Below are 71,403 nucleotides of genomic sequence, written 5' to 3'. Positions count from 1 at the left end.
ACCCTGGCAGGAGCAACCAGGCAATGCTCAGGCCCCTGCAAGCTGTTTCCATTCTTAGGGGAAGTGGTGTAAGTCTTCTGTGTCTTTGATGGATCCCTGATCACTGAGTAAACCCTCAGAAAAGTCTGATTTTCATGGATGCTGTAAGCCTCAAAGAACAGGATATTGTTCTCTGCCCATAGCCTTGACTTGATTTGACTCGAGTCCCCTACCTCTGAAATTTCTTTCAGTGACTGACTCTCAACACCTTTTCAATTGCTCTTCTATTGCCTCCATTCTCAGCTTCTGGGGCCTTCTTGCTCTCCTCTCCCAGGTATGGAAACTCCCTTTGCTCACACTATGCCCTTAGCATGCCACCAGGTTAGGGCACTGAATGACCACTGTTATTCCTGCTCTTTGCTTGTCAAGAGGTCTTACTCTTCCCTTAAAGCCCTTGGAAGAAACACCTTATGCTCCTTATGCCAGAAGAAAGTGTGAGATATTCCCTAAATTGTCTTAGTGCCTCAGAGGCTCATTTACAAACCTACTACAAGAGCACGGTGTAATCTACACATACACAGCATCATGACTGTCATCATGGACTATAGTATGAACACAGCAGTTTTCTTGCTCTCCTTGGTGTGTAACCAGCAGCAACAAGCTCAGAGGCATGGCTGTAGCTGAGAGCAGTGCCTTCTTTCTCCTTCAGGTCACAGGGGAGAAGACAATAAAGGGATTTTCCCATTCAGATTCATCTGGCCCATGTACCATGTCTTCAGAAACATCTTTCCTCCAGGCTGTGCCAGCCATGTCCTACCTGGTTCCACATAATTTGCATCCAGGATGAGTCACCAGGCGCTTTGCAGACATGTTTCCACCCCGCCAGCCAGCCATGGCTCAGGCTGTCCTCAGCACAGAACATTCCCAGATTCACAAATAACCCTCAGCATGTGACACCACTTCCTCTCTTCGGGAACAAATAACTCAATGTGTGTGTTTGGAGTGGGACTCTTCCAGTGTCTCGGCACACGGCAGGACTGAGCCCGGCGGCTCTGACACACAAGTGGGATGCTGCAGTGGGATTTGTGCTGCCTTGCTCCTCTCTGGAATGTTCCTCTCCCCACTGCAGATATCTCAGGTGCCCCTGAGGTCTGTCCTAGACCACGATAAACAGCACACCAAAAAATGTGTCAGAGTGCAAATTGGACAGGAACCTGCTTGGAGGGGACTGCAGGGGAAGCTGAAAGAGGAAACCACATGTCTGGAGGACACTATCCTCACTCAGGAGGATATCAGAGACCTCCTTGGGAGCAGAACCAAAGTGATAGCAAAGTTCCTGTGAAACACTCGTGACAACATTTCTAAAATCTGTGCTATGCTCCCACAGTTCAGTTTCTTACAAGCAATCCTTTTTAGAGGCATGAATTGTGAAGTGCCAGGGGAGGGCTGTGGGAAAATAGGATTATTGAATTTCAATGAACTTTCAAAGCAGACTTACTGCTCAAGACAAACGCACACCTTTCCTCCTCTTAAAGTTGTAGGAGAATGAAATCCAGGTGTCAGACAGGCAAGTTGATCTGAAAACCCTAAAACCCAGAAACCCAGTCCTCATCTTCAAAACTACTCACAAAACTAGTTTTATTTTTCCTTTCATTATTGTTTATGTCACCTATTAAAATTCTGCTGATACCCTCAGTAGCATATGAACTGGCCAAGTCTCTTCTTTGAAATCTCTCTGCAGAAACAGAAGAAATACTCTTGCTCTTGGTAAATGGAGCAGTGCAGGTGCTTCCTACAGATAAGGTAAAAAATCAACTTCAAACATTAGTAACAATTTGTGAGGGCCATGGCTGAATTTTCAGTAGCTGAGTACCAGAAAAAAGTTCTGGGATATGAGTACATATTTAATATTTGTTTTCATTTGGGCACAAAAATATGGGTTCAGAGACAGGTTAAATGATGGGATTTCTCCATTGTAAGAAAAAAAGGTGTTAAGGTTATGTTCATATCTATCCAATGTGAACATCCAGTTTGTTTTGTGTTACGAGATCAAATGAGATTAAAGGAGATTTCCATTTTGGAGCAAGCAGCTGAATTCCAGCAATGACAAGAGGCCACTAGGGAAACAGACTCATTTCTTAAAAGATAAAAAAGTGGTTGCTGTGAATCACTCAGCACCTCACCCAAGGCAATGAGCTACAGCAGGGTACAGGCACACCACTGCCAACAGTCAAATCAGGCTCATCCAGCATGCAGGAGCAGCACCAAAACCACCCTGGCTCTCCACCCCACCTCCTCTCCACCAGATAAGACAAACTACAGTATCCTCAACCTCACCATCAGCACTTCATCCCATGCTGACAAGGTTTATTCCCACTCTGATGGTGGGTACGCAAGGGGGCAAGCCAGATCCCGGCCCCTCAGGCCCCAGCTCTTCCCACAGCACCACTGTGGGTCTCCACATACAAAATTGTGTGTGTCCAAGCACAGAAGACCATACACTGGTGGGTCTTATTCCCCCAGAGAGAGGCCAGGTTTGCAGAAACGATGCTGCTGTGGAAACCCGGCTTTCAAACCCCAGGACCCTACTCCCCAGATCTGGCAGAGGATTAGGGGCAAAGAAGATCACAGGATGATTTGAAGGATATGAAAATTTTGTGCAAATGAGTCTGCTTCAAAATGCATACTCCAGGGCAACCAGGAAAGTTGTCCCATGAATGACTACAACACTGATTCCTGATCTGGTCTCTAAAGGCGTGTGACACAGAATTTTTAAAACTAATTAGCTACAACCAAGTGTTTTACATTTTTGTCAGACCTGTACACTGAATTATAGTTTCTCAGACCTTTTATGGGTTGCAGTTGAATTTCTTTATCGGTATCAAAGACTGCATTCTTTTCCTCTGTAATATATTTTTAAGAGGGACAAGAGATCGATAAAAACACGTAATTTAAGGATCCATAAGCCCCACATAATTTAGCTTCATATACCACGCTTTAATAAAACAAGACACACCAGTCAGGTGGTTTGCACGCAGGTATATACATCTATGTCTCTGGTTTGGTTTATGTTAAGCTTTAAGTTTATGAGCTCTGACAGGTATTTAACACTTTATTAGGAAAACAAAAATGCAATTAAACATTGTGATGTGAGTCTCCTCTCCTTGGGTTCAATTAAAAACAGTGGCCTACCCCCACCTTTTGCATGAGAAAGAAAGAAAGAAAGGATAGTATCTCCTATCCTTTGCAATTTTTATGGGTGTTTGTTGCACTTAAACAAATGAGCAGCATTTTTCTGTAGAATTTCCTCTATAGACCAGGATGACTGTGACAGATACTCAGCAGCCAGCTTCAATTATAAATAACTTTTGGATATTTAACATGATCCTGCCTGGAAAAGAGAAAGCTGTGAGGCAGAGAGCCCTGATGCTCTCCATGGGGATCTTCTTCCCTGTATAAGGGACAGGGCTATGAGCTAGACAGAGACCTCAGAGCTGCCCAGCTGCTCAGCAGCCAGTCGGTGTGAAGAGTCAACCAGCCACACTAATATGTCCCTTGATTGCAGCCAATGTCACACCAAGCCAGTGAAAGCAGCCAGGAGAAAACTTTCCTTCTGTAAAAGTGAGTGGCAAGCTGCTGAATCACTCTGGCAGGCAGGAGTCAGCATGTCTAGGGGAAGTGAAAGTCAATGTCTCCTGGAGGGAATATTAATAATAAAAACCAAAGCAAGGACATTCAGAACTCGAAAAGATCTTTACATTTAGTAAAAAAAACATTCCAAGAGTGACTCCATGAACAAATTAATATTTCAGGAACCGTAAACCAATATTCATTTTATATTTATGATACAACATTATTCATCTACTAGAGTTTCAAAGTATTTTACAGCCGCGTGCTAATAAAGCATCTCGTTTGCTGTGAAATGCAGCCATCTTGTCACTGGAGCACAGCAGCTGACGGGACTGTCTAGGGCACAGGGGAGAAAAAGCTGCCCTCAAGGGAATCTGAGAGAGCTCAGCACTGCTGATCTTCCTTTTAAAGTCCAGGATGGGCCAAAGTATTTACAGGAGCTGGGCTTAGGGAGACAAGACAAGTGGAAAAAATAACATGGTTAAATAGAGAATTTTTAGACAAGACCTCACTGAAATCTGACTGGTCCAGTGCAGATACATAAATACATAATAAATCATGCAAAGCAGATTTTATTGTCCTTCCTCTCGTTTGTGTCACAGCAGAAACTAACAACTGTCAAGAGCAAACCACCTGGGATCCCCTCCTTGCTGGGTCCAATCCCTTCCTCAAAAGTGGAGAGGGAGCCTCCATTTCTCCTTTCCATCCCTAGCAGCCTTTCCCCAGCAGAGGAAAAGACATGCAAATTAACCCTTTTGTTTACTGGGGAATGTCATTATTAACCAGTTGTTTAGTGGGAACAGTCATTATTCACCAGTCTGTACGTATATCCACCAATTCCGTAGAATGGAATTGATGTGAACAGTCAATTCAAACCGTAAACACTGGTAATGCTCTTCAGGAAAAAAAGTGCAGAATGCAACACCTCTGCCACCAAACTAAATAATCCTGTATGCATAAATATTCTTGAAATACAGAATTTGTATCAGAGGCAGCAGAAGCTGTGATATGTGATGTGCTTTGTTACAGTCTGATGTAGATTAAGAGTCAAATAATGCACCCTTAGAGATATACGGGCCCAAATCCAATTTTCCTCTCAAACAGAAGTACAGTAAATAAAATAGGCACCCAAAACTGTCCACATAACTCCAAGCAATGCCATGCACTTGGTTTTTTATGTGTTTAGGAATATATATGTACATAAGGATGAATATACACATGAATATGAATTTGTTTATCCAGGGATGGAGTTTGCTTTTGGTCTGTGTATGAAGATAGAGTATTTCTAAAATAACCATTAGAAATCAAGTGAGAAGGGAAAGGGGAAAAAACCTCTTTAATTTTCATTTGGAAAAATGCCCTCTTTTTGACAGGACTTCTGTTTGCTAAAAAACTTCCTAGGAAAAAAATGGGAAGAAAACATTAGCTGCAGCTTACTAATGCAAATGCCAGCACAATTTGGTGGAAACATTTAAGTTAACAGGTGTCAAGGACTGTTGATGCACAGCAGAACAACAGCCAACATGGGCCACTTGAGGGTTTTCAGCTGAGATATTTTACACAAGTCTTTCCAGCTGTGTATGATATCTCAGCATTTCTATCTTCTTGAGAAAGTCCTCAGAGGTCTCTAGGACAGCAGCTCAGGTGCCAGGTGTTAGCACTGTTTCACAAGACAGGGAAAGCAGACACTTGTTTGGTCACTGCCATATAAGAAAGATACTAAACCATTAGAGAGTGTCCAAAGAAGGGCAGCAAAGATGATCGAGGGCCTTGAGGAGCAGCTGAGGGCACTTGGTCTGTTCAGTCTGGAGAAGACAGGGGAATTGCAGTTACATCTTCCTCCTGAGGGGAAGAGGAGGGGCAGACACTCATCTCATCTCTGTGGTGACCCAAGGGAATGGCCTGAAGTTGTGTCAGGGAAGGTTTAAGTTGGATATTAGGAAAAGGTTCCTAAAGCTTCCACCCCAAAGGGTGGTTGGGCTCTGGAACAGGTTCCCCAGAGAAGTGGCCACAGCACCAGCCTGACAGAGTTTCAATTGTTTGGAAAACACTCAGGCACGTGGTGTGATTCTTGGGATATCCTGGGCTGGGCAGGAGTTAAACTTGTTGATCTTTGGGGGGTCCCTTCTAACAGAATATTCTGTGTTTCTGCCTTGCCTTAAGAAAACCTCTCAATCGGACCCTGTAAGTGCTGGGGCCAGCAGCCTGCTCTTCCAAAACCCTCCTCCTCCAGTCTAAGCATTGCCATGGGCTTGCTGCCCCTCTCAAACCTGAAATTCCTCCCAATTTTATGGTATTTCTTCTACCTTTTGACATATACTCAGTACACACTTTTGAAAACTGTCCCCCTATGGCTCTGTGTACACTGGAGTATCAACCATGCAAATGCTGTGTAAATGCTTGCTGAGTACAGTGGAGCATTTGGTGTAAAAATATTTGAGTCCAAAGGTGAGCTAGAAATATAGCAGATGAGCAATCCAGGGGAAGAGTTCAACAGAGCTTATCTGGGACTGTGCAAGCAGCAGAGGGGTAACTCTGTTAGGGATGCTAACTGAATCTGAGCTTCCAGCAAGGTTATCTGTTCAGTGGTGCCATATTGCCTTAGCAAATTTCCATTGGCTACTCAGGCCTCAAAATTTTACATAGCTTCCAATGCATTGAGGAGAAACAGTAACTCTGGTCACAATTAACATGTGCAGTAAAACTTGTATGGATGAGAAAAAGCAGTGACTGGTCTATCCCATATTTTAGTCCTGGTTCCAAAACCTCTGGTAAATAACAGAAGGTTATTTATTCACTGAACGTTTTCCAGCTCAGTGCTCAGAAGCTTGTAACCTCTATGCTTGTATTTGTCATGATACACACATAGTAAGGTTTTTCTTTAAGGTAAGTCTTTCTATTCAAACATGAAAATCTTTTAAAAGCAACCCACTGCCAATCTATTATAAAAATGGTCTCTGCTAGTGAATCTAAGCCAAGGACTCTGGGGACAGTGAGCACCTTAATGTTCTAGGAAAGTCATATAACATCTGTCACTTTCTATTTAAACCATGCTGATCACCCCATGGACCTAATTTTCCCAGACAAAAAATAAGCCAACAATATCTACTTACCTGGTTTGTGCATAGAGATGTCTGCAGAAAAGGGATGGAAGAGTGAAGTAATTAATGAGGAAGACCTTTTTGCCTGCCACAGACTTTGCCATCTGTCTGAGGACCTAGTGTGAAGATCAAGTTGAGCCACTGAGATACCTGATAGAGTGATTTATACAGAAAACAGAGTCAGCTGCAGACAGAAGGCTGCTGTTGGAAGGCACCACAGGTCAGTGGCACATCTGCTGTGCTGTGCAGGACAAAAAGGTGGGGTGGGTGAGATGTGGTGGTGGAAACAGACCCTCCGTCTGCAGCTCTAGCATTGAGGTTTGGGAGAAGACCTGATGCAGGGTAGGGCATGCAATGGGGGAGGCAGAAATTTGTGTTGAAGGATGTCACTCTCTTGTTTCAATACTGTTAAAGCATAGACCAATATTAAAGTGTCTCCATGACATGCTCCCTGGTAAAGCTGCAATGCAAGCACCGTAATCCAACCCCTAAAGATCTCTCTACCCATAGCTGCTCTCAGCTGTTCCTCTTGCAGGACAGAAGAGTCTCTCTCATGTGTCTCCCAGGGTGAGGGCAGGGAGCAGATTAGTGCTGCTCTCCTGACAATCACAGAGACAGTTAAGGACTTTCTTCCAGTGCCGTAACTCAGACAAAATCAAGAGGCCACACTTCACTGTCTAATTGCCTTTTATCATCCCTGGTGCTTTACCATCAAGAAATACAGGAATACAACACTAGGAAGGCAGCTCTAACATATCCAAATAGTACACCAATCCCTTTGTTTTACTCTCCCCTTGTTCAAGGTGTCACTCTATTTTAGAGCACTCACCCCCATCCTCCACTAGCTAGAGCAGCTCCTGAGCCTGGTCTGCATAGCCACCAACACAGGTGACAGGCCACATGTCTGCTGGGCTCACTGGAATCTGCCCCCAGGTGCACAACGAGCCAGCTCAGCCAACTCATGCACCTTCAGAGGCACCTGGTGCCCTCCACTGAGCTTTTATAAACCCTTTGGAGGAAGAAGAGGCTCTGTAGGATGGGCTGGGATCACCAGTGGGTTTGACATGGGACTGGTCACAGGCAGGGCCAGATGGCACAGAGGGCTCATTGCAAACACATCCCTGCACAGGCTTTCTGGTTATCCAACAAATAATTACCATGTCCCTTTAGGATGTGCATACCATGTGCCAGCCCAATTACAACACATGGAGTAGGAGGGGATGGTGCCATAAAACAGCAGCTAATAATGAAAATTAGCCCTGAGGGAGGCAGGGAGGGGGAGACAACTTCTTTTTCTTTCTTTTCCTTTCCCTATGTTTAGCTTCTTTCACTTTTTTTCTCCCTCGGCTTCTTTTCTTGTTTTTGCAATCACTGCACAATTTTTTTCAGTGGTTTTTGTTCTCGATGGAAGCAGGCTTCTCCTTCTGCCAGGCAGGGGCAGAAGTGCTCAAGGGCAGAAGCACTGCCCCTTTCAAGCCAGTCACCCATGAAGGCAGCTCCAGATGACCCACAAGCAGTGGCACAGCCACATCTTGGAGCATAATGCTCTTGTAAGGCTGCTTATGGTAATAGAAACATCGCATTCGCTATGAATAATCACAGATTTTATTTATAGTGACAAAATGAGAGGGCCTTTTATGCAATATTGACTCAGGTTACCCAGGTCAATAGCAGCCAAGTCATAGTGACTCATACTGTGGAATTAAATATTTTAAACATAGCACAGTTATAGTCTGAGCCTGACTTGCCTTCAGTAACTGCCTTGATCTCATTTTCCTCCTTCCTCCCCCAAAATAGACTAGAGAATTCAAAGTATCCTATGCAATACAGCACCTGATGATCAAAGACAGGGAAAGGAACTGCTCATGCTGTCTTTTGGAAGTTTTGCCTGGTGATCTATAGCAAACAGGGGACACATGTAAGATGCAGCTGTGCTGCCAGAACACAGTTTTTGCAGGGTCATGTTGTTGCTGCTTTTACAGTAAGGTTACTTGAGGACCCAGGTAGCTGAATGATTCATGACTCAAGGTCGTTGAGAAAACCAAACAGAAGAGCGAGGGATGGAGTTTTAAAGCTCTGAGCGCAAGGACCCACCAGGGACTTGCAAGTTTTACAGTTCAGATGACTGAAGGGAAAGTAATGCTTGCTGAAGCCTTTCGACCTCTGTTTACAAGGTAATAAAGGACTGGTGCACTTGGTCCAAGCACAGGTCCTGTTGTCCCAGTGTAGCTTCAACAACAACGGGACAAAGCATCCCCCAGTGGAGGTGCAAGTTGGTACAAGGGCTACCCTAAAGCAAAGGCTGGAATAATGGCATCAGAGAAACAGCACCACTTGGGCTGGAGGATTTTCCTCACCCGGGACCTGAGAGTTACGCTGTGAAAAGTTCAGACCAACCATCAGAAAGGATTTGAGTTCTGTATGGTCAAAACCTTGCACCAGTGTGTCCCCAGTCCCAGAAAGATCCAACTGGCCTTGCCCCTTGCTAGGAACAGAGGAGAACCACTGCATGAATCTATCGGAAACTACAGGAATCAAGGAATTAAATGGGGGCACAGTTTTTTGGGGATTATAAATTACCTTCTCTACAAGCTTTCATGCAAAGACAAACTCCCACATTTTTTACCTTATGGGGTTAACTTTGGCTATCCCTGAAAGCATGGACCCAAACTACAGGCCTGAAACAACTTACAAGTCAGGGCAAATTAGGAACGACCCCGCTGGATGCCACAGTGCCTCAACTGCTAGGAGGCAATTCAGACTCTGCTTGCCTCGCATGGCTTTGGGGTATTGATCAACCCCCACACTGCCAGCGTACCAACCGTGCTCTGGCACAGGAGGCACTGGGGCAGAAAGTTCAGTGGCTGTGTCAGCCCCGGGAGGCAATGTGTGCTCTGCAAATGGTTTCTAAATATGCCATTCGACATGGCTTCCCGAGACCATGGAGCATGCAAGCTGCAGCCATTTCTCACACTAACGTGTTTTCAGTGTGCCTTTTATTTCTCCTCCCAGTAAAACTGACCAGAAGAGAAACTACACTGAGACAAGGACTAAATTGCTCTGATTCAAGTCTTTCCCATTTGGAAGGGGCATTATTGGAACAATGGATGTAATAAAGTGATTCTTGTTTACATGACTTTTCCATTAGCAGAGGAGGATTTGTGGGAGACGTAAGCTTCTCCAGACATTCAATTAGAGCTGTTTAATGAAACATTATAACCAAAGCATCAGGGTATAAGAGGGTGATTTACCACAGCTTATTGCTTAGTTAGAGGAAGACATTTTAAGTAAGTGCGAGTAAGAGATGGAGCCTACAGTCTCTCTCTACACATCGCAGTACTTAACAGCACACATAATCATCTCTGACCAGAAAAGACCAGAGTCATTATTTCCCAGACCACAGTCATTATTTCCATGAGGTCCATGGCAGCCTCACTAAGTCTGCTCAGAGAAGGAAAGGCTTCACTCAGCAGTCTCTGGTTACACGGCTAGGTCCTTCAAGGGCAGCCGTGTCTGTGTTGGTGAAGGCATCATTGCTGTGTGTCACGTAGCATCTTTGGCCTGAGCAGTGGAACCCCTCTTACTAAAAAAAACAACAAATGTTCAGCTAAAAACTGAAGTAATTTCTTCCCTCTCCAGCAGAGCCACTTCTGCAACAGGGAGGTGCAAAAGGACTATCCATTTACTCTGCTACCAAAACATTTCTTACCTCTGAAGGAGCAATAACTCCCTACAGCTGCCTTAAGACAGTTAGAGCGGTGTGAAAACAAAACCTTGTCAAAATACTTGAACAGCAACATGACCCCCACCACCTGGGATATCACTGAAGAGATTTTTGTGCTCTATTCTGTCCAGCCAAGCCTGTTTGGCTGCTCTGTAAAGAGAGCCTTTAGCATTTTTGGGGTCAGTGTGATACCAGGATAATTCTCTCTCCTAGAGCAACAGCATCTTACAAGGTGTGTCTGTGCTCGTTGTAGGGAAGGATGCCTAGAGCAGGAGGAGTTTGTAGTTCACCCCGTTGATAAATCTATTGACAAGGCAGCGTGCTATGGAAGAGCCCAGTGCAAATGGAGTCAGATTGGGTTAGGATGCTCCCCTAATGATCTGAGTATCAGAAAGCACAGATAGCCACCATGCTACCACATGGAAGCATCACTTGCTGCAAGTCAGTTATTGATCCTTCATACAGCCTCTTCTTGTTTAATGAAGTCTCTGGAGAGGATAAGGGAGAAAAATAACTTTGGAAATGAAAAGTATCAATAGCTGCAGCTGAGGTTCTGAAGAGTCTTATGAATTCAGGGTGATGGAATAAACACCATGAGCTTCCCTTGCAGAAAAATTATGTTCATACATAAAAAGTCACCTGGAAGTCAGATTAGGGCAACTGCTGCTTCAAATGGAGTTATAAAAGGGAGAAATTTTTACCGTTGGGAGAAATTTAGTTTGCTTTTGGACATATCTTTACACATTACAAGTTCTGCTGGGATACAGCAGCCCATGGTTGGTCCTGCTCTCCCTGGAAGGAGAAAGGTATTCTTCCCTAGCACCAATGCATGTCTCAGACTCTTCATGCAAAACTTCTGGGGCCTCTCTTTTAAGTAGTTTCCCACTACAGTCACCCAATTCTAATAACAAACTTGCACTGCAACATCACCAGACTGAAAAAGTGTGCATTTCTATTCTGAAAGCCCTGGGTTTTCCACACCAGTAAGCCAGCAGCACTAATAGCTGCCATTAGCTAATAGCACTTGGAGCATCTTTATGGGTCGGCTGTGAGTTTGTGCATGATATCCAGACATGACATGAAGAAAGAAGTTCCCTGTATATGAAATAATGAGGGGAAAAAAAGTGAAGGAGAAAACAGTATTAGAAGGAGAATACCTACAGGAAATACAAGTGATTTAGGTGACATCAACATGGCCAATGTAGTTCTTACTGATTTTGAAGGACTTGGTGACCCCACAGTTCTTACCTTTGGCATTACAGAACTGGGAAATGCTGCCACAGGAAAAAAAATGTTAAATGCACTAAGATGCTCTGAGAGTAAATGTCTGAATAGCTTGATTTGTCCTGATGGATGGATAGACATTGTCACAGTTCACTTCATCTGACAGAACTAAGACTCATATATGGTACAAATTGATTCAGAAATGAGAAGACTGTCACATGCTATTACTGCTACATTTGATCTTAATAACTATGTACTATAAACAGATTTTGGTGCATGGCTGCTTCCAAGGGAAAAAATGAGGAGTAGCCCAGCAAGAATCAACAGCTCTCCTGACTATGTTCCCCTTTGCACACCCTGAGCACTTTGAAGGGTGGGAAGAATCCAGTTAAATCTTGTTCTGCTTTCCCCCTTTCATCCACCTCATCATCACAGCATTTGGTACTCCTAAAGGATTTGCTAAGGCCAGGGAAAGAAGGAACTCAATCTGTGCTGCATGTGTCTTCCTGATGCTAAAACCACACACTCTTACAGCTGTTAGTTGTTCTCATGCCCTGTTTAGAGAAGAAATTCTGGGTTTTATTTATCTTCTCGTGCAAGACCAGCAGGATTTTAGGGCTTTTCCTATATACTCCAGCCTCTTGTCACAGTTTCACTGCCTGGACATACGGAGTGGCTGCGTCTCTGAGGAAGAGGAATTTAAATAAGGGGTATCACTGAAGAGTAAATGTAAAGTTCTCAAACACAAAATCTAACAAAAAAGAAACGAAAATATGCAGTGGTAACACAGAAGCCCCGGTAACAACCTCCATCCCCTCACCCACTGCATGTCACAGCAAAGACTGGACAAAGGAGAACATTCTGCAGCTGGTGACACGGCTCACTGCTGGGAGATTTTCCAGCAGCTCAGGAGAAACATCCAGCTTGGCACAGAAAGCCCTCCCCTGTGTTCAAAGAGATGACACTCTGTCCTTGGCCCTGCCCAGCACTTGCAAGGTGATTCTGGATTCATTACTGCCTGTCTCTTTGCCAGCAGTTGAGCAGCCTCCCATGAGGAATGGGGGGAAAAAAGACGTATTTGTTTTTATGTGATCAGTCACTGAATATATTTGCTTTTTTTTCTTTATTTTCATAAATAGTTCTTATTTCATCTTGGATACTTCCTGCCTAGGAGAGCAGAGGAGGAGAGAAACAAGGTATAATCTGGGTGTTAGCAAAAGTTGCCCTTTGTAATCAGAAAAGCCCTAAACATCTTCCTTTTCCTTTTTTCTTCCTTTTCTCTTCTGAAGCAAACAATCAAATGCTGTCCACCGGGGAGTGTGATTCATAATAAAATCTGTCTAATCAGCATACCCAAAAAGATTTTTTTCTTCTTATAATTATGTGGAGCACAGAGGTTTTAGCAGTGCTCCTACCCAGTGCACACGAACCAAGTGAGACAACCCTTGGAGTCTCTGAGTGCCTTATCTGATGGGCAGCCTCATTCCCTGGTCACAAAGCAGAAGTTTAAATTGGTTTCATTACTGTCAAGGGCAGCTGGTCTGACACCACAATATCACACTTCTTCCCACTTCCTACTCCTGTCCTCATCCTCATACTTGTGGGCATAGACACAGGTCCACTTGGACACACTTAGTCCACTTTCCTTATCTGTGTGGCATATCACCGGTGGATTTTGACACCCATAGAGGCAGAGGCAGTGAGCTGGGTATCTTCACCAAGAAAAACACTTAGCTGTAGCATGGCAAGCTAGAAGGTGAGGGAATTGGGAGGGCATAATGAAGACAGCATCGGCAAATGAAAAGATAGAGTGGATAAGTAAAGAAGAAAGAGCCTTTAACAAAAATGCACAACAAATAGAGGAATGCGAAAGATTGTTTCTATGGCAATGTAAGTAAGACTGCGAAACTGCAGCCTGCAAGCAAATGTATTTAAAATGAAACATGAGGTAACTGAGGTAACAGAGTCTGTGTCATTAACGGCAAAGAAATTTAGCATCACCAAAGTCTTCAGTGTCCCCCACACCTTTGCCACAAGGTGTAGTGTGACTGCCCAGATCTTAGCACTGGGGGCATTGTCCAGGCAGCACCATTCAGGTCACAGGTCTGCAAGGGTAGGTGAGAAAAATGAGTGTACTCCCACATGGATCAGGCTTGTGTCTCATCCAGCCATGCTGACTTGAATAATCCCTTCCTGTACAGTTTTTGGCAATCTTAAAAATTGAGCATTTTAGACTCCTGTTGAATCCCTGGTTGAATGAACTCAGTAATGGGATTTACCCCTCTCTCTCTCTGACTGCTGCTTTCTCAGCCAAACCATTACCTGTACCTGGCCTCTGGAGATAGGGAGCCTTTCTGAAAAGGGATGTCAGGACAGCCCCATAAAAACAGGAGCTGCCTCCCCTCTCATGACCCCAGTGCCATCAGGTCACCAGCGCCCTGCTGAGCCCTCCCCTTAGCTTGCCTTAAACAGGTGACAAGAGACTGTTAAGATCTTGAAACTGTGCACATTTTACACTCTGAAATAAAGCATGTTACTCTGATGTGGTAGATTAGGACTAATTTTCAGGTCAAATGGACTGAAGTAAAAGCTTAAAATAAAAGGGAAATAAACTCCAGTACAACTCCCCGGCTGTATGAGCCTGTTCCTAACCTCCTGCAAGGAAGGCAAGATTATTAAAAAATTAAATCAGTATTTCTTCCACATGACCTTTCTTTGAGACCCTTGCTGTCCTTTCCTGGAGACATACAAGACTTTCCTTTCCAAACCAGGACTGAAATGAGAAGCCATGCATGCTCTGGGAGGCAGGTAGCCAGCTGCCAGCAGCCCCAGCTCTCCCAGAGTAGGAGACCAGCCCTTCTCACTCACCCAGCAATCTGTCTGTTCTATACCAGCATCAGAAGCAACAGGCCAAAGATGACAGGTACACTTGTCTATTAAATTAAATGTTGCCAAGTGGTTCTCAAGGCAAGGGCTCACAGCAAAGTGTAAGATGTAAATTGAAGTGCAGAGAGTGCTTCAACCGATGTTCTTATCAGTTGTGCTGCTAGACGCCCTCTTGCAGCTATGTGACATTTCGGCTCCCTAAACTCTATTATGCCCTATTTATTTCCACTTTCTGAATAGTAAAAGCTGTAACCTAGCACCTCAGGCACTGGTCTGCGGCTTTGGAGAGTTGGGTCTGGCTTGTTGCTGTGCGTGCAGCATGCCAATGCCTTTACTGAAAGAACAGGAATAATACATCCATGCTGCAACTAAATCCAGGTTATAAGAGCTTCATATGAGAGCCCGTTGAGTACTGAAGGTTTATGCTGCTACACGTATTGTTTTTGAATAAAACTCAACCTTTTTTTTTTTATGTAAGACAGCTTATTTACTCTTAGTTCTCTTATTTGTGCTATGCCAATGCCATTTATCAAAATGTAGCTGGTATCAGATATATTTCTCTGCTGTTGGCCCGTGCAAAGAGCAGTGAATGAGGTCCTTTCCTTCTAATTATCTGCTTTTTTTCTGCAAAAAAATCTGTATCTGGATATAATTTCCATGGTATTAATAAAGGGGTACAGAGCCTTCCCACTCTCTCCAAGATGTTTCACACTTGTTCCCACTTCGTTCCTCTGTCCGTTTTCTGCTCGTTATGGGAGAGGGCCCGTGACTATAAATCAATTATACGTGCAAGGAAGGAAGCCACGCTGGTGTCTGAAACATTCTCAGGTGAGGTGATACCTGCTTTTGCTTCTCAGTGATCCAGACTTCACCCATGCTCTCCCCTCTGAAATTAACAGGCAAAGCTACACTCAGACTCCGGTAGGATGGGCTGAAACACGTCTTTGCTGTTAACATCAGACACCCCTAGTTCCTTCTTTTCTTCTCTCCTTCAAGTTCAGGGTTTGTTTTGGTAGCTGGGGTTTTCTGTTTAAAAACAGTCCTTGTGGAAGCAGCCTGCTTGACAGCCCTGCTGGCTAAATCTGCTGTTTATCCACAGAATGGGATGTCATGTGCCACAGAAGCTTTCCTATTCTCATCACCTACATGCCGCAGGTCTGCTCTGCTGAAGCACCTCCAGGGGTGAACACACACTTCTGTCTCTCAGCTAAATTCAATCCCCGATCTTTGTGCAGAAACTAACAACAAGGGAGATATCTGGCATGACTGATGGGAACCAAATGAATAATTCATGGCAGATCATTTATTTTGATGAATTTTATCCTCTTTTTCTGTTTGCAAATTGTCTGCAAGCAGCTTATGAACATCTCAAACGTATATGGGATTTGAAATTAACTGCTGGATACTTTCTGCAAATAACTCCTAGCCTGTAGATTGCTCATGAGCCATTCAACAGAAGCATTTGAAATTTCAAATTCTAGCCACATCGATTAGTTTTGATTGCTTTCGTGAGCCAGAAGCTCATCCATGGTGCTGGTGTAAATGCAAAGAAACTCGCACTGAGGCATGACTCCGGGTTGACATTGGTGTTACCAGCCTCGGGATCTGTCCAGAAAACATGTCTGTCCTCTGAGCAGGAAGGCAGCATCTGAAATCAAGTGTCCTCAGTGACTGAGAGAGGAGAAGATAAAACAAAATAATTCTATGTTTGCATTTATTTTCCATGAAACATAAAATGCTTTGTTCTAGTAACCATCGCTGCCAAGTAAATATCCACATCTTTAACATGCCTGGCTATCAGTCATGAAACCTGTCATTTCTTACCTGTTTACCTGATGCATTTCCCATCAGTTACTATGACATTTCCACTTCTATAAATCCATTCAATTAGTTTCCTAAAGCAAATGCAGGACTAGATGCACCATCAAAATATCACAGCTCCATGCCAGCGGTGCTGCACTGAAGTCAAAGGTGTAAAATTGGCAGGTTACAACAGAAGATTCCACTGGGGGAAATAACTTCTGTTTTAATATTTATCAACAGTCTAGTAGCTAAGCAGACTGAGAGAGCTTTGGCTGATGGGATGCTATTTTGAGAATCCTCAAACCTCTCATTCAACTGGATGAATCTCGATATATGCCCATTTAGTGAATACTTATGTGATATTCATCTGAGCCTGGTGGTACTTGTGCCAAATTCCTGCTGGCTTTCTAGGGAGTACCATGCCTATTTTACACAGTGCCATAAATGCCCAAGCAGCTGGTAGAGCCTGTCAGCCCCTGTCACGCTCTTTGTGTGGAGTGCATCTGAACAAACACCCCAGCAGCGAAAGGCCAAGTCACCAGCTCCCAGGCTCACGGTTGTCAGCCAAGCGAACAGATAAGAGTTTGTCTGAACTTACAGCTGAAAATCTCACTGCAAATCCTCTCTCATCAGGTTCTCTCGCTCCAGCAAGACCCTGCTCAAAAGTCAAGACACGCTACTGCACACATCAAGACACAACCCATCCGACCCCTGAGCGACAGCTGGATATTGGTTTTCTCCAAATTACTCTGGCTGCAAGCAACAAGCAGCACAGTGAAGGGAACAGGGAACTCTTCACCAATGGGAATTAGCAGCTGATGCTGCTCTCGCTTCACCTTTCTATAACTCTGCACCCCTGAAATCCCTGATATCAGACCTGCTGCCAACCCCCAAGTACTTTTTCCTTTTGCCACAGCTGTGCTTTGCCAGGCCTGCTGTATCATACTTGTTTTCTCACTTTGGTCCTATTGCATCAGAAACCCTGGGATGGAGGAGGAGGCAGGATGACAAACACAAGTACCCTTTGCTGCAACACCAACAGGGGCGGAGGAAGGTGCTGTGCCAGGGTGGGGGGTGGCATTTCCTCAGGGCAGAGTATAAATTGTGTGGTACTCCCTGCCCACCCCACATTTGTGTCAGCCTTTTGCTGAAATGCTTGTAAACTTGTCATTGCTGAAGTCTTTTTGGCAGCCAAGTCTTAAATATAGTCTCTAATCACAACTGCACATGTTGTACAATCAGCCTAAAAACTGATTAACTTTTGTATAAGCTTATGTTCAAGGGGCAATTCAAGATGTGGGAGCTCGCACCAGCACAGGCTCTGAGACTGTGTCTCCTCATCATGCATTCCATAAAAACAGTGTATGGCAGACTTAAAAGAGAACCAAATAATATATAATGGGAAATTAAGAGGGAGAACCATGGAACAGCCTCCATAAATCAGGTGGACCATTGGGCTGTATCACATATATGTAATACACAATCTGATGGAACAAACTGCTGTGAAAATGCTTATTTCACTAGGAGTCTTCACATGTTTTATTATTCAGTAGGTTTTTTTCATGAACAGGAAGGTTTTTATTTCATTTTGAGAAAAAGGCAGGAGGGAAAAATAAAGCAGTCTGGCTCATACCATTTCTGTTGAAAGAAAAAGATGGTGTGGGAGAAGGAGGCATTTGTACCTGTCCAAGCCCATCAGAGAGGCACCCTGTGAGTTCAATTCAGACACATCAGGGGACATGTCTGTAACACAGAGAGTTAGGACAGCAGTCATACCTCATGACATAAGCTGATCTACAGCAAGGTCTACAGCTGAGGCCCAGCAAAATAATTCCCCTCTGGAACTGAACTCCAGAGAAGTCTTCACCTTTGCTTGAAAGATTTAGCACTCACCATGCTGGGAGGCACAGAGTTTGACTTGATGGCCCTTTGATCTCTCCTGGTTCTTAAATTGCACACTATAAAATTCTGAGCAACTGGACATTATTTTCCATGCAATCCTCCCTACAAAAATAACCCCCTTATTGGTCCATCATTCCCACTGGTCATATTTCATATCCCAAGTCCCCAGTGCCTCTCACTGCCTCTTGGTGCACCGAAAGCGAACTGTAAAGCAGCTAGTGTTTGAACAGCTGCCAGGCAGAGCTCCTACTCGAAGGGCTTGCTTTCCCAGGCAGTGGGTGCTTCATCTTTAAAATCAATCTGATGCATTGGCACAAGCCCAGAGAGTGTTAGTCCATCTGCTGCCTAACTCTCCCAGTTTGTTTGCAGAGGCTTGCTGTCAGCTGTTCAAATCCCTCTTTTTCCCCTCTAAGGAATTTCCTTTTTTTTCCCCCCAAGCCTCCACCAGGATCCCATTAATCCCCACTTTACTTTCACTCTTTTAATCAGCTTCCTGAAAGCCATGGAAAGAAGCTTAGGAGCACACAGAGCAATTAACACTGTGTCTTACTCAGCTGGCATGGTGAGCCCTGTGCAATGGGGTAGGTGAGGCAGGAGAAGCTCAGGTTTCTAAGTCAGAGTTTTGCACGGTCAATCCCCAAGTCAGACACCATTTCCCTGTGCAGCTAGAGAACAGGATCCTACATCCCACACTTTCCTCCCACCTACTGCAGAAAATGGTAGACTTCAAATTACTCCTGGTAAGAAACCAGAAGACTCTCACCTGCTGCCTGCTGGTGGTCTCAGACAAACTCCCACCACCTGGGTACTTGTATCAGACAGCCAACTCCTGCAATGAGTAAGGACTTCTGGGGCTGTGAGGAAGAGAGCACTGCTGATGGATACAGCAACGTGCTCTGTGGCTGCTAGCCACCAGTCTGTGGGGATGTGCTTTTCACAATCCAGGGCTGCCTGGAGTCCCTGGGGAGGGGCTTTCCAAGCTGCATGGCAGATTAACTGCCTGCTAAAGCAGAGCCAAGCCTGCCCTAACACATTGTGGGGTGTCATCCACCACTTAGCACCTGGCTGAACTCAGGTGTCTGCTAGAGGAACAGTCTCTACACTTGACATTCCACCCATATACCACCTTTCACCATCTTCTGAAGGCTTCACCTAGGGAGGAGACCATATCCCAGGCAGGTGACATTTAGGACTCCTCAATCTCTTGAGTAGAGCCCAAGTAGCTGCAGGAGCAGGATGCACCTTGTGCATGCCCTGGCTTACTCCTGAATGACCCCTGGCCATTGTTTTCTGGGAAGAGCTGTAGCCAACCCCTTCTCCCCTCATCAATGTAGAGCAGAAGTGAACACCAGCAAGGACAGGCACTGACCTCAGCACCACAGAGCAGCCACTGGAGGATGGCATTGTTTTCTCTTTAGGACATCCCAAGGCTGCTGAACACCTCCCCTGGACAGGAGGAGAGATGGGATGGGCTTTCCCAGCACCCAATTTCTCTCTGTCCCCATGTCCTGCCTGTGGCCATGCTCTGTGACACAGAGCTTCAGTCCAAACTGCAGCACTCCTGTTCCCCCAGCCCCAAACAAAGGCAGCCATTCAGCCCCAGCCGTGCAGAGGTTTAATGCTACACATGAACATCTACCATTGTTGCCAGCACTGCAGCCCAGAGAAATTAAATGCAAATTGTCTTTGTTCCCGAGCACAGATCACCATCTCTTCAGCCCTAGCAGCCAAACAAACACCCTCTGTACTCCCCGTTTTTTCTCTGCACATCACCTGCTTGTCAGCTAATATGGGATTTAGCCTTGGGCACAGCCTGTTCACGTGCAAGAGCATACAGATAATTTTCTAGGGCTGTAGACGCACATGTACCTGGTACACTGGGATGTGTCTCAAAATGAAAACATCAGAGATCAGTCAGGAGGTCAACAAATGACACATCTAAAAGGCAGCAGATTTCCCGCTTGTAAGGGAAAGGCATCACTGTTCCAAAGACTGTGCATCCACAACTCCTCCACAGTAGGGGCAATAGTGATACCATGGCTCCAAACCTTGACACAAGGAATACTACTTCTCCTGCCATTGTTCCTTATATCCAGAAATAAGAGGATAAAATTCAACCAATGAACTCAGGCTAGAGATCAAACAAAATTTCTCATGACAATAATCTTTAAAGGTAGGAGATACCTTCCTGAGGATACTGAGAAAGCCCTGATTTTGGAGTGGCTAATCCTGTGACAGAAAACAAACAGCACACAAAAACTCCCAACTTTTGACAAAATAGGTGACACACTATGTAATTTAAAGAGCTTGTTCTGCCAAGACACTTCTGATGTAACAGAGACATCCATCTGTAAGACCCCTTGATACACAAATGCCTGGATTCCTGTTATAAATAACAGGATTTCTGGCAAACATTCTGAACCTCTGCCTACTGCAGCTCTATCTCCTTGTGACTAGATGTCAATTATCACTGAGACAGTTCAGTCCCACGGTAACAACGATGTGCCCTCCACTCACAGTTCAGACACTAGATTAGTTGCTACAGCTCAGGAAGACACTGCCTATCAGCCAAGCTGCAGCGGCACACTGCACGCACACTGAGCCTATCACAAAAGTGAGATAAAATTGTATTTGCTTAAGTCTTTTTCATTGTGCCTTACGCAAACATGCTTTACCTCAGGTTTGGTCACCGTGCACTCTCCTGCCTGAGCCTCCAGCTCATAGCAGGTTGTGCTTTTAGATCCACAAAATCCAAATTCAAGCCTAGATGGTGATGATGCCTAAGGCCATGATGTTCTAACAGAGGGCACAAGATCTGCACAGAGCTGACAGCAAGACTAAGGTTTGGATTTTATATCAGGCTTATCTCCATAGTATCTGATCAACTCTATCCACTCCCTGCTATCACTTACCTCTGCAAAGCAACAACATTCAGGTCACTAGCTCTACAGTTTGCGAGCAATGAGGGAAACAAATCTCTAGTTTAGAATAGATGAATCTCCAAATGGCTGATGCATAAAACAAGAAGCTTAATTTAAAATAGCCAAGTATAGCCACATTTAGGAATCTTCATCACCTGCACATTAGCTCACTAGCTTCTTCAAATACACATAGATATTGGCTCTCACAATGCATCGAGGGAAAACTCCATTTCCATGAGTCAGTTCCTGGTAGGGAGCACAGAGAGCTGGATAGTCCTCTGCCAAGAGGAAATGATTAAAGCCAGAAATCAGCCAAAACCATATGGTTACAAAATGTTGGGGTTCCCCACCCTCCCTGTAAAGGCAGGGCAGAATTCTTGCAGATGTTGAGAATCTTTCCTTGGCTCATAAAATGCAGATGAGCACATCTGATCAACTTTAAGCTTGAAAATACCCAACCCAAGACAGGAGGAGCTAAAGGATGAACAGTGTAGCATGGCTTAATGAAGATGGCCCATCATCAGATTGGCAAATGGCAGGGCTTATAATTTTCATACTGTTGCAGAAGACCCCCAGAAGTTCTTGTCAGCAGAACTGGGGAAAAAGATGGCATTTTGGAAAGTGCACATTGAAAAAAAGGGTTTAAAAAAGCTTGAAACATTTAGAGCAGGTGAAGCTGCTCAGAAGTTTGCTATAGAGGCTGGCTTCACCTCAAGATGTCTTACACACCACATCCATTTCTCAGACCAATTTAAGCTCTCAGAAGCCTGAGAGTAATGGACATAGTTACCACATCTGGCTGAGGGAATATTTCACCCTCAGTACTGAGCTGCAGCTTGGCTTTTATTTAACAATCACAATAACAGCCCGCATTTCTGGAACCTAAGGAATGCTGTAGTGCAGGCAAAATTTATTTCTGTAACCACTGCACAAACAGAGGAGTGCACAAAGGGGTGAAATACTGCAGATGCTGGGACATGGCACTTAGGAAGGAGGACAAGCTGCCTGACAGGGATGACCCTGCCCAGGACTGATTAGCACCTGGGCAAGATGAAGGCTGATGAGCACAGCTACTCACAAGAGCTGAGCACAGAGCCACCTCAACATTTGCTGGGTCAGAGAGCAGTGGAAGACATTACCTTTAACAAAGGTGACAGCACAAGGGGCACACACCACATCCCAGCTTATGCAGCCACAGTTGTGTAGGGCTCCCCTCATGTGCTAAACACCTTGAGATGGAAAAGTGCCACATCCTGTGGGAATCCAAGGCAAGAAGAATGCAACCATCCATACTGTAGCATATGCCACACAGTCATCAAGAGCTGCTTTTCAAAGCTCTGGAAGTCCACTGCTCCAGTTATCATCTGTCAGCTGCAAGAAATTAGTCTCTCTGTGGCCTTGCTCACCTGCAGACTACATTGGCTCCAAAAGAAAGGGAAGGCAGGGCTATAATGGCAAGGCTTTTCTATTTTAGCTTTTTAGCCTTAACCTTTCCCACTCCATACTGAAATTCCCATCCCAGCTGTCTTTGAAAAAAACCAAAATAAACACATTCTTGAAGTACTATGAATAGAAACAGCAGGGCAGACCTTGCTTTGAACTGAGCTGCACTAGTGAGTTCTTCCAAGGAGGTATGGACTTTAACACTTCCTACTAGCTTTGAAACAAAATCCTGAAGCAGACCTGCATCTGAACTTGTGGATGTTTCCTTTTAAAATTGTCCCAAAAGGATAGACTCTCAAGCTGTCTGGTTCCTAGACAACTGGGATGTTATCACTGAACCTTGAAGTAATGAAGCCTTACAGGCTTATCTCATTCACTGAACAAGGCTTAAAGCTCGGTTCTAGCTACAGAGGGGAAACTGCATTACAAGCCCTGCAACCACAGACTTTATTTTGCTCTGGTCCGGTTTCACTCCCTCATTTCTTTTTTGCTGCAGAAAAACTCCCATGTTGCTCTAAGAAAGAGAATCCATTCTTATGTGAAGTCCAAGGCAAGGCTTTAAAGCCCAGGCATGTCTGTTTTGCCACCAAAGGTGTAAATAACTGCAGTACATCTGGCTGTCCTTTGACCAGCTTTAAACAAAGTGCTTGTGATGGCAGCCCCTGTGAGGTGCCAGGGTAATGAGAGCTAAAGGGAAGACAGCATCCACATAACCTCTAAGGCAATAAGTGGCCAGGATTGAAGCTTCACTTTTGAGCTTTGGCATCTGTGGGAAAACAGCCAAGAGCTAGTTTGCCTGCTGGTGCTCTGAGTGCCTCCATCTGCAGCACACACATACTGCTGGGTGGAGTGGGAGGTGTGACAGGGCTGAGCCCCACCCGGAGTATGCAGGACCAGCAGTGTCCTGGGATTTCAGAGGCAGCTCCTGTTGGTTGCATTGACCTAGCTGCATCTCCTTCAGGTACTACCTTGAGTTTCACCAGCTGTGTTTGTCCTGCCTCTGTGCCAAAGACTACTGTCCCACTGTCCCACAGCAGGGACAGAGAGAGCAGAAGTGTGTTAACTTCTCTGCATCTCAGCATTTTTTTTAACCATTCTCTCCAGGGGTTTGGGCTAATAGATCAGGCTTGGAGCTGCAGGGTCTGAGGCAAGACCACAGCTTTGCTCCACCGATGCTGCCATGGGGAAAGTAACCTCCAACAGGGTGCAGAGAGCTTGCTACAGCCCTGCACTGCTTTGGTTAAACTAGCTGAAGTTTCTCCATCCCAGGGCTGTAGGAAGCGACTGCTGGTGGTGGAGGGGGGCACCATTCCTGTCACAACAAATAAACTCTGGTCACTTCCCAGTGCACATGCTCATCTCACCCGGCCCCTTCACAGCCTGCCTGCAGTCCATGGCAAATTCTAGACAGCCAAAGGCAGCAAGGGGAAGAGATGAGCTCCTCTGACAGCCAGGCAGGTGGTTAGGAAGGATTCCTCCATTCCCATCACCCTGTCCTGTCACAAACACTTCTATTTTAAGTCAAGGTTTTATTCCTTCAGGATTTCAGACTAGGTTAGCTCTTCCAATAAAAGAGGATGCTGACAAACATCTCCCCGGTCTGACAGAGTTTGAGCAAAGCTGTGGGAGTGTCAAATCCACATTAGCTGAAAGAATTCTTACAAAAAACCCCAACTTGCTCCACTTGGCCAGGCACTTTCCATCAAAATGGCACAGGCAGACTACTTGATTCCTAAGTTGGGAATTAAGAGATAGAAGAATGGAGCTGATTCTCCATGTTTATTAAAATCACATTTGAGACTCAAAGAATTTATCCTGCATGCCATCAGCAGTAACATTTTACTCCCTTACTGTTGGAGGGAGGTCAACTTACTCACAATCTGCATTGCTGGAGAGCACCTCCTGGCTATGCTGGGGTGTTTTTTTTACAGCCTCCTCCACTGCCTTAAAGAGCCCTTCCAATACCTAGTCTGCTGGTCTGCAGAAGTATTTCTGGCATACCAGAACTGAAAAGCCACTTCTAAGTCTCCCTTCTGAAAGATATGGTTCATACACAGTGGCTGGATTCACAGCTAAAAAGAAAATTCAAAACAACACAGTCAAATTTAACCAATAAAATATTAATAGATTTTATTATAATTAACATTATTGGTATTACCCTTGGTGTTATTTTTCTTGGTGTTGATACTGCTTTAATAGCACTGCTGAGAATCTCTAATTAAAGCATGGATAAGAACACAATTCGTGCCCTGAAGAGCTTAATGTCAAAAACTTGGCTTCATGGAAGATATGTTGCAACCACCCACAGGTTATTGGGTTCACTACAGTAGTAACTATATCAAGCTCAATCGACTGTGATGTGATACACAAGAGGTCTGGCAAGATGATCTACTAGTCCCTCCTGGTCTTAAGTTGTGAATCTAAATAAACAAGACAGGATGAAGACAGAGGTGAAATCACTTGGCAAATGGCAGAGCACTGCAAAAAATCACTAAATTCACAGTGCAGCATCCCAGCTACTAAGCCACTGAGTCTCTGGACTTTTTCAGTAGCATGTATTTTTCAGAGAAAATCTTTTACCTCCTTCCATTAACATTTACTGTGAGAGTATAAGCAAATCTGCATGTGTATGATAGCAAGCACACATCGTGTATTTGTGTGTGCTTTAAGGGCATGAGCAGCAATGTTTGAAGGATAAAGATGGAGAAGGAACACAGGATTTCATTTGCTTTAGATGACAGTTTTCAACACCTTAAACTCCCTGGCAGTCTTTCATGACCTTCCTCCATCCCTGCAGCTCACTTGCTGTGAAACACTATAGTGTGAAACACTTGACTATACAAGTTCTCATAAAAACACCTAAGATACAAGAATATGTAAAAGTCAAACATTCACATAGGCTTCCTTCACCTTGTAATTGCAAGCTATTTTCATGTTCTCCTTTTCTGCAGATCCCAGTCATCCATGACCTCCTTTATTTTTTTTGCATTTGTGTGTGCTAGCATAAATGTTACATAGATGTGCAGTTCCGTGTAGGTTAGGGAAGACAGAAGCAAGAAAGCCTGCACAGCTGTCAGCTGGGAATTGCAGGGGTAGGTGGAATTACACCTAGAATCAAATTGTTCCTCTCCTTTCACAGCACAGCTTTATTTGCCTTGGTCTGCTGTTCTCATCATCCCTGTTCCTTTTCCTATCTTTGCTCCTAAAGTTATTAGGAAAATTATTCATTCAATTGCTTGTAGAAGCCACCCAAAGATAAATACATTCAGCTTAATAAACCTAGTTAGCAGGATGGAAGGGGAGAATGCCTAATTAATGTATTAATGATTATAATGCCCTTTGAAGATGAAAAGTGCTGGAAGCTCTAAGGGCAGGTTTCTGCCCTCTGAAGTCCCTAGGAATGATGTGCAGAAGCTAATTCTAAACATTACCACTGCTACAGCATGGCAGAGAAAAAGATGCATGTACCACAACTCCTCCTCAACATCTTGGATCTGAATGCAGAAGTGAGCCCGTCTTCCAGATACTGCCTGCATTAAGACAACACAGCTACACGATCCCCTCCAAAAACAGGATCAGAGGAGTGGCACTACTGCAGGGAAAGGGCATGTGGCTCAAAGGAGGTTTCCAGCTGCTGAAGTTTCCATGGCTCAGAAACAAAACTATTTCTACTCCACAGGCTTCTCCTCATCCAGACAATACAGCACAGGCTGAGATCTGAAGAACAGATTTGCCTCTTGCTGCAGCAAGAAATCTTCCTTTACAGCAAGGGAAAATAAGTTGCTTAGAAAGTCCCTTAGATGTCACTGCACAAACAAAATACAAGCTGCTAATAACAGGTTTCTTAGTCACACTTCCTTTGCATGTGGTACCAGGAGGCACATATTCTAGACTCTCAATATTATGGGCTTAGGTAATGAAGACTTTCATGAGCATATTTTAAATTTCAGTCTGAAGGAATCAGGTACTAGCATCTGACATTCGCATAGCTGTCTCCTGAAAACACTGAACAATCTCAACAAAGCCTAGAAAAGAGAGTAAAATGCACACTAAAACAACAGTAAGATTCACTTACAACTTGTGAGAAGACAAAAGGGGAAGAAATTATGCAGTCAGTCAACATATTTTCTAGTCATCACTGGGGATACTATGGATCAGCTAAATAATGCTGTATCACTCATCTCTGTAGCAGTTTAAAAAAAAAATCTCAGTTCCTTTAGATATCCACAGAGCATTAAAAATCCTGCAGACTTCACAGATCTCTTATGGGGAAGACTCCTGTCTGTGTCAAAGGCCAAAGAAGGCAAGGCCTCAGCAAACAAAGTACACAGGTGACCTGCAGCAGGTGGAGGACCAAAGCGACCACAAAGCCCCGAGCTTTACTCCCAGCCCTGGGTGCTCAAAATCAGGTGGACTCCTGAACCTGGAGCAGGAAAAAGCAGCACCCACTTAGATTTGGGCAGACCAACTGTGCTCAAGTGGCAGGGGTTTTTGGCCAGGCTAAAATCAGCATCTGTTTGTTCTAGTGTCTCTCCTCAAGTGATAAGCATGGATGGCTTACTTTCCCTTCAGGGATTATAGGCTGACAATTACTGGATGAAGAGTGATAAATCAGCCTTCCTTCCATGACTTAATACACTCTCTGATAAAGCTGAGGCTTTGTTTGTGCAGACCACATAATTTACGTATGGCAGTATTGATCAAATTGTCTTTTATGGATTTGTCTCCTTATGCCCCAACATGAAATTTTGATTTTTTTTATTTTTTGGTTACACGGTCCTTTCCTCTTCCTTTCTTTTCCTGAGATATTAACAAACCCCAAACCCAAGAATATTCTTCCCTGGGGTTACTGGAGGGAACTCCCACATGCTGCTCTAAAACTGGCATAAAAATTAAACACAAATCAATCACTTCTTCCTACTATGTTGTTTCTTCTCCCACCCACCGTCTCTCACACCTGGCAGTGTGTTTGGACAGCGAGTGCCCGCTCACCGTTCACACTATTGCACACGTGGTGCCCACTGCCCAGAAAGGTTTCTAGGTGCTTGGGGCAGACCAAATAAAGCAACGGATGTTTAAGATGTGCTGAAAATCAGGAATAGCCTGGTTTTCAAAGCTGCTCTGCTTTCAGCTACCAGAAACTTCTCTCTGTCTTGTAAGCTGCTGATTCCTACCCAAAATTAAATCATTAATAAATTCATCTCAGCAGAGTCTTGGCAATAGACTGGATCCATCCTAGACTTCCATTCCTGCTCTTTTTCTTCTCCCCTTTCCTACAGCAGAAGCAGCCCCTGGTTGTCATCTTCAGGACAGAAATGTGTCAGCTTTGTGCACATTCCTGAGCAGCTCGGTGAAAGCCTGAGGAACCAATCCCTCAAGCAGAGGCTGTAAAAATAAAAGCAGGGACACCTGAACCTAACAGAAAACTTGAATGGATGGAATAACAGGGGACCTGTCCCTAATCTTCTTCTCATTTTATTCTTTGCTTTCCAAATCCTCTCTGCCAGCTATCAGCAAAAACACCCTGTTCCTCTGGTTGTGGGGAAGAGCTGAAAAGGCATTACAGTGACTTCCCAGCTGGCAAGAGGGACCAGGCCCTGCAGGAGCCTCCACAAGAAGATGTCTAATTTGGAGCAGATCATCTGTGCAACTTCTTTCAAGAAGCAATTCTGAATCCAACTTCTACAAAATGTAACTAAAATAATGGCAACTGCTTTGGGACAGAAACTGGTCTCCACCAATCTTGAAAGAGATACCTCAGAAGCACATGTGAGAATGAAGCTCTCCTGAAACAAACAGGTCTAAATCTAGAATGGACCAAGCACTCACCACTTGAAAGCCATGGCAGGCCTGCACCTCTTGCCACTCTATGTTTGCATAAAGAGATTCCTACAAAAGACAAAACTGATTTGGTCATTTTTGTTTGCTACTATCTTCAGAAATAGGTACAAAAATGTTAGTATCCTTCTCTGGAAGTAAAGGGAAAGCAATATAGCTTAGTCACTTGGAGGACATTTATTTATTCTTCCCAGATTCTCTTGAACTACTGCCAATGGGTTTGCTAGAGGGTTCTCCTAGACTAAAACTTCTGGGAAGGTCACAGGGACACACTTGCTTTCACAAATTTTCCAGACTTGAAAGTTAATTTAAAAAACCAAAAAACTTTTGTATTTTTTTTTAAAAGGTATGTGAATACAAATCAGTACTGCTCCATAGCAAGACAGGTTTCCCTTCCGCTCTTCTGTGACATAAATATTACTGGGTAGGTACAATAACAGGAGCCTCTTCCCTTTTGGAAATTTTGACTGTTTGCAGAATACATCATTCAGCAGCAAATGTCAGTACTGCCTACAGTGCCACTTTTGCATGTCTCTCATTGAAAAAAAAAATCAAGCAGTCATTTAGCTGAAAAAAACCCCGACTGTTCTATGTTGAGGAATCCACCACTTCCCTGGAGAGATTACTCCAATGGCCAATTGTTCTCTCTGTGAAAAATTTTCCTCTTGTGTCCAGTTGGAATGTCCCCAGTTTTACCATTAGCCTTTGTGTTTTCCACGTGATTCCTTGTAAAAAGGGAGTCTTCATTTTCTTTGTAGCCACCCTCTATATACAAGAACATAGTGATAAGATCTCCCTCTAAACCTTATTTTCTCAAGGCTAAACAAACCCAGTTGTCTCAGCTTTTCCTCCCGTGGAAAGCTTCCCTGTCCTTTGATCATCATTGTGGCCCTTTCCTGGACCTTCTCCAGCCTGTCCACATGTCTTTTGCATACTGGGGAATAAAATTGATCACATTATTCCTGGTGTGGCCTGAGCAGCACTGAATAGACTGGGATAAAGACTTCTTTCTCTCTGCTGGTGATGCCCTTGTTGATGGGATTGAGTATTCCACTGGATTTCTTTGCCTCAGAAGCCCACGTTCACTCATACTGAGCTTGCTGGTCACTGGGACCCCCAGGTCCTTTCCACAGAGCTGCTCCCCACATGGGCAGATCCCAGCCTGTGCTGGACTCTTGGATGATGTTTTCCCAGGTGCAAGACCCTATGTTTGTCTTTGTTGAACTTCACAGGGGTTTTGTTAGCCTGGCCTTCCAGCCTATCCAGGTCTTCTTGCAGGTTGGCTCTCCTGCCCCAAGTGTTCACTTCCCCACTCAGTTCAGTACCATCAGCAAACTGTGTCACTGGAGACATTTAATGGTTCAGTAATAATGGTATAGAAATTTCTCAAAGTACTCCTTTATTCATATTATTATTATGTTTTAACCCAGAAAGCTAGCTTTGGAAGGAGCTTTCTGTTATCCAGAAGCTCCAGAACTGCATGAAGTAAAGAAATAGGTAGCTACTGATTCATTTCAAGCTTAGTACTCAGTACATAGTCTCTTCCCAAAACGTATCAGGAAAAACAGTTTTTGAATAAGTAACGCAATTTCTAATGTCTTAAACCATCATCTTTTTTGACTGCAAGGTAAATCAAGTATTAAGTCCCATCACCAGGTAAGTAGAAAAATCAGCTGATTTTCACAGCAGCTACACAAAAATAAGGGGTAAATAAACCCAGTGTGATTTTTGTTGGGCTTGACTGTTCTTGTTGCCTTTCCTGTTCCTTGCTATTTGAGCCAGTTTTGGCACAGCAGTTGGGCACTGCCCATGCACCAGTAAAAAACACCACACAAGAGTCACAGGCTGAGCCAGAGGCACAGCCAGCAGGACCCTGAGATCCCAGCCTTCAAATTCTGCCTACAGGGGGAATTTCTGTCCATGCTGCAGCAAGAAAAGCCCGCGGAAGAGATGTTGGAAATTGGAAATCTGGCCAAGAATATCTGCTGCAGAAGCCTGTAATGCCTGGAGATTCACCCGCACAAAGCAACGCTCCAGTGAAACAAAAGTCGTGATTCCCGGCCTTTACCCCTGGGATGGTGTTTCTTCTAAACCCTTTACCTTCCTGTTCAGAGCCCATAAACAAACCCAGCCTAGGAAGAAGGGCTCCAAAGCTGATTTCAGATGGCGCTTTGTACCCTTGCAGGATGGCCCCATCGTGTGACAACACAGGAAAACTGCACCCACGTGGGAATGCACTCGGGAGTACAAAGCCTGCTTTCTCAGCAGGTGGTCCTCTGCCAGTGATTTAATTCATTCTAGCTAAAAAAAAAACTCCGGAGCAGTTCTTGGACAAAGACCTGGGATTAGCAAGTGAAAGACAGCCTTCCTTTTAACTCCTTTGTCACTTCTACACAGAAACGCTGCTTTGTGCTTCAGAACTCCACTGCTTTGCACGGAGAAGAAGGGGGGCTGTGGGATAAGTGGCAGTTGCACGGGATGTTTCAAATAAAGGTTTAATTTTGGCAGGATTTCAGATTTTCATTCATTCAAGCACTGTGCCCTTGATAAGTGGGGGTTTATTAATTCCATCACCCCTGTACGTCCAAGTCAGTCACACATTTTCATTTCCAAGCCAAGAGGTTAAAATTGGTAACATTTTAAAAGTTAGTATTACTGAAATAAAACTGATCTCCACTCGTTTACCTCCTTTGGCTAAAGTTATTTAGCCAAATAGGCTAAATAACTTGCTTCTGGTCTGCACTCGGAGGCTTTTGAGCTATGTGTGTGGCTTGCACCATATGGCTGCATCAGGGGAGCCTTGACACTTACACGCCAGAGATGCTACCTCACTTCCTCCCTCACTTCCTTCCTCCCCCGCTCCAAACCCAGCTTTTTTTTCTGCTGTTCTTTCCTCATCCTCTTCCAGTGCTCAAAACCATCCCTTGTTTCCCGGTGTATTAACTGTCTCCACCCTGGAGACCTCCTCTCTTTGGTGCCCCTTTGGATGCCCCCAGCTCTTCAATGTTTCCCTTCCGGGACCTATGTCCCACTTCCTAGTGGGACAGAAGTAACTCCCCATTGCTGGCCCACATGAAATAAAATACACAAGTGGCCCAGTGGTGCACAGGATCCAGCTTGGATAGAGTTAACTTGCTTCATGGCAGCCTATATGCCACTTTGGTTTTCATTTGTGACTAGAACACGTTAATAACATAGCACTATTACTTCTGAACAGTGCTTGCACAGTATCAAAGCCCTCCAAGATGCTTTTTCAGGATGAGATGAGGGTCATCTCCAGTCCAAAGGATAAAGTTCAGCAAGCCCTGGTCACCTCCCTCATGTGAGCTACATGGAGTCTCTGGCCCTAGACAACTTCATCCTTTGGAGCTTACTATGAGGCAGATGGACCCAGAAAAGTGGTTAGCCACATTCCAGTCTCCCACTGCCCCCATCTACAGATTAAAGCAGACAATCATATGAGAGTATTGAGTTCTTTCTGCTATCTACATGTGTACATGTGAAGACTGTTTTATCATTTACACAAAAATTTAGATCTTTAGTATGTATCATTTTCAAAAAAATAAACTTCCATCATTTAGCTAATGAAAGAGAGCTAAGCTGAGCTGAGCTGCAAGAAGTCAAGGGCTTACTCTTAACCTAGAGTGAATGCAAAGCAGCAAGGCTCAGCTCAGACCAAGAAGGGTCTCAGACAGTGACAGTGGTAATTAACATTTGTCACAAGCTAAAACTGTACTGTGTCACTGACAATGACCACAGCTCAGATGACTAAGTGTAATTGCTTAATGACAGTAAATCGACCAGAGCTCCAGGTAGTAGGTCTTTTTGATTATCATGAGATCAGAGGATAATAAAGTTGGGAAGGAAATTCAATAGGTCAGACCAGATTGCCCAGTGCTGGACTAGACAGAAAAACCAATCAAGCGAAGAGATACAATATTTCAGATTTTTTACTGTTACTTCTGCAGGTTTCCACAGTAACCTACTATATGGCTGCGTAACATTGATAAATTTCTTCAGTTAAAAAATGTAAAATAACAGAGTACAAAAACAAGCATTTTAACTGCTTTAATTCTGCTTACCATGTAAGCAAAAGCAGGGGTTATATCCCTTACTGGCTTTTAGACCAGACTATTGCTTCCACAGGAAAGCACCATGATGTGCCAAAGCCTGAAGCTTGACATCTGCTGCCAAATTGCAGTGAGCCTCTCAAGGCTCCCAGAGAGTTCACCAGGGGTCAGTAGAGGGACAGCAGTTCTGCCATTTGTGGCACAATTCAGGACCAGAACCAACAGCACAGCACATCCTCCCTCCCCAGCTCCCTTTTTCGCCATTATGAGGCCTGGGTGTATAGGGATAAATGCAATCCATGTTTAGGATCCTCCTCAGGTTCGATCTGACTCGTCATCTCAAACCAAACAGCAAACGAGCATCTTCTGAGCACTGCAACATCAATTCATAACTGATCCCAGGCAGGATTCATCATGCAGTGTACTTTTCCTCCCCCAACTTCTTTGCTTTGTGGTAGTGGTTGTAATCATTATACAGCTCCTTAAAGACCTCCCTCACGCCTGCTGGGAGCGATGCATTTAAGAACTTGATGTCTCGTTCAATGCAAAGGTCAAGGATGTGATATACTCCTTCTGTGAGATGTGTCTTCACAGCTGGGTGCAAAGTCACCTACAAGAAGAAGAAAATTGCCTTAAACTTCAAGACAGAAAGGCAAGAAAACACTGTTTCCACAGTCAGTACACACTGAATGCTGACAAGGTTATCCTTTGCATCAGACCATCTGGAAGAGCCCATTAGATAAAATCCAAGATTTTGACTTGTGCAGTATTTTCCTGAATTCTGCAAACATGTTTTGCAAAACAAGCACAGCCCTTGCAGCAAAATCCTCAGGAGTACTACACACATTGCTGCGGTGGCAAAGACACTAATCATCCTGGAATCACATAGACACTCCTCAGCACAACAACTCTAATTAAAAAAAAAAAACCCTAAAATACTTGCCTTGGATTACACATTTCAGTAGATTCTGTATGTCTCCAATAGGCTGTATGCTATTAAGTCAGATTCAAATGAGCACTTCCTTTAGGCTGCTCTCTCATTTACATTGGATAGTCAAACAATTTTAACTTATCACTTCACAATTTCATATTTATCTAACAATATTTTTCTGAGTACTTCAATGTGCAAGCCTTAATAAAAGAAGGCTTCAAAAATCTCAGGAGATGTGTATTTCCTCAATCTCTTTCAACACCAGGAATCAGGTACCCTGCCTGAAGTCATGCAGAAAGTTGGAGGAATACAAGAAATGACTCAGGACTCAGCACCCTGCTCATTACCTCTGCTCAACCCCAGAACCAGCAGAACTGACACTAACAACCAGGAACATCAGTTCTGACTCTGGAGTCCTCTGCTGCTCTAGGCCAATTGGAATTTGTCCTGTGCTCACAAATCACTTGCTAAATACTTCACTGCCCAAGACAGTGCTGGCCTCTGGCATCATCACGTTATTTTTGCTGCAGAACCACGTCTTATCTTTGCCGAATCCCAAAATTAGCTTTATGCCTCCAGATGTGAGCCTTTGCACTCCAGGCCTAATGAAAATTACATAAAAACCTGTCATTAAAATTCAGGCTTCTTTCTTCCTTAGGCAACTAATAAACTTTCTGCTAATGAAGTGCACTCCTCATCACTGTGACAGGCTCTCACTGTCTTTCTGCCCTAAATGTGGAACAGCTAATATGTTTTGTTAGATCCACTAACATAGCAGGGAAAAACATATAGCAGGCATTAAGGCATATAAGGCTTCCTTTGGATCTGTGACCCTGAACAGTTTGCATGTCCAGGAGGATGTAATTTTTCCCTTCTCTGTCAGTCAATCAATTGGTTTGTTTACAACAGATGTTATTTCTCTCTACACTGTGCAATACAGTCGGAGAACAGCTGAGCATCACCAGTGAATTCAATGGGCTGGGTTCTCCCTTCCTCAGGCAGAGAAATGACTGCAGAGAACAAGGACAGGAAAATCCACAGCTACTGACAATATGGACCAGATGGCCCACTTGGGATAAGCAGCTATCTCAGAGCTGCAGTTAATGGAAATGCATCCCTCACATCACAAATTCATCTGGATCCATGCCTTCTTTGGGCCAATCTTGCTTTGCAGTTTCCTATAAAGACCAATAACACCATGGGAAGCAAAACCAAAATTTAAACAGCTGCCACTACTGGCTGGCAGTTAATTATACTTGTAAGTGGTTTATGGTCTATACAGTTAGCACAACCAATTTGTCAAGCATTATAGAGCTCTTGATGTGAGACATTAAATGTGTGAAGAGGTATTTCACCATTGCTGAATTAAGCAACAGCACATAGGCAACAAGCAGAAAGCACTGTCAACAGTATGAAAGAGATGCCACCTACTCCAGTAATGAATCTTTCTAGACTAATACAAAATAATTCGTGGCATAAACACTGAGGGAGCTGTTACACAACCACTTTAGGGGTAAGTGACTGCTTAGGCCAGTAGCTTTCATCAGTTCTAGTTCACAGACCCTTAAAAAGGTTCCAGTTAAGTGTGCAGATGCCTATGTAAAGACTTAAATCTAACATGTTTTTCTCAGTTATCTTCGATGGACCCTCAGAGTCTTCGTATCACAAGGAGAAAGCCACTGATTCTGACTCAGAAGAGATGAATGGTTAAAAGAGTTTTTCTCTCCCTCTGCAGAGCACCATGAAAGATATGTACGTGCCGCATTTAAGACAGGCATCTTAGGCCCCCCTTTCCTCTGATATCCATCAATTCTGAGCAGTCTAATGAGCAAATAAATCATCACCTACTTGTGATTTATCTACTCTGTCAGAGAGAAAACACTCCTTTGCCACAGTATCTGGTGGCTCACTACACCAATTCCCCCTTCCACACCCAAAGCATGCATACATTACTGATCTGTGGTTTCAGCTATCATCCATCACTTTCCATTTTCCAGTGAATATCTTGCACAAAACTTTCCTAGAAGTCTCATGGGACTGTGTACTCCTGCTAATACTGAGACAAGTGTCCTTTCAACTTAAAAAGGTCGTTTGATAACTCAAGTCAGTCTTTCAGACTTACATTCAGTGATGACCAGATAACAGAATTCACAGATGGTTAAAGGGAACAGAATTCATCTTAACAGCAATTTTCCCTTTGCTCAACTACTACATTCATGATATAAACAATAACCAACTAACCAAGAACACCAAATAAAATGGCTAAAATCTGACATCTCCCATTGTTTTGCTCCCCCACTCTCCTTAAAAAGAAAAAAAGACAGGTGACAGAGAAGGCAGTAAGGTTTAATCTCTGTAATAACCTTCCTGGTTAGTTACACTGGTTACAACACAATTCTTCAGAAACATAGGACCAGTTAGGATATTTGGGCTTTGTTTTGTAAGAAGGCCTAAAAACAAAGACTAAATTTCCTTTCTGTATTTCAATCCAAACCCCGGCCAGAAACACAAATTATCAGTTTGCAGGTACCTGCATCACAAGCAGCATTCAAACCCTGGTGAAATTTCAATCGATTGGGCTTGAAGAAAACGACAAGGTGAAGTTACCTCTGGATGACAGAAAACACTGATCTGGCTCTGGCATCCGTAAGAGCAGAAGCAGTTCCTTTCAGTAAGGATCAGAATGATATCTTTGGTACAGAAGGAGAATTACTGAAAAGCTAACAATTCTTGCCTTGGTAACATTTTTTCCATTCACTTAATCATTCTGACCACATTAAAAGATATTTTTCAGGAGAATATTCCACCATTACTTTGCCTGATGGGGACTTAACTGCTATCAATCCTGGAAAACTGAGACTATTTGGGAGATAAACTTTACTACCAGACGTATGAAGACATTTTTAACAATGATGGTGGCAAAACTCTGGAACAGGTTGCCCAGAAATGTGGTGGATACCTTACCTCTGGAAACATTCAAGGCCAGGCTGGATGTGGCTGTGAGCAGCCTGATCTATTTCAAGATGTCCTGGCTTATTGGAGAGGAGTTGCACTAGATGACTTTTAAATGTTATCTTTCGACCTTTTAACCCAAACCATTCTACAGTTCAAAGAAAAAAAGCAATACCCAAAATGGCACTAAAGCAAAGCAGCTTTGTACCTGGGTACTGCATTGCTTTACCTTAAAAGAAAAAACCCTTAAAAGAAAAAACAACTCTTTAGAAAATTTTCCACGAGTGTCGTAAGAAAGATTTTCAGGAACTCTTGCATAATATAACAGCCTGGATCAAACCTGCCATAACAACTTCTGTTAACTTCACAAATTTTACAAAATTTAACAGAGTTCCCTTTGGAACAGAAACTCCAAAGCTAGCACAACACTATGGCACTTTCAAGACAGATGAGAACATACCTTCTGCAATTCAGTCACATACTGAGCCACAATGAAAGCAGAAAACACAGTGAAGTCCTCCATTTCTGCAGCAATGTGAGTATACATCCGTTCCACCAAGTGTGCACATTTCAGTATCATTTCAAACTCATCCGTGTTGCCTAAAATACAAAGTGAGATGCAGCCTGGGATTTGAGGCTTAAAAACATTAGGAAAAAAAACCCAATGGATCATTCAGTCTTCCATGATCCTTGAACTACATGAGGCCAAGGACAGCCTGCTTATTTTATCATCTTTTCTTGGCAAGCCACAGCTACAGGCCCCCCACGACAGACAAAATACATCTCTTAGAATGGCTATATTGTAAGAACATACTGATTCCAATTTCATGCGCACTGCAAGACAAAAATTACTTGTTATAGATGTTGAAGTGCTCAAAATGGCAGTTATGGTCCCTTCCACAATTCAGTCCACAATTGTGGAGGAGAGAACAAGGAGACAAGAAAATTGTATTCCCTACCTAGAGAAAATCAGAATTTCTTAGAAACAGCATAGTAACAAAGCTTTCTGATGAGCTCTATTATGTGGAATATTGCAGTGAAAGCTACATCACTGGAGATATTTAAAGTGAGACTGGTGAGATCAGCTGAGAATTAACTCAGCAGGCAGAGAATGAAGAGAGCTAGTACAAACAAGGGAGAAGGGAAATCCAGAAATTACTTTTATGTTATCTGTTACAAAACCAGAATAATCCTGCAAAGATAAACAGCATCACTTTCAGCTTGAGGATACCATGTACCTGTAAGCTTCCTGTGACAATTGCTTTATGTAAGCAAATTGCAGAAGCAATTCTCCAAATCTGGCACCAGTTTAGCACACCTCTTCCTCTATCACTGAGCCTCAGCTAATACATTCCTCTACAACCAATACATACACTTACATTTGCCCACAGCTGTGGGCTACGTATCAGCTGAGATAAATCTGAACATGGCACAGGCTGTAGGACATCAGCAGAAAGCTGGGATATAATCAGTTTCAGGCCATGAAGTCAACTTGTCTCAAAACTCTCCACTAGTAAGGACAGGGTATTTGTGTTCTGACCATCTTAATTGTTGTGGACATCTCTGATTTGTCTACTTTGACTATGTAAATTCTTTAATAACTTCCAGTAAGAAGTCTGTTTTTTTCCCTTCCTCTTAGGATATTTAATTACACTTATTCCAAATCCTTGACCATACAAATACATCATCTAATCCCAAATGATGCACCAGATACATAGGGAGTTCTTATACTTAGCATAGAATGGTGACAACGTAGCTCTGTAGTAAACATAGTTCCAATCTCAAGAAATTCCATTTGGCAGCATCCATTTGGGATTATAACTCACACATAATTCGCAAGAGTCACTGGAGCTCACAGCCACCACACTTGCAGACACAGGGGTTGATAGGAAGAGCAGAAACTGGGCACAGCAAGCCTTACTGCTTCCTGTCCACTTGCCAGCCAGTCAGTGAAGAATAACTTATTCACTAAAAGCAGTGTTGTCTGCATGCACCTCCCCGGGAGCCTCAGTCGTCTTTCTAAGCTCACAACACTGCAAAGCTCATCCCCAATTTTTCATAAAGGACAGATAGGGCTGACAGTTTCAATGTCACAGCTAGGTTTTGAGGACTCTGTCCTGTTCAGCATCTCTTCTTCTAGAGTATATACATAATGCAAAGATGGAAAAGATACGGTACCTCTGTCTCCTTTCTGACATCCTTCATGCATGACAGAAACAACCAGACGATGGAAACAGCTCAGAAAAGATGGTGCTGCTTTAAACAGCACCTGAAAAAGACATTAAATAAAAATATCTGAGATTACATGGAAGAGGGAGTGGAGAAGGTAGAAACTATCTTTTCATTCTGCATCCTGAGCCATTTGTGCTTCTAGAATCAGTTACAGAAAAAGGAAACGTTTTTTCCTAATCTAGCATCAGATGTTGATAAGCAATCCACTGCCAAACAACAATGCAGGCAAAAGCAAAGCAGAAGAGCAACTGAAACTGTGATTTTGAGATTTCCAGCCTTTTAAATGACAAGCAATACAATGTACTTTCACACTATCAAGACAAAATATTTGAAAACTATATTGAAAAAAATTTATCACTAATAAGTTTGCTCTTTCTAACTTTTTCCCCTTCTCCCACCCCCTCAAAGATATACCTTTGGATGACACTGCACAATAGAGAAGAGGACTTCATGGACCCCCATGAAGACACCACGATAGTCTTCTGTCGTCAGATTATCCAGAGGGACTGTGAGGAGAATGCTGAATGCCAATGAAATGTGATGTGGATTCACAAGTACCCTTTCTCCCTGCCTTAGCAGAGCTGCTACAGTCTCTAGAATAGGTATGACTATGATGGAAATCAGTGACTGGTCCTGACAGGCCTCTTTGGTTTGCAGCTACAAGACAGAAAACAGACAATGAGACATACGTTAGCCACTTATCATTAGTGCTGGAACACCAGAGGACCCTAATGCTCTGACTGGAGTGACAAGGGAACTAGACCTGTGCTAGCTGGACTGGCAGGGTGACTCTTGCACCTGAGCCATTTTCATGCAATTGTGCCCTGTGTGAGGATGCATATGAGGCATTTCAAATGAACGCTGCTGTGAGTATACCTGGAATGGCAACTATTCCCCAGCTCCCCAGCCCCCTGAAAACCAGCACCTCTTTGCACCTCTTCACATGAATCCAATGATGCAGTTCACTCCGTTACATGCCTGCAGACCTACCAAAAAGGGCAGAAACTGCAAGCTTATGATTCCCAGGCATTGCAGACCCAACCTCTGATAAATTCTTGCCTATAGATATCATCAAAAGAGAAGAAAAACCTACATCACTTGGTTTATATGCTGTACAAAGGAAGGGCAGGAAACTTGGGTTTGATTAGTTTCAGTTAAGTTTCCCTTTCATAATTCAGTTAGTTTATATAATTACTTTTTTCTATAAGCACTTGTTTTGTTTTGCTGCTGTTGGCTTCTGCTGCAACACATGGCTGACAGTTACCTTTCCTTTGAACAGGAAGGAGGACAGGAGACAAACTCTCAACTCTGCAGTCTGACAAGTTTCTCCCAAGCTCTGTATTACATGGTGTGGTTCCATAAAATTACCGTGAATTGGAAGACCTGCACACTGCACTCACAGGAGGAGATTTACTTGAAAAAGGAAGAGAAAAAGGGTCCAGACAAAAATGTTCAGATGAATCTGGCACGGATTTGTTTAGTTTTTGCTCATGTGTGCCTCTCTGCATGTTAGATGTAAGTGCTAGAGACTAACAGATAGGAGGGGTAGGTAATGAAGTTACAATAAAGAGATACTTACAGCTAAAGCTGTGATTATCTGTGGGCTGGCAAACCAGAAAGCTTTCTCTTTGTCTCCACTTAATGGGCAGCTGAGCAATAACTTGGTTAGCGTAACAGCTGACAATACTTCCTGCAGAAAGCAGACAGATCATCAGTCAGGGGTACAAGGCACACAGGCTCCTTTCAAGTACAGAAGAGCTCTTTCAAGGCCAGTGGCACTTTTGAGCATTACCAGAGTCTTGACACATGAAAGGCCTCCCACCAGTACCTCCCCTTGGAAATTGTGAAGTAAGCAGCAGCTCAACAGAACTCAGTGCACTGAGCAGCACTGACCCAAATGTACTTTACACCACATCTGCTTCACAATCAACTTACTGTACAAAAAGGCTTACATGACTTTTAAGAAAGGAAAGCTTTCTCACACAACTGCCACTAGATAACAGAGGGAGGCAGAGGCAATACAAGGATACCAGTACACTATAAATTAAGAACACTGCTTTTGGCAGCAGATTTTTTTTACTTGCTAGTTGTGTATACAGACTGATACAAGAAGGGTATTGCAAGCTACATTCAGGTGGCAGGAATTATCCGTGAAGTTCAGGAATTCCAGATCCACTTTCAAAAAGATGCATCAAGAACTGATGCAGCACACCCTGCATCTCTTTTTGACAAATTAGACAGGGCAGGATAACCCTGTGAGTTTAATCCAAGTGTCATTCTCAAGTCACTGAGCTTTCTAAGGAGCACACAGATGACTTTTTTTGCCAAAAGTGTTCCATACATTACTATGGGTGCTTAAGCTGCTATGAAGAAGGGCCCAGAATTTAAAAAGATACTAAGCGCTATCTGATTATTGCTGAGTAGTCTTTAGAGCAACAAGTACCAAAAGCACAGGTGCAGTTTTGGTTTTACTTTAAAATGCCAGCACTACTAAAAGTGCCTTTAACCTTGTAAAAAAAAGCCACAGGCAAACACTGACAGTATCTGCTGTACAGATACAGAGCTCTGGGCAGCAAGTAGAAAAGAGCTTTCAGCACGGCCTGTAAAACCACAGCTGTATGATTTCTGTTGACAATACATGGAATCGAGACTGCCAAGTCCTTAAGCTGGACAGAAAGTTTTTTGAGTAGCTTTCCATGATCTTTCCACCTCTCAATTTATATACAGATCATAGCACAGTCACCAAGCCCTTATCCAGGTAAATTAATTTCACCTGATCACTGAATATAAAGCAAGAAGAAGAAAAAAGTATTTAACAAATGTCATTCACCAACGACATTTTTTCAACATACAGCAGACTTCAGAAGGAAGCTGACAATACATTAAACTCATGGCTTACTTTAGCCTTCTGCTGCCAAACATTCCTCACTTCCAGTCCTTGCAGCACCAGCCTCATTATGGCATAAAACGCCTCAGCAGAGCAGTTTCCCAGCATCTGGACAAGCACCTCTGTAAGCTCCATCTCCATACTTTGGATCACCTGAGTTGTAATTGCAGGACCTGTGTATTCAAGAGACAAAAGCAATCAGTTCCCAAGACAAGGGCTTCCACAGGTAAGAAAAGGGCAAACTGAAAATAAAACAGCTCTAGGGGTACCTTTTTAGCACTCAAATACACAGAGGGCTTGATACTTTCTCTTTACCTTTCTCCGTACTAGTGCAATGACTTGACGATCTCAAGTGTATCCTACCTCAGGTTCACAGAGTAGTCATCATACCAATAAAGTTTTCAATAATACAGAAAGACCACACCAAAGCAGCTGCACAATCCAAGGGAGCAGGCTAAACAAGCCACAGGTCTTTTCTACAAGTGGTGGCCAGAGATCCATCACAAATCACAAAAGCACAAAGCTTTCTTTATGACTACTTAATGGCAATACAAACACTGAGATCACAACTGTAGTTCACTTGAACAGTAGTCCCCAAAGCAGGGTGTGCACACCCCACGGTGTGCACAAGACAATTCACTGGGGTGTGAGAATTATAAGTAAAATACCTTTAATAAATATAAAAATATATTTTAAATACGATTTATTTCATCTTTATCTCATGCTTTTTACACATTTTTTTTCTGAATGTGTGCTTTGTAATGTACATAGTAGAGCAGCACATGTATAATTTATAAGTAAATTACATTCAGGCTGTGTTCAATTTCTTAATTTTTTTAATGGTAGATGTGTGCAATCAAAAAATGTTTGGAAACCACTGCACAAGAGCATGCCAGTAATAAGCCTGACAAATTCCAACAGTTTGAAGAAGTCAAAGAGAACAGTTATGCCAGCTCTGTGTTTGTCTTTCTTTCTGAATGAGACAACATAAAGGAGCCATTAGGTCTCACAGCTGGCAGCAGAGGTTTTTCATGTAATCTCCAGCCTGGCTCTTTATTTGATAAGCATAAAAGAACAAACCAAAAGCAGATGAGTATTTTACTGTAAGATCTGACCTGACGCAGATCAGCTGCTTCAGTGCTGCCTACTAAATCATGAGCAGTACACTGTACTTCAGCCCTACCTCCAGAAGTATTACCGTGTTCCAGTTACTTTCAAAATGTTCTACCAGAGATGAATAACACAGGACCCCAGCTTTATTAAGATGTTAACATCCATCAGAAGATCACCACCAAACTAGATGGTGGCTGTGGTCCTGGTACCACAACAGTGCCTCCTTGAAAATTTTCCTGTTATGCATTTAAAAAAGGATAGCCTGCTGTTTTAACACAAGTAAAGAGATACAGACAGCTTTTTAAAGAAGATGTATGCTTTGGTAAATGGCTTTTAACTCATAAAATTAGCAAAGGAGGTGGAGAGTGTTTTCATACCAGAAAGAAGCTTTTTTATAGCAAAAACAACCATGACTGCAGCTTCTTTTCCAGGATAGAGCTCTGGCATGGAGCAGAAGACGGTCAGGAACTGCAAGGCAGGCAGAAGGAACTGCAGATTACTCCCTGCACAGGGCAGCTCTTTCAGTATCTGAGAGTAAAACTCTTGGTACAGTTTAATACGAGGCTGCTCCAAAAACCCACTGGGCTCCTTCTGCCAGTCCTTCTTGACAGGATGGCTCAGATCTGCTTTGAGGAGAGTAGTGACAGATGGTATGAATGCTACAGGCAAAAGCTGATTTGGGGTGCTACTCTGAAGACCATGTTCAATAGTTCTGACCATCTGCAGAACTACTGGTTCCAACAGAGCAGACAGCACATCCGCAGAATGCAGCTTCTTTTCTGGCAGCTGCTGGAGGTGCAGTGTGACAACACGACAGAGTGTGGTGAATGCTGTGAGCAATAACTGCTCAGCTGCAGGATTCCAGTTTTTCCAGTCTTTGCTTTTGGCTGCACCTGTGTCTGGCTTACAGCTCACCAGGAAAGACATGAACTTTTCCAAGTTGAGCTTCACACTTTGTCTTCTTTCAATAACCATCTGAAGAAAGTATTCCAAAAACTCTTGGACTTCCTGGACATACTGTGCCCAAACAGGAACAGTCAAGACATCAGTGAAGAATTTGCTAGCTGTAAACTGGGAGGTCATGACAACCTCAAGAACATCGCTGGCATGTAACACCTTAAAAACAGAGTTGGCACTCCTGCCAGATTGCAGGCACCTCAGGAGGTGGAGGCAAGTACTTAAAACCTTCAGCAATAACAACTTGCTGCAAGAGACACTAGCCCTGGTATTCACTAGCAGGGACAGCAGCACCAGAAAACACCGAGTACAGTCAGAGGGAAGAAAACTGTCTAATTTCAGGAGAGAAAGGATTTCTAGCAAATCCAGGCATCTTTGTAGCCGACATTCTTTCAGGATGACAGGGCAGCCATTTTTTGCAAACAATACTATACATTGGGCAACTTTCTCCAGTGTTTTCCAAGACAAGCTCAGCTCATCCTTCAGCAGTTTGCTTTCTGATGGTATTTCCAATGGGTCAGCAGTTTTGCAAGGAGCCAGGATTTCTTCATGCCAAGGAATATTAGTCACAGACAGCTGCTGAAGTGGCAGATCTACTGAATCCCTGGTAGCAGTGGGCAGCACCACAGCAAACTGGTGAATAAGATGGGTCAGAAAAGCACAGTGCAGGACCTTCATTTCTGGTAGAAGAGAGCTGTGGATCAAACCAAGGGATATCTTTCTAATGCTGATGGAAGGCTCCTGGTCCGTGGCAGCTTCCTGAACTTTGACCAACATCAGCGTCTCTAGAAGCACATTTGCAATGTGCTCTACATCTTTTAAGGAAACATATGGCAACAGGATGGTCAGGTTGGACATGACGAGGTGCCAGTGTGCTGTGGGGTAGCTAAGTTCAGTTATCGCGCTGATATCTCCATCCCACGGTTCAGATTCTCCTCTGCTCAGGGTGGATCTTCCAGACTCCAGGATGAAAGCTGCAGCATGCTGCAAAGCCTGCAGGTCAGCTTCAGTCTGCATTAACATCACCTTCATTTTCTGAAGTGCGAGCAGTTCTAAACAGTATTTACTAGTGGAGGCAAAACTACTTGCAAGTTCCATAACTGTCCTCCAGCACTGCTCCTTCACACCAGGCAGAAAAGCTGAAATGTCCCAGTGCCCTGCAGCAGGTTCAATAACAGCAATTTCAGCTGTTGGAGACACATATTTACTGCAGCTAATACCAAACAGAGTGTCTACCTCAGTCCAAGTATAAACAAGGAGGAGAGCAGCGTCACTGGCCTTTCTTAGCCAAAGCTCTGACTTTGCTTCCTCCCTCCTAGGAGCTTGCAGCAGCTCCATCAGTGGCTGAGCTATTCCCTTCTGTATGTCTGCCATCAAACGCTGAGTGCGAAGTACCACAGGGGAAGGAGTGACATCATCTAGGCTCCTCATGTTGAACAGAAAAGCATGCAGCACCGAGCACACTGACATCAGCTTCAAGGCCATGTCAGTTGACCCCTCAACAGCTGGAATGATAAGGGCCTGGCATTTCTCCACAAAGAGACACAGAATGTCCAGAATCTGGTTGGGTGGCAGCTCGAGAAGGCACTCACGAAGCTTGACTATCAGGCCAGCAGAGAAGACAGGCGGCCTCAGTTCATCAACAGCTGGCCTGCATATGACTGTCAGCACCACTTCAAAGAGCCGTGGGAACTGCCTCAGCTTGGAGTAAGTCTGGAATATGGTATTGATCAGAGTCTCCTGTGGCTTCTTTGTACATAGCTCAGAGGCCTCGGCATCAATCCAAGCTGATGACACCAAGTCATCCAGGTCTGGCTCTACTATAAGGTGGTTTAATGACATCAAGAGTTTGAGACACCTGAACCAAGCAGGGATGGAAGCTTGGGAGTGTGTCAGCAGCATCTGTGCTAGCTTCCGGTAAAACCCAAACTGCACCTCCTTGTGCCGGATACGGTCGCTGGCGACATTATAGATATCATTGCTGAGCACCAAGCTCAGAAGCTGCTCCAAAGTAAGCAGCTCTGTGCTCCAATCCACAGGGGAGAGCATATCGCTCTTCCCCTCCTCTTGCAGCTCACAGAGCCTGAGACAGCCAAAAAGGTTGCTGAGCATGTGGAAACACACAAGGTGGTTTTCTGCCTTACAGAACGAGTCCAGAAAGAGCTTATACAGCAAGGACACTGAACTGGCCACAACGGCTCCGTGGAGGGCAGGTTCACACAAGTCACTGCCCAGCTTGGTCTGCACTGTGTTGACTGGTAGCAAAGGAGTTTTGAAAGTTCCTTTCTTCTTGTGCTGTTCTGGCAGCAGCTCTTCTTTGTAGGATGAGAAAAGCTCAGGCTGAAATAACCCAGCTTGCAGCAAAGTTTCTATTTGGCGTTGTATTTCTCTGCTCAGGTGCTGATGCACGTGGTTATCATCCTCTTGTGTCCAGCTCCTCACAGTCAGCAAGTGCTTCAGGAGCAAACATGGCTGCAGTAAGTGACTTGTCACTTGCCCAAACACACGTGTTGGGTTGGTTTGCTGCCTCTGGAGCAGGAGGTACTGAGTAAAGGTAAGCTGGAGGACACTGAACAACTGGGAGCCCACAGCATCGTCAGTAGCCAGCTGCTGACACGCCAGCTTGGACAGCTTGCTGAGGAGATCAACCAAAAGATCACACTTTGCTGTGTAGATGATGGACAGTGAAGGAGTAGAAAGGATGCCACTGGAGCAGCTCAGCACGGTGCCAATGTTCTGCTGTGTTTTTTCAGAACAGGCCTTTGATAACCTTTTGTTTATGACCTGAAAAAAGAAACAAAAACAACCCCCCAAAACCAGTCAATTTGGCATTCAAAGGTAAAGCCCATCACAATGAATCAGCAACACCTTCTGTGAGCTGCAAGCCTGGGGGACATGCCAACAGCTGCTGCTGGGCCTCTCGTATCATAGGTTTCAAAGAATAAGCTCCACTGTCCTTACATTTGTTTGCAGCACCAGATGAGTAAGGAAGCCCTCACCGGCAACAACATAAGATTTGATAGTAATGGTTCATCCTGCAGGAATGAAGTAGGGGTAAATGTCTTCCCTACTTGAATGGTCCCCTAAATTATGCTCCCAATAACAAAAAAAACCCACACACAATACACATCCCTGCTCTGACACAGGGAGCTTATTTAGTAAGAATGTCCATGACTAAATATACTCTTTATATTTGAAAAGGAGACAGTTTCTGGTCCTGATATCTGGAATGTGAAGGACTACTTTCTTTTCTCTTCGAGGGATACACATTTGTAAAGAAATAATGTTATGATTATCTTCCTTTTCTCAAACTTTATCTGTATTTCCCTGCTGTTTTCTCCTTCAATCCACTTTTCACATACTCCCTTTTCTCACCTTCAGATAATGCCTGAAAACAAATTCAGTAACAACTTACAAATCTGCCTCTATTTTGTTAAAAACCTCTCCTTACACCTCATTGTGGATGGTTCATCTCCTCAGCTGGAACACTGCTGGACTACAACAGACCCCCAAATTCTTCCCAATAGACCCTCTACCACCCTGTCCTGTACCTCTGACCTAATCTTCATCCAGACAGGTTTTCATATCCAGACCACATTTAAATTTGGCACACTTTCTGTGTAATATCTCTGAAGCAGAGTTCATTCAATCAATTCTCCATACTTCATAGTTCAATTTCTACATGTAACTACAATCTTTCCTTGCTTCCCCTTCAATCTTATCAAAACTAAAAGGGTCACTTTCCCAGTCATTTTCACTGCCTTTGCAGCCATTCACTAACTCTGCCATTTTTAACCTTAGTGCTGCACAAATACAAACTGTATTGCAAGACAGAAATAGAAAAACTTTCAGTATAGATCCTGCAAACGATCAGATTAATACACATTTCATGCAACATCTGACACTGTGAGGAAGAGTCAAGTACTGTAACAGACAAATATTGCTATCCAGAATTTTACCAGATATCCCAGTTATAGTTATACCTGTGCAACTGCAAAACTGAGACCAACTGTCTTCCCACTCTTTATGAGATCCTGTAGTCTTTTACTGTGGATAACATCGTTAAGATATGCCCAGAGTTTTTCAACAAATTCATCCTCCAGTTTAAGTCTCTTGTTGTAGCTGGAAACCAATGTATGGCTTGCCCAATCAAGTAAAACCTGTTAACAGAAGGGAAAACAAGAAATCTTTAACAACCCCCAAGCAAAAACAGGACAAAAGTAGTACCTCTTCACAGTAACAGCATCTGTGCCTTGAGAACTGTGCTACATCCAAGCAGAACAGCCTCTGAGTGAGGAGAGAAGTCTGCTCCCAAAGGTTTCAATTCCTAAGAGCCTACACTCTATTCCTAATGTTGGATCTGTGCTTGCATGTACCATCCCAAAACAGCTTTAAGGAGTGAACATCTTGAACCTGGCAACCTTCTAATTCTAACAGTTGATACTTGATAGCAAAAGAAGTCTTTTAAATCAGTGCTCATAGAATCAGCTGGTTTTCACTTTCTGACAGTTGCTATTCCACTCACATCCTTCTCTTCATATGTTTAAACTCACTACCTAGAAGTTCAGGCCTAGGAATTTAGATGGGTGCAAAGTGGAAAAGGTTGAAATTACTAATTACTGTTTTAAAACTGAAGTTGTGGTGTACGGCTAAGTTCTATATTCTAAGGAACTGAAATAACAAGAACCCAAAACATAGATCTCAGTCAGATGTGCAAACTCTAGACCCCAAAGTACTACTAAAGGGCTGGAGGAATAGGACAAGACATCCCTAACCCAGGGAAACACTGCACAGACCTTCAGGAAACGGCATGAAAACAAAAGACTTAGGAGACAGACTAGGTTCCATGAGGAGAAAACCAAATCACCTTCCAGGCAGCAGTCCATGAATCCACTGTGTGCTCTTTATTCATGCACAACAAGTTCTGAGCACCAGAGAAAACACACATAGCTGCAGTCAGTCCTCCCACCTTGAAGTTCCTGTTTCTAACTATGACCAAAAGCATCTGACTTCAGAGCATCTAATACTGGATATAATACCAATGGCAATGACAGCTCTGAAGACAACGATTTCTCGTGTCTCTGAGAGACAGAACACAGGCACCACCTTCTCTACAAGAAAGTTTCTTCCATCCTGCACAAATGCAGGTCTTTGTGCCGAAGCTACCTGCAGTATGTTCTTACAAAAACATTCCATGTAACGACAGAGAAATTAAGAGCTGATCACAATCCTAAATCAGCGCTACATTTACAGTGCTGTCAGTTAGCTAGAAGCTAGATCTGGATTTTAAGAACTGATTAATCTACAACAACAACCTGCCATCGGTATTTTCTTCTTTCATCACTGTTCACCACTAAAAAGTACTCACTTGCTCCTTATTAGGCAGGACACACTGGTGAGAAACCCACGCGAACCGGGCTAGTTTGAGTTTGTCCTCCCAAGAAGTCTTGGGGCTTTTCAGCTTCAGGTAAATCCCGGAGTAGATGGCTGCCATGTGGGCGGCACGTGGGAACAGCGGAGAGGCAGACGCGCGTCTGGAAGGAAGGCCAAGCAAGAAGACGGCGGTCGGACGGGCAGCGGCCCCGCACCCGGCGCTCACCCACTCACCCACGTGGCACCGCTCGGGGCCCAGGCGCCCCTCCGCCCGCCAGCCCCCCACGGCCCCGCTGCCCGGCGCCCACCCCTCGCCACCAGCCCCCGGTCGCACTCGCCTTCCCCTCCGCTCGCAGGGCCGTCGCTGCCCGCTGCCCGCACCCGGCGCGGCCGGACCCTCCCCGCGGCCTCAGCCCCGGCACGCCGCGCCAGCCGAGCGCGGGAGGCGGCGCGCTGGGGGAGCCCGCGCCCATTGGCGGCCAGAGGGCGCTTGCGCGGCCCCGGCCCCGCTCCCGCCCGCCCCGGCGTGTCAGCCGGGCCATGGAGCGGCCGCCGCCGCCCGCCGGGCCCCGGGCAGCACCGGCCGCGCCACCGGCACCGGCCCGCAGGGGAGGCGGCAGCGGCGGCGCGCCTGCCGGCAGCGCCCGGCGCTGCTGCTGGGCGCAGTGACAGCGCTCCCCGGCCGCGCCGGCCCCGCCTGCCTCCCGCCGCCTGCCGCCGCCTGCGATGCTCAGTGAGTGGGGACCGGCCCGGGGCCGCGGCCCGGGGCCCGCACGGGGGGGCGCGGGGGCGGGGCCGGCGGCGGGAGCAGGGCCCGGGCGTCCCGCCGGCCGCCTCGTGGCGGAGGCCCGCAGGCCCGGGCCGGCCGGCGGCTCCCGGAGGGCGGCGGGGGCACCTCGGGCACGGGCGCGGCCCTGGGGCAGCCCCGGTGCGGACGGGGCCGGGAGCGTGCCCTGCGCCTGGAGGGCGCTGGGGGGCCCCTGCTCGTGATATCCTCCTTTCCCTTGGAAAGTGCGTGGGTTTAGAGAGCGTCCTCTTATCGCGCCATCTCTCTTCCTTTTTCTTTTTTCCTCCCTTTTTTCTTTTTCTTTTTTTTTTTTTTCTTTTTTTTTAATATTGACAGGAGAAGACTTTAACTTTCGCGTCCCTTCAGCGAACGCCCTTCGGCCCGCGGCGCAGCCCCAGGACGGGCGTGGGGCCCCGCAGGGCTGCCGGCCCCGGTGTCCCCCGGCAGGGCCCAAGAGCCAGCAGTGCCTGGTCCCGCGGCTCCGCTCGGCCCGGGAAGGGCCCAGGGCTGGCGGAGCTGGAGCCGAGGTGGTGTGGAGTGGGCTGGAGGAAAGCGTGTCCCGCAGAGGACATCGGTGAAGCGCTGCTTGGCACCGCCTCGGGGCCGCGGGGGAGGTCGTGGGGGAAACAATGTGGAATTGGCAAAGCGTCATTCCTGGATTGTGAGCCAGACCTCGGTCCAAATGCAAATGGATTCATGCTCTTTTAAAATCACAGCTGTTCCCTTTCTGCCTCTTCACATGAATGCCACTGCTCAGGCAAAAGCTTTCTCCGTAATTCCTGCTTTCCTATTTTGCACCACCACCATGCTCTCCGAGTCAACTTGTCATGTTTACTTGTCCGTTTTTGTGAATTGCAGCTGCTGCATGTGCAACATCCCTTGGCTCCAAGTTCATGGTTATCTTCGTATCAGTTTATCCTTATGTCGTTTATTCTGGAATTTTGTAAATTTCAGATTATCCTAATGTCACACAATTAAAAATTGAGACCTGTTATTGTTGGTTGCCCCCAGATTTCACCTGCAGTGAAAAAGGAGAAAAGATTATTTTTTGCTGTCTATAACTGAGGCCTGAGACAGAGTTCTTATTAGAGAATATTCAAAAGATGCTTTTGTTTTATGCTTTTATTGGTTTGGGGGTTGGATGTTTTTTAACTTAGCTCTCTGACGCTCACAACCTCCCAACAGATTGAGGTCTTTCCTCAATCTGTTGGGAGAAATAAACTGCTGCCCCAGTGTCAGGACTGGAATACAGAGTCTTTAAAAGCAGTGTTTCCAGTGCTAGTTTTTAAGCTTTTTTTAGTGTGTTTGTACTGGGATTATTTCAAAGCTGTGGAATCTGCCTAAACCTGTACCTGAAATGTGGCATAGGCATGAAAATAATTTCCTTGGCCCAGTGCTTAGTTCACAACTAATTTCCAGCTTTTCCAGGAAGGAGGAATTTGCAATGTGTTTTTTGTTGTTAGTTCTGCTCTGGCTTCTTTTTCAGTGGTTTTGGTTCCTCAGAAAAAAAATTACGCTAACCTTTTTTCAGTGCTCCAGTTTGGAGCACTGCAGAAGATGCTGCATTGTAGCTCTGCATTCTCTCAATGTGATCTTTTCTCTCTCTTTCCTTATGTATTTTGCTTATCAGTAAAATTAGTTAATGGCGTTAGTATTTGTTATTCTCTTTGGCTGTTCAAGGAGAACGAGACAGCTGGGACTTCTGAACAATTGTTTCAAGCTTTATGCATTTCATGGACAGGGAACTCTATATGCTTTCAGTTTATTGCGTATTTTGGAGATTATCTTCAGTAATGAGAGCTAGAGTTAAAATTGATTGAAAGTTAAAAATGGCAGGCTTGTCCTTTTATGCCTTTAAACTCTGCATCGTTCACCTGTTGTGAATTGGCGTAGTTGAACTAGGCTGAAGGCATTTCCATCCTTATGTTTATTTTATGATACACTCTAATTTTGATGAAGGGCTCAATACAGTATATCTGTAGGAGTGTTGGTTTTGCTCTTGCACTTTTCATGAATGTTTTTCCTGCCTAGTTCTTTTTAATGCGGAATGTGAAGTAAAAAGGCAAATTGAAGGAAGAAGCAAAGAGCTGAAATTAGAGTGTGGGTGACAGTGTGTCTGATGCCAACAGGTGTTTCTTGGTGAAGACGCATTTCCTTAAGGTAGTTCCCGTTGTGTCACCTGAGAGTAGGGAAAAAATTCTCCTTGAATACTGCTGGTAACATCCCCTACTGTGACTGCAGGGGGGAGTGCATAGGGGAGCAATAATAAACTGTACAGATTGCATAAATGCCTCGGTTTATTGCTTGAATGCCTTGGTGTGGACCTGGACTAATCACTTGTACGTGAGTCCATGCTGCTGGCTGAAATGCAGAATGGTAACAATACCAATTATGAAGCTTAGTGAAGGGTATTTTTTTAGGAGGGTGCTAAGTTGCTGGTCCATCCTTGTGTCTGCTCTCCTTTGTGGTCTTGGTAAGAGTTCTGTCTTTCCTACAGTTTTGTGCAGCAGAAGTGTTACACTTGAGACAGTGTCTCAGAAGTTCTTTAACTGCAGGGAAGATGAAAAGGAAGTTTGCTTTTGGAGTGGAAAAAGGTGTTGAAAACTTTTTATTTTAATGAGTCTATCTGGAAATGCTTCAAAAACTCCCACCTCTTAATGCCCCTTCCCCATCTTCAACTGTTACTTAACCTGTGGGAACAAATGGGAATCTTTCTAAGGTTTTCACCCAAACACGTGGGTTTGCAATTCCATATATCTGTTGAAAGTGAGCTATTGCTGAAACCTTGCATCCTCATCCACTTGCACCTAACTTGACAGAAGAGTTACTGTTCTAACAAGTAGAATAAGCACTGAAGTGTGCATGGGTATTAGAAAAAACTCATAAGTAATAATGTCCTTTGGTAGAAATAATGGTTCTTAAAAAGGGAAGAAGGGCATCCTTGTGTCTCTCAGAGAAGTTGTGTTTCATCAGATTTAGCTGTTCAAACCAGAACGCACTAGCACTCAGGAAACATTCATGTCATTGGTAGTGGGGCTGTAAGGTGTTGAACAATCTCCAGGCAGCCTTTACCTGGTGTTGTGGTAGGAAAAAAATCCTGTGGCTTAGGTCTACTTTATTTAAAGCCTTTGAGGTTGTTTAGACTTTGTGTATAGTCAATGGCTATTGTGAAGGATTGGTGCAGTCAGTGACTACTCAAATAATAAGGGAGCTATTGCTTTCATCTTACTGAGGTTCCTTTATTACAAGTCAGGGGCTAAAAGGTAGCATTTGGCTCGTTTTGATTTTCAGGTGCTTCCAAGTGGTGTTTGTGAGGATGGCTTCCTAAATGTATATTAAAAAACCTTCAAAGGATTCTTTTAGTTTCAAACTTTTGTAGGAAGGTCAAGGCAGGTGACAAAGACAGAAGGCTTGGCTTTTAATTTCCCTCTTTTTTCCCTGGGAAACCTATCTGAGTGAAGTGCCAGAAGTCTAGCTCTAACCTTTAAGTTCGGCCAATAAGCTATTGCTTCTTGGACTCCCCAAATAGATTTGCTCTATAAAGCATTATGTTTCCAAAATTTCCATGTTTGTATGTTAATTTTTGATTCCACTGGATCTTCTGTAGTGGTGTTGTTTTCGGGTTTTTTTCTTGGTTGGTCAAGCAGAGGAAGCAGAAAATGACTGAAGATTACTCAAACTGCTGCTGTCAAAACTCAAGGAGGAGAGACATTCCCTTTTTATGAGCTATTTTTAACAAAAATGCTTCAGTTCACCATTGCGGTTTTAGTCCAGAATCCTCAAAATTATTTTTGAGTCCTCTGTGAAATTAGTAGAATTAGGCAGCAAAATATCTTGACAGATCTAAAGAGTGTCTAGTTAGGCCATAGTACTGAGAGGCAAATTTCCTGAACGTTCTGTCTCATATTCAGCAATGCAAATACAGAGATGTTTGTTTTCTATCAGTATTAATGCAGCTACAGTTCTAATTTGATCCCGGCTTACCCCATTAGAGGCTCATCACCTCTTTCTTTTCTTTCGAGGTCATGAAACGCGTACGCACAGAACAGATTCAGATGGCAGTGTCCTGCTACCTCAAGCGCCGTCAGTATGTGGACTCGGAAGGTCCCCTAAAACAAGGGCTGAGGCTGTGTCAGACTGCTGAAGAGATGGCAGCTAATCTCACAGGTAATCCTTCCGTATTTTCCATGACTACCTCTTGGCAGAGTTGTGAGCATGTGTGCTGGCAGCTATATGAATTTGTCTGCACATATGGACATTTCTCCTTTTGAAATGAAGAAATTTCTCAGTGTTAAGTTGACATGAATTATGAACTTTTGAATAATGAAAATGTGGGTGGAAGTGTAATGAGGTGACATTCGTAGTCAGTGAAACATCAGGCTGAAGTACCATGTGAGGATAGTGGAAAATACACATATTTTATCCCGAACTATGTGAAGTCCGGTGAGTAGTGGTGCTTTGGAATGAAGGAGAGAAGAACCTAGATGAGAAAGGAAGTAGAAGCAGGAAATTCTGTTGTACCTTTGTACTTCAGCAGAATTATATAATGTGAAATTAAAGTGATAAGGCTGTATCTTTTCCTGGCATAGTCAGCTTCATAGTTATGAAGAGTCTGATCTGTCATTTGGGGAAAAAACCCAGAACCTTCAGTGGATGAGACAAAGCATGCAGGAAGATATTTCTCTTTCTTAAAGACTTTTGAATCCTGCCACACTACTTGCTTTCCAGATTGTGTCTGTGACAGTTTTCATTGTAATTACTTTTTTGTCTTAAACTCTGCTGCTGCTTGAGCACATAGAAATACTGGATAGAAATGCAGATGTTATAGAGATTAAATTTACTTGTAAAAGTAATAGAAAATACTAGGCTGACATTTTGGGTAAAAAAGCAAGGAGAAAATTTTTTCTGTCAGTGAAACTGTTTAGATTTATGGCAGTATCTCAGACAAAGGTGAATGCTGGGGGCCCTTGTAATATAACTTGATTTGACAAAATATTAGTAGCTTTATAACTGTGTTTGTGGCTAGATAAGAGTGGATGCAGGAACAGATTTTCGAGCTTTAGAGTATTTTACCATAGTTAACCATCCAAAGATGAGTGACCTGTAGATAAATGTTCAGGATAACTCCCTCAGTGGCCCGGAGAAAACTGGACAATATTTCATTATTAGAAGCAACTTAATGTCTTAGTTATTTTCATTTCCTTGGTTTTTTTCAGCCTAACTATCAGAAGTTTATTGAGGTCCCTGAAAAAGTACTGGGGAGGATAGGGAAAGAATGAAATCAAAGTAAACTGGTGAATTGTTTTTCAATGGGAGATTTTATTTGAGAAGTGAGTAGAAAGGTCAGTGTCAAAACATGCTCAGAATGTGATACCAGCCATATGAGGAGGACACAGAAGGGTCTGAAGTAGTGGAGATGAACTGGATTACAAGCCCTTACATGAGCACGTGCTCATGCAGAAAAAAAAAATATTTCAATAAAGGGTGTGAATGAGTGTGTGTTTGGGGTGAATGAGTGTGTGTTTGGGGTTTGTATTTTTTGCTGATCTTCCACCAAATGTTATTACTAAATTTCATATTAGTCTCTATCCTCTTGCCAGTGCATGGGTTTTGTGGATGGTGATTGAGAATTCAGTCATCAGTTTTCATTAGAACTGAAAATGGGCTGCTCTCATGTGTTCAGCTGCTTACTACTTCTTGTTAAACGTGCTTGCAGTGAGCTGTCAGTAAGCATGCTGCAGTTCCATCAATGACTGTTAGAAAAGCAAACCTGAGCTTGTTACTTAATCTGACCACAGATGCTGAAAATAATTTCTGCTGCAGTCATCTTAGTTTTGTGAACTGAGTAAAAACTGAGCAGATTGTAAAGCCTGCAGTGCTTTATTTTGGGGAAAGTGATCAAATGTGTTTTTCTGAAGACGTTTTTGCTTTTTCCTTAGAAAAGCTCACTTTGCTTTTTGTGTTCAGCTCTTTCGTTTGACTTCTAAATTAACTAGAAGAATTGTGTGTGAATGGAGTGCTTTGGAGGGGACCTTGGAAAATTATCTGGTCCAACCTTTTCTGTGGGAGAGGGAGCCCAGATGAGATTATCTAGAATTCTATCTGATCATATCTGCAGTAGAATACAGCACAGAGCTTCCTTGTGATTATCCCATATTTTTGTAGAAAACAGGAACAGTATCTGAGGACAGAGTGAGTGACCAAGAGCAGGTTCCTCTAATAATGCCCATAGCCCTGTTAGCGCATATGACCAGCTGAAATAATGTACAATTGCACATCACACTCACCTAAAATAGGAATCAGTTGCTGTTACACAGCATTTATAGTAGCCCCACATTTGTTAGCTGGAAGCAATTCTGCCAGTAGGCAGCACACAAGACCAGGAGGGTACTGTCCACATTCCTGAGTTAGGAGTGAAGTCCTTTGAATCTCCTGTCAGGTTGCATAGCTGGCTGCACTTATTGAATATGAAGAAGCAAATATTTCCAATAGATTTTCTTATGACCACTGCGGAAGGTGGACAAGAAACTGTGGTACGTTTATTAATGTATGAAAAAGATAAAGACAGTGTTTTATTTCTACCAGGTGGAAAATGTGTGTGAATCAGTTGACTTCTTGATCCTTTTTGCAGTTCTCATTGGTTTAAGGTTTTGGGAAGGCAAAGAATTGGAATTTGTTAGAACTGTCTGGTATGTAGGGTTCATTTACCATTTTCTGGATAGTATCATTACTGAATCATTACTAAAGAATAGGCAATGGTTGCCCAGTATGACTGTTTCAGGACAGGTAGACAAAGCTGACACTTCACTTTCTGAAGCAGAAAGTACACATTAATTTTGGAATTACGTTGCTAATGCAGAGAAAGTTGCGGCATGGAGAAAATATCTCATGAAGTCCAGGCCAATGAGCTGTGCTTGCAAAGCATGAGCAAGGTGGCAGGCCATTCCCACTCCTGCAGAAATGAGACCACCAGATCTCTGAAGAGTTGTTACATATAATCCTGTGGTAGCCTAATGGTGAGACAGGCCCTCATATTCCTGTATGTCTTTGCTTTTACAAAGAGTTGTATGGGTGACAGTCGAAACTGTCACCAAGTATTCTTGAGTTACTATGTGTGCATAATGCAGTTTACTTTCTCGTGCTGAATATTGATTATATTCAATTTGACGTGCAAATAGCAGAGCTTTTTACTTTAGCTGTTGAGTAGCACCAGTGTGTGAGCCTGGAGTTCTAACCGTCTGAGTTTCTGAAGCAGCCGGGCTGTAGAAAGCTCAGTGTAGCTGTGCCTTTCAGCAAGTTATGTTTGTTTATATCTAAACTGATTTAAGAGATGGTATCATATTGGTGCTGGAATCTGGTTTTGGTGATGTTTTTTTGGGTTTTTTTTCCCCCGTGAGAGCATGAGCTCAGCCCATCTCTCTGTTTCAAAAGCTGAATTCAGCTTGCCGAACATACCTCTTGTATTTACATAAGCTGAAGGAAGGTAAACATGTGTCTTACCAGAGAGAGAAGAAGAGAGAGAGGAGTGGGGGAAGAATAGTGACAGGCTGCCTGTGTACCATGTGCTGATCTCTTTCTAATTAGAGGCATTGAGATGAGCTGGAGCCCGGCCTATCTCCCTTTAGCGTGTGAACATTTGATAATGTTGTTTATAGACTCCCAGGGCTGGCAGACTTGTGCCTCTGTGCATGAGCCAAATGCTGGAACAAAAAGCCCCCCAGTCAATCAGGAGTAGAAAGGCAGAGGATGGAAAGTGGTGGCAGGGCAAGGGAGACTGAAATAAATTGAAGTGAAAGTAATAAAATAGGGGATTTGGAGGGTACGAGAGTTGTGATTTTTCTAAAAAAAATCAGAAAGGAAAACAGTGAAACTCTTTGCTCTCTCGTGCTCTATTTAGAACAACAAAACTTGGGTTTCTAATCACTGGTATTTGCATGTGCTTGGGGTTTCTTGATGCACATCTGTAAACTTGCACAAAGTCCCCTGCGGATTCCAGGCTGTTAGCAGAACAGCAGTGGTTTGGTGCCAGAGAAGGAGAAGCCAGTTCCCTTTCTAAACAGTTCAGAACCACTTTTTCCAGAGTCTGGTTCTGAAAAACAGTTTAACAGAGTCTGAGGAGACCATAACAACTGCGTTTGTGGTCAGTTGCCAGCTACCCCTTAACCTAAAATCCTTAGGGAGGAGGGCAGATTTTGGTTAAAAATTAGTAACTGTTTGCTTAGGTTTTCTCCACCACCTCTGTGAGAGTTAATAAATGATAATGATTATAATTTGTTCTAAGTTATAATGACTGGGACAAGAAATCTGAGAATCTGAAGTTATGTCACTGTAGACCTGTTCATGATGGTTGGTGGGACTCACTGAAAAAGAAACTGTATTTTGGAGAATGTTGTGTGTTGCTTTCCTCATCTTTTCTGAGTGTAAAGTTGTAAAACCACTGTTGTAAAACTTGTAAGGGGTCTGTGATGGTTGTTACTCTGAATTCCTTGGGAATTTAAGGTTGTATTTGAAAACTTAAAAATGTGTTCTGGGTGGAGCAGGTGAGTTACTGAGATTTTTAGGGTGGGTTTTGGCTTTTAATGTATTTTCTCATTCACGATCTGTCTAGGTGATTAATGCCATGTTTAAATGCTTTGGACCATGTCATGTTTGGATGGTTGGAAAGATGAAATGTCACTTGAGTGGTTGCATACTTCGGATTTTATGAGAAGCTTTGTTTTCAGACACACGTGTAAAAATCCTTAAATCCTCATGTAATTTTTTGCTTCTTCTGTTTCATAGTCCAATCTGAGTCTGGTTGTGCCAACGTTGTGTCTGCAGCTCCCTGCCTGGCGGAGCCACAGCAATATGAAGTACAGTTTGGACGATTACGCAATTTTCTGACAGGTAAATCAGGAAGCAAGGAAGAAGAAAGTAGCTGACTTTTTTGTCATTTCAATGAGTGAAGGGCGTGATAATAAAATTCAAAGCCATGTGTCTAACAATGTTTTGATTTCTGGTTTTGGGATTTCAGTTAAAATAGGAATATTTAATTTTTCTTTTTTGATTGTTTTCTGTGTGCTGAATAGCTCTGAGTTTTGTAGATGGCTGGCTCTTTGCCCTTTCTTTATCAAGCATTTGCCCATTGTAGGTGTTCTAGACAACACCCTATTTACACAGGACAGAAAGGAAAATTAGTGTTTTTATGTGAAAGGCAGGTAACTGAGAAATGACCGTAGTTCTTTGTCTCCTAGTTTAAGGATTTTTTTTTTTTATCCATAATTGGCTTGTTTTTATGATGATTTGGATTTTTAAGGGAGAATCTGTTCCTGTAAATTCAGATGTACTGGCTTTGAGACTGGAGCAGTTCAGCAAAGTAAAAAGATTCTTACTCCATAAAGATACAAAAGACAAATCTATTTTTTTTTCCAATTATTCAATAGTTTTTTTAAAAAGGTACTCTTGGGAATGTCCTTATTTCTTCAATAGGTCCCCAACACAGGAAGAAGAAAGGAGATAGAATTTTTAAAGAATAGTACCAAGGAAAGTGAAGTTGTCGCATACAACATTTGTTGTAGGGATTTGATCCCAGTGTGCATAACACCCAGATTATTATTATTATTTCTGATACTTTGGGAAGGGAAGGGAGCAGGAAGGCAAAGGCAGGAAATAGTGAATTATTTGAGCCTTGATATCTACAGCAGTTCAATACCTTTGCACTTTAGTATTTGAAGTAAATCCTTATGGTTTAATAGATTTTTAGAAGTATGATAGCTCTGTTCAGTGCTTGGTGAAGTGCTTGCTTAATGCTTGATGAAGTGCTAGGTTTTGGTGTTCAGGTTGACTTTTCATCTTCTTTGTCCCTCTTGCTCTAGTTTGATATCTTACACACATGAACTACTTCTGTTTGTTCAAGGGAATAGCTTGCCAACCAGCCACAAGGCACAGCAGGACACTTCCCATTTCTGTGAGGACTGGGCAGGGGATTAGTGACATGGAGTAACTTAACTAACTAGTCTTTAGATCGGCCACCTGCTGAAAGCAGGCAAGATGGGTGTTTGATAAGGTTGCTCAGAGCCTTTTCCAGTCAGGTTTAGAAAATCAAACACTCTGGAGATTGCTGTGCATCTCTGTGGCCCTGCTGCAATTCAGTCAGAATTTCCCTTGCAGCAGCTTGTCTGTTGTCCTTCCACTGAGCATCTCTGAGAAGAGGCCGGCTCCTTTTCCTGTATAATGTCCCACTGGGTACTGAAGGCAAGGAGTTGAAAACCCCCTTATTCTACAGGCTAGACAGACCCAGCTCTTGTAACTTCTTCATATGTTCTCAGGAAACATTTTCCTTGTTCCTTTTTCTGCCAACTTCCCATCTCTTCCCTTTTTCCCCTACTGCAAAGTTTCATTTTTGGACAAGTACACCTGCAGAAAAAAAAGACCTGCTGACTGCTCAGAGCTTTTACTGCATGCAGGCCACTGTTTTCACTAGCTTTGGCCCAGTTTCAGTGGGATAGGAAGGAGAGTGATGCTCAAGTGTGCGAATATGTATGTGTACACTGCACACCACACATACTCTGTAGTTACTCCTGTAGAAATGAGAGAGGCACAGTATGAACTAGAGACAAGTGTGGAAGAACGCTCAGCACAAAGGAAAAATAAACTAATGGAAAGGGAGAAAAGAGAAGATGCATTGGTGAGTGGCATGAAGGAAGAGCATGTTGAAAAGCAGCAATGCCTTTTGCATTTTAAGGATCTGCAAATGTTTGAAGATCAGCAGTGCCTGTTTTCCAGTAATTTGGACCATTTGGTCCTGTGGTAGTAACTCACTGCGGTCTGTTTGTTGCTATGGTGTTCGGCAGGGCTCCACTCCTCACAGCTCCCTGCAGCTGGCAAACAGCCCCAGAGAAGCTGGGGAAGGAGGGGTGGAGCTGTTGTACAGATCAGCCTCTGCAAGGTACAGCACAGCCTAATCGGGGTTTGTTACACTGTGTACTAGGAATTACTGCTGGGATTTGCCTTGGCAGAGAGAGAAGAGCATGTACATGAGGAGGCACAGAAATAAAACAAGAGCACAGTATATTGCAGTACATTCTGGAAACTGTAGCTTCCTTTCCCCTGAAGACTAATCAGTTCCATCCAAAGCACCACACTCAGGTTTTACTTAAGCTGAGAGAAAAAAAGCCACCAAAGCTCAGGCCAATCAAGCTAGGTAAATAACATTGGCTTAAACACTTAAAATACTCTTTTAAATGTTATTAATACATTTTTAAAGTTAATTTATCACAATAAAGGGTACAAAGGGCATACTATTTCTCTTGAAATAAATGGGGAAAATTCAACTGTCATGTATTTTATGAGGTGGTTTATTATTAGCTGTCCCACACCTGAAAAGGGTTTTTGAAACCTCTACATTTTGTTCTGACAAGATGCCTCACTGATAAGGCAATCGCTATTGTACCTCCTTTAGGTGACAGAAGAGGTTCGCTTAGATGTGCCAACAAATGTGTCTTTCTGCTTGCTCTCTGGTGTCACTGTCAAGGCTTTTTCAGTAGTCATCCTTGATCTGTTTTATTCTCAGTAGGAAGTGGTTTGAGAAATCATTCAAAGTTTGTTGTTGTTTTTTTTGATATAGATTCAGATTCCCAGCACAGCCATGAAGTGATGCCTCTTCTATATCCCCTCTTTGTCTACCTCCATCTGAACATGGTCCAGAATGGCCTAAAAAGCACAGTGGACAGTTTTTACAGCCGCTTCCATGGCATGTTCTTGCAGAATGCCAGCCAGAAGGATATCATTGAACAGTTGCAGACTACCATGACTATTCAAGATATCCTGTCCAACTTGAAGCTCCGGGCTTTTCTGGACAACAAATATGTCATCCGCCTTCAAGAGGACAGCTACAACTACCTTCTTCGCTACCTCCAAAGTGACAACAACAACGCCCTGTGCAAAGTCCTGACCTTGCACATTCACCTGGATGTGCAGCCTGCCAAGAGGACTGACTACCAGCTCTATGCCGGTGGGAGCTCCTCGCGCAACGAGAGCAACGGCCTGGAGCCCAGCGATGTGCCAGCTTCCATTCTGCAGAATGAGGCAGCACTGGATTTACTGCAGGACAGCATTAAACGTGTCAAGGACGGGCCCCCTTCCTTAACCACCATCTGTTTCTATGCCTTCTATAACACAGAGCAGTTGCTGAACACTGCAGAGATTTCACCAAACAGCAAGCTGCTCGCTGCTGGGTTCGATAACTCCTGTGTGAAGCTGTGGAGCCTGCGCTCCAGGAAGTTGAAATCTGAGCCCCACCTTGTTGATGTGTCCCGCATCCGTTTGGCTTGTGACATTCTAGATGAGGAGGTCTGGATACTCTTGTTTTGTTTTTTTTTCCCCTTGTTCCCCTTCTGCTGACCTGTTTTGAATGTGGATTGTTGAGTATCTACTAAGGTCTTAGGGAACTTTGAGGCTGTTTCACAACCTGTCTGCCTTGATACACAGATTTTATAACCTATTCTCATCCTCGTTCTTCTATGCAGGGGTTGTAAGTGCTAAACTGAAGTGCCATCACTCTGTGCTTAGGTCACAGTTCGTTAGTCCTAGATGCTGGTCCCCCTCCTCCAGCTGTCATTGAACAGATGATAGTAGATGGGCAACCAAGAAAGGACAGGCTCCCTTCCCTGAGGAGCATGGAGCCTTTTTTGGGATGGGAGGATGAAACAAGGCAATACAGGCAATGAAAACACAGTGTCAAATGAAAACTAGAAGGAAAGTAGCTCAGAACAACCAGGCAGAAGGGTGAAGAGAAGGGCAGAGACACAGGAAGAGGAAAATAGAGACATAGTAAGGAAAGAGCTAAAGAAGTCTGATCAGATGCTTATGTGCAAAACTATTTCAGGTATCACGTTGATTTACCAGAGGTCAAGAGTTACGGAAAAATTATGCAAAATGTCTCTTAAGGAATCTGAAATGTAGAAACTTCAGAGGCTTCCTACTCCAGAGTGCTGGAGACAAGGACAGGGATGTGTGTACCTTCACTTTACGTGCAATGCTAGATGGCATCTTCTGCTTGACCTTGTTTCTTTTTCTTTCTAGTCACACCCTTCCTTCCCTCTCCACACAACTGCCCAAGCAGCAATTTATATCTGGTTAGAGATCAAAATTTTGACTCTTCTGTTGTTTAATCACTCTTCTAAAAAAAACCCAAACTCATTTGTTCTTATGGGTGTTTAGCAGGAGAGACACCCTTTTTTCCTCTGTTTTTTCTTCTAAAAAGTACTTAATGGCAAGGTTCTATTTATTTTGGAAGATTGCCAAAAGCTTGGTGTATTAGGGGATTTGTGATTAGGGATTGCTTTGTTAAAAAAGCTTGAGAAAGAGGCAGGTATCAAGGTGAGACAGCACAGCAGCATGTTCACTGCCTCTCAGGTTAACCCTTTTTGCAAAGTGAGCAGGCAAGTGGTGCAGACTAGCCCAAAATGGAGCTGTGGACTTGTTTTCATTATGAACTCATAGGCCATGAACTATTGTGTATTGCCCATCATGGAAGCCAACACAGGAGAATTTGTCTGGTAAATCAGACAAATCCTTGGCTCTGGATTATGGAAAAGTGCAATATTACCAGGTTATCAGAGTGTGTGTATTAGCTTTCTTTGGAAGGTAGTCATAGACTTGCTTTTGTACATGTAATAGGAGACATCTATGGAATCCTGAATGCAAATGGCTTTTGGTGGCTATTAAATGTTTTGTCTACCCTGCAGTTTTTGTGCACAAATCTAAAGCCAAAACCTAGTAAAAAAACCAGCATAGATCAAACAGCACATCACTGCCCTGAATAATTTCTGCAATTGACAAAACAAATAGTGACCTGAGCAGGAGCTCAGAGTTGAGGGAGGATACCACTATCATCCTGAACACAAACTTGGTTCCCAAATGCAAATGAAAGCCTCTTGACTACAAGGAAATAAATTCAGTTATCTGGGGGCCCTAAGCAAAAATACACAGGCCCCCACAGCATTGCAGATGAGAACAGGCCAGCACTTGCTTTGATGCCATGGTAGAGGAAGCCAAGATACCAAGACCAAACCAGACTACCTTGACTGAACTGCAGCTCAGTGTGAGCAGGGCCTGTATTTCAAATTGTCACTGCAGTCTGATCAGTAGCAATTCACAGGGATAAAGCTGATATAAACTTCAACAAGGAACAAAAATTCTAAATGTGTTTTGACCTTATTTCTGTGAGTTCTATAGAATAACTTGTGAGGAGTTTAAAATTTGGTTTGGTTGATTTCTGTGTTTAATTAGCTTTGGATGATGTATTTAAATAGTAATGCATTAAGTAAGTAGTCTTCAGCCTGTCTTTTTTATTTTCTGCAAGGAAACAGATCCTTTCTTTTATGAAAAAGGTCTAAAATCATGCTAGTTTCAGTGGATGTTGTTCAGGGTGGCACTAAAGCTACTCTGTTGGGTTTATTAATTCTTCTTGTGAAGGGATGTGTGTATATATATATATAAATGAGGTCGAGACTTAGCAAATGTGTTAGAACATTTTTTCCTAGTCCATGTGAAGCCTTTGTGTCACTAAGGTCAAAGTCATCTTGTAGGTGTAGTTTTACTAAATTTTGCTCAGTGTGGTGCTGCAGTGTACTTCACTAGTGTAGTTTTGCTTCTTGCAAGTAAGAGAGGCTTCTTATTTTGGGGTAAAGTAATTCTGTTTTCTTTATAGTAGCATCTTACAAATGCCACTTTATAGTCTCTCTTACTTTGGGTCCAGTATAAAAATGGAGTTTTGTAGCTGTACAAATGAATGTCTTGTCTGTCTCTGCAATTTGACCATGCTCATTGCTGAAACTCCATAAATCAGCATCAGAAAATAATGCTGTTCCAAGCCACAAAAGTGCCAGCCTTAAATCCTGTGAAGACTAAGACTTGACCCCATTTAGCTCTGCTTCTAAAGTTCTGCTTTTAAGTGGCAGTGGTCCTTCAAGTGGTAACAAGTGGGGATGATGCTGACACCTTGTTTGATGGCAGATGGGAGGGAATTCTGGAAGGAGCAGTAAAAAATGTCGTGCAAAGAGAGCCATCCTTCCTCATCATTCCCTGCTAGGGCATCTCTGCTTTAGGCAGATCAGAGATCTTCCCTTTTGACATCTTAAGAGCACTGCAGGATGAGAGGAAAACCTGTGTACTGGTTAGAAAAAAAGAAAAGGAGAAATGTGAGATTATGGTTTGTTTTTCTTTGAGGCTATCATTGTTGCTTTTTGAGGCTTGGTGGCTGCACTTGCAGCTGCCTTGCTAATCTGGTCAGCAGACTAACTTGAATAGGGAGGAAACTGAAAACTGTGATGACTCAGAAGCATTACAGATGTACTGTTTTCAGTGAGCTATGACAGGAGTGTGCAGTTGTGCTAAGTGGGTGTCAAACAGAAAGATAAGATTTGCTACCTGTGACCATATAGGAGTGTGGGTTTCAATGCTGCAGAAGGCGTTGTTAAATCTCCTGGTAGTGTAATACCAGGAGGGAAGAGGAGGTGCTTGCAGACAGCCCATGTAGCCTTGTATTTGAATGCACAAAATTAAGTACCTGGACTTGGAAAATTTGCAGAAACTGTAGTACAATACAGGCAGCTTGAATGGGCTTCCACTGGTAACTTGTCAGGAATCTTATGGTCATAATTAAATAGTATAAAATGCTGCAGGTATCGACCATTCTCCTTTAATGTGGTAACACAGCCTAGAGATGCTGTGGATTCCAGTAAGCCATGCTCTATCTGAGGTAGAAAAGCAATTTGAATAAGAATGGGGCTTTGCATGCCAGAGCCTGCAGTTTCTCTCTGCCTCACCTCCGTAGCAGAGATGAGGTTGGCTTCCAGCCACATCATAAAGCTCCCATGGGCACTGACTATGAAGAGAAGCAGCGTTGCTAAATATGGCTTGCTGCCTACTATGTGACATGCTGCTGAGATGGAGAAAGGCAAGGAGGATAGCCAAGTTAGAGTTTGCTCACCTCCAGCCTGAAATTTGAAACCACTGGAGAAGAAGCACTTTCCGGGCTATTGCCAAGTCTGAAGCCTAACTGTCTGTGGGTCCTGAGGTCAAGGAGGTGGGAGATAGAAAGCTGCTTACAGCACACCGACTTCTGCTGCTCTGACTTCTGCTGGTTGTTAACAGTCCAGCAGCCCTGGGGAATTGGGTTTCCTCTCGGGGCAGGAAGTGCTCCTTTTGTAGGAAACGGGCCAGTCTAAGATGATAAATGTTAAAGGGGCTGCTCACAAACAAAAGGATGTTGCATTGAATTTGATGTGCAGAGATTGTCTGTGAATGAGGGTTACTGATTCAGTACTGAGGAATAGTGTCTGCCTGACAGCCCTGAGGAAAATGTGGTCTCAAGCTACTATGCAGCTGCACTCCAAGCAAGGGTTATCTTGCACTGTCAGTGAGACCCCAGCTTGTCAGGCAAGGACATTTCTGAGATCTTTTGAACCCTGTGTAGTCTGTAGCCTTTGAGTGTCAAGAGGTGCTACCTGAGCAGGCTTTTAGAGACTATTCCCTTCCATCGGGAGATTCCTTTAGCACAGCTCACTGAATAATCTTTAAACACAAAAGCCTTTACTTGTTGACTATCTGCCCTGGTACTTGAATTGGAGAACAACAGGATAGAAACGTTTCCAGTGCCATCATTTGTGATTGTTCATCTTCTCCTACACCGAAATAGATACATTGACCTAAATAAGCTGCATGCCTTTGCTATTCTTGAAGGCTGTTCTTTGAGGGTGAGGATGTGAAAGCATCCTGATGGAGCTTAGAGGGAGAAATAGATGTTAGTGCCTTGCTGGGTTTCTGTTCACATGCAGGGTTAAGAAAGAATGTTAAGTAGACAGCTTGTCAAATATGCTTTGTCTTTCCATCTCCTGCCTTTTGTTTCAGACATCTGTGATTGTTTCCCTCTACTGTGAGATTCACTTCCAACAATGACCACACAAAAAGAGTAGATGCCAAGATCCATTTTTAACATCTTAGCCAAATGTTTTTAGTGGAGTGGATAGAGACCATGCATATGTTTTTAGCAAAATGAAAAATGTCATAAAATATTTTTTCCCCTCTGTGCCTGCAGTCTCAGGTTAAGATGCCTTCTGAACTGATCATAAAGCTACCAAAATTAAAGATAATGCCTTTATAGCAAGTCTTATCTCACCATCTCTTACAGTATTGGCTTAGAGCAAATGCACCAGCAATGTTTGTGTCTCAGAGTTGCACGAACTGTGCCACTTCTAAAGTAAATAATCTAACTCCTTCTGTATTAATACCCTCCTGTATTAATAACCTCGTGGAGCTTTCTATATTTGTTGAATGAATTAACACGCTTTCCTTCCTTGTTTCTTTTTCTTCTTTGTGACCAGGAGGAAGAGGATGACAACGCAGGCACAGAAATGAAGATCCTGAGAGGACACTGTGGACCTGTGTATAGCACTAGGTTCCTTTCAGACAGTTCAGGACTCTTATCTTGTTCTGAGGATATGTCCATCAGATACTGGGACCTCGGAAGTTTTACAAACACTGTGTTGTACCAAGGACATGCCTATCCTGTCTGGGATTTGGATATCAGCCCCTGCAGCCTGTATTTTGCCAGCGGTTCCCACGATCGCACAGCGAGGCTCTGGTCCTTTGATCGGACGTACCCGCTGCGAATATACGCGGGCCATTTGGCGGACGTGGACTGCATCAAGTTCCACCCCAACTCCAACTACTTGGCGACGGGCTCCACGGACAAAACCGTGCGCCTGTGGAGCACCCAGCAGGGCAACTCCGTGCGGCTTTTCACCGGGCACCGGGGCCCCGTGCTGGCGCTCGCGTTTTCCCCCAACGGGAAGTACCTGGCATCGGCAGGTGAAGACCAGCGGCTGAAGCTGTGGGACTTGGCATCAGGAACTCTTTACAAAGAACTGAGGGGGCACACAGACAACATAACCAGCCTTACTTTTAGCCCTGACAGTAGTTTGATTGCTTCAGCATCGATGGACAATTCAGTTCGGGTCTGGGACATTCGGAACACTTACTGCAACGCCCCTGCGGATGGGTCTTCCAGTGAACTGGTTGGTGTATATACCGGACAGATGAATAATGTACTGAGCGTACAGTTTATGGCCTGTAATCTTCTTCTAGTGACTGGAATTGCACAAGAAAATCAGGAACATTAATTCTGCTTTTTGTCTTAGGGAAGCGGGTGGGTGTTTTCAATACCAGAGTCCATTGCAAGCTGAGATTACTGACTGTGAAACACTTATCTTCCTCTGCCCCTTTGAAAGGCATGTTCAGAGTGATGCAAATGCTTTAAGATGTCACAAAAATGCCTGTGCTGTTGAACAGATTAAGGAAAAAAAGGAGCAGTGATGAAAATACATATACATTCTAATTTTGTACTTGTAGGAATGGGAAAAAGGGGAGTAAATCCAGTAGCTTGAGGAAACTGAAAGCCTGGTCCAGACAAATGAAACTGCCGACCAGATAAGCTGGTGACCTGCACTTAAATATCCTTCATTGATTGATGGGCACATCTTACCTACTGTTAATTCGGCTTGAGTGTGTGGAGAACTACTGGCCCCGTGGTTTTTGTTTTGCTTTGCTTTTGCTTTCCTGGTATCGCAGAGGACCAGCATTTTTAAGACCCTTCTATTAAAAGAACATTATGTATTTTCTACAGTGATAGTAGTCCTAAATATTTCAGCTCCCTATAGCACTTCTGGAATATTTTGGACTAAGTAAGTAGAAAATACCCTTGTTCTATTTTAGTAAGGGCAAGGAAATCTGACCTCAGTTGGGGCCCATCTCTGCATTGTTGTTTGGGTTTGGTTCCTGGTACTAGCTGTGATTATGTGTATTTATGTTCCATTAATTAGGAAATTTTCTGACTCTGGTTGCACTGTGTTTTGAGGATGGGAGGACAGTGGGGATGGAGTGGTGGCTTTAAGGATAATGAACAACAACTTGCCTTGTCTGGAGGAAGGGCACCATAGAATGGAAACGGCCCAAGTTTGGACTCCTAATGGAAACAGGGCATGGCAACTCACCACTGCACCTTACAGAAAGATTTCCATAAATGGAAATTGGCAGTCTAGGAAGAGGGGGATGAGGAGAAACACACAAAATGACATGGGAAGAAGTAGTTTTACTAAATTATTGTGCGTACAGAGAGGCAGCTCTGCCAGTGTTGGATTTTTCTCAATGTTGCAATACCGGTTTCATGAACAGTTTGTGAGATAAATCATCAGCATTTACAAGGATCTGCAGAAAAAGCACGTTCTAGTTTGTCATTTGGAGAGATTAAATATTTCTGCTTTCTGGAAAGAGTTATTTTGTATTTTGTTTTCTATTAAAAGCATTTAGTTTAAAAAGAAAAATAAAAATTGTTTGGTCCCTTTCTGGGAAATTTGCTCTGGCATGTATGAGAAGAAGAGAGCAGCAGCTTCCCCTACACTGCTTGAGCCAGATCCCACTTGGAGGCTGAATCTGGTGATCTCGCTCACTTGGTGCTGTTTTGATGTCGCCCTACTGGCTTTCCACAGAGCTAATGGGACATGTCATGGAGTGGCCTGGCCTATTGATAAAGCTTTGCAGGTCAGCTGATATGTATGTGGAGGATCTAGGTACCCCCTGAGATTAACGCTGTGCACGAGAAGGCCTCATTCTGTAGCACTACATGACCTTTACTTTACGGTTTGATCTTTCAAAATGGCTCTTCAAAGCAGATGTCTTCTAGACAGTCTGTGGGTATTAAATAATAATTCCCGTCAGCTTCCCTCAGCCCTTCTGGATTTTCATGAGAAAATTCTCTTGAACATCTAAACAATCTTAAGAGTTCAGACAACAACTCACAGTTGCCATTTTATTTTATTATGTATTTACAAAACAGCAAACTACAAAAATCTTCTCCCAGGAAAGTGTTTGACCTTTCTTACACCCCTGCATGTGCTGCGGCTCAGTGCTAGGAGTGCCAGAAACCCCTCTGTACACCTGGAGCTGAATGGCACTACTGATCTTCTGACAGCTGCATGGCAGAAGTGTGAAGCAGCTTAAACATTCCCAGACCAGTACTGGGCATGTTGAAGAAAAATGTATGGAAGATGGTTGTGTTGCTGATGCTTTGTGCTATGCAGGTCTCTAGAGATGACCTCCTTCAGCTCTGGTTGAGCCAGTACTGCTCACCAGACCAAACACATGGTATTCTTCAACCTGCAGTAATCCCTCTAGTTGTTTTGAGTGGTTTTGCTCAGTTCTGTAGATTCTAGCCCAAAGATTTCAGTGTGAAATGACTGTTCTGGCTGAATGCCTATGTGAATACCCAGGAAGGATATGGCCCACCAGTGCTCACTGGAACTCATTTTGCTGTTCGTTGCCATATGTCCTGAGCAGTGTTTAGATTCAGAGCAGCTGGAGTTTTCATTCTGAAGTAGAGCAAAGAGCAACCAAAAGGGGAGGGGAGGAGGGAAGAGTAGGGGTGGCAGAAATAAGAACAAGATGGGCAGAGAAAAAAGTTTCCTATTAATATCTTACTTGTACATCAGAATTGGGCTTTTTATTACTTGGGTTGCTCTGAAGTATTGCATGTAGAAGTGACAAGAGTGAAGAGACTTCAGAAACAAATCCTGTTATATGCACATAGGCTAAAAGATGTAAAAGTGATTTCTAAATTTTGGAAAAACAGTCACTAATTACTTGCTTCAAACCTATAAACAACAACGTACTGTGTGGAGAGTTTTTGGTGCTCTTTGAAGGAAGCTAGGAAATAATCTAGACTATAAAAAATACAGTTGATTGACAGGCTGAATTTTAAGGTAGAATTGGGAGGAAAGTATGAGTGGAAGGAAGGAATACCATAAAGTCTAGCAAAATTTGGAGTGTAGTCTCTATTAGCTATCTAGTTCAGAAATAAGCATACTTGCACAGACCACTTTCTACTTTAAATATATACCAAAACCCACAAAAGCATTTAAGTGAACACAGTTAAGCACTCAAGCATTAAGAAACATCATAGCAGCATCTTGCAGTTTGTGTGTCCATGTGTAACAGTTCTCAGTTGGGTAACTGGGTCCTCCTTCCCTTGCAAAACTTTTTACTTCATGTGCCTCTTGGATGATGCACAGGGCACCAGGCACTGCATGGTACCAGCCAGTGGCTGTCAAAAGATACTCAGAAAAAGAGTATGGACAGTGGTCCTTTCACAGTTTACACGATACTGTCTTCGCACAGTTAAGTATGCTGGGGTTTGGGGGTTGTTACAGTAAATCACTGGCACTGCAGGCTATATAGCTGCTGATGTATTTAGTGTCATCTAAAACAGATTAATCTCTTGTATTAATCAGCTATACACTTGCAGCTTCCACAGTTTCCTGCAGCAAGAAGTTCTACACTTCGATTTTATGAGAGAGGAAATATATTTCCTTGGCTTTGACATTTGTTGTCTGATAATTTTATTCTGTTCCCTAGCCTCTTGAATTGATAAAGACAACGAACAGCAAAACCCCTTTCCAGGCCACAGCAGGTATAGACAAAGGTTAGGTAAAAGTCCATTCTTAGTTGCTGAATACTGAGGAAAGGAGAGCGTATGTGCTGTAATAAATTGCTACACCCATTCACAGGTCTATACTAAAGCTGCCCTTCTTACTCTCAACACAGGCATCTGCCAA

The 71,403-nt window shown here is 43.6% G+C and overlaps 2 protein-coding genes across 3 annotated transcripts; one reads left to right on the top strand and one right to left on the bottom strand.

The window, feature by feature from the left end:
- Window positions 1–32,383: 32,383 nt before the first annotated feature.
- On the bottom strand, window positions 32,384–49,213 carry URB2 (URB2 ribosome biogenesis homolog). Its single transcript, XM_066315742.1, has 9 exons — window positions 48,962–49,213; window positions 47,577–47,753; window positions 43,014–46,377; window positions 41,536–41,696; window positions 40,216–40,326; window positions 39,051–39,293; window positions 38,583–38,673; window positions 36,865–37,004; window positions 32,384–33,131 (listed from the first exon to the last, which is right to left on the bottom strand). Exons 1-9 carry the CDS (start codon window positions 49,085–49,087, stop codon window positions 32,934–32,936), a joined length of 4,611 nt encoding a protein of 1,536 aa, XP_066171839.1. The 5' UTR covers window positions 49,088–49,213; the 3' UTR covers window positions 32,384–32,933.
- Window positions 49,214–49,507: 294 nt separating this feature from the next.
- On the top strand, window positions 49,508–69,123 carry TAF5L (TATA-box binding protein associated factor 5 like). Of its 2 annotated transcripts, none has more exons than XM_066315740.1 (5): window positions 49,508–49,699; window positions 53,776–53,920; window positions 58,535–58,639; window positions 61,359–62,083; window positions 67,120–69,123. In XM_066315740.1, the coding sequence occupies exons 2-5, from the start codon at window positions 53,779–53,781 to the stop codon at window positions 67,915–67,917; spliced, it is 1,770 nt and encodes a 589-aa protein (XP_066171837.1). In that variant the 5' UTR covers window positions 49,508–49,699; window positions 53,776–53,778; the 3' UTR covers window positions 67,918–69,123. The 2 variants fall into 2 exon arrangements, with proteins under 2 accessions (XP_066171837.1, XP_066171838.1); XM_066315741.1 differs by lacking the exon at window positions 49,508–49,699 and adding an exon at window positions 49,831–49,977.
- The last annotated feature ends 2,280 nt before the right edge of the window (window positions 69,124–71,403 follow it).

The sequence above is a fragment of the Sylvia atricapilla genome, chromosome 3 (genome assembly GCF_009819655.1).
Source record: "Sylvia atricapilla isolate bSylAtr1 chromosome 3, bSylAtr1.pri, whole genome shotgun sequence".
NCBI classification, from domain to species: domain Eukaryota; kingdom Metazoa; phylum Chordata; class Aves; order Passeriformes; family Sylviidae; genus Sylvia; species Sylvia atricapilla.
Note: the sequence above shows the minus strand (reverse complement) of the source record. Positions and strands in the feature narration are given on the sequence as shown.

Bases quoted from the DNA above. Each gene is read 5' to 3' on its own strand.
- TAF5L (XM_066315740.1), top strand. From the start codon at position 53,779: ATGAAACGCGTACGCACAGAACAGATTCAGATGGCAGTGTCCTGCTAC. The intron at 53,921-58,534 runs GTAATCCTTCCG...TCTGTTTCATAG, and splicing joins GATGGCAGCTAATCTCACAG to TCCAATCTGAGTCTGGTTGT. The intron at 62,084-67,119 runs GTCTGGATACTC...CTTTGTGACCAG, and splicing joins GTGACATTCTAGATGAGGAG to GAGGAAGAGGATGACAACGC.
- URB2 (XM_066315742.1), bottom strand. From the start codon at position 49,087: ATGGCAGCCATCTACTCCGGGATTTACCTGAAGCTGAAAAGCCCCAAG. The intron at 46,378-47,576 runs GTATAACTATAA...TTCTTTTTTCAG, and splicing joins TCAGTTTTGCAGTTGCACAG to GTCATAAACAAAAGGTTATC. The intron at 33,132-36,864 runs GTATGTTCTCAT...TTCTTCTTGTAG, and splicing joins ATGTGACTGAATTGCAGAAG to GTGACTTTGCACCCAGCTGT.